The 72089-nt window shown below is 35.4% G+C and overlaps 1 protein-coding gene across 2 annotated transcripts; it reads left to right on the forward strand.

The window, feature by feature from the left end:
* Positions 1–6733: 6733 nt before the first annotated feature.
* LOC134843583 (sarcolemmal membrane-associated protein-like) lies at positions 6734–30224 on the forward strand. Of its 2 annotated transcripts, XM_063859726.1 has the most exons (16): positions 6734–6988; positions 9825–9975; positions 10045–10117; positions 10192–10222; positions 10401–10576; positions 10841–10970; positions 11206–11268; positions 19123–19272; positions 19547–19843; positions 20134–20535; positions 23477–23717; positions 23979–24159; positions 24644–24667; positions 25112–25283; positions 29209–29331; positions 29674–30224. In XM_063859726.1, the coding sequence occupies exons 1-16, from the start codon at positions 6776–6778 to the stop codon at positions 29758–29760; spliced, it is 2514 nt and encodes an 837-aa protein (XP_063715796.1). In that variant the 5' UTR covers positions 6734–6775; the 3' UTR covers positions 29761–30224. The 2 variants fall into 2 exon arrangements, with proteins under 2 accessions (XP_063715796.1, XP_063715797.1); XM_063859727.1 differs by lacking the exon at positions 24644–24667.
* The last annotated feature ends 41865 nt before the right edge of the window (positions 30225–72089 follow it).

Genomic DNA, 72089 nt, shown 5'->3' on the forward strand with positions numbered 1-72089 from the left:
GCTCGAAATGTCTCGCAATTACTGGGGTCACTGATATAGGGCGGAGATTATTCAAGTCATTTACTTTAGCACTTTTTGGGACCGGAATTATCCGAGAACGTTTCAGACAGTTATCAGTGAAGCTTGGGGAGAACCAGGGAGTTTAATAACCGATTGAGGTCATGGTATTTATATCCATGGTGCTTGTGTTTGTTGAGTAGATAAAGGTCTGAGCACACTTTTTTGCAGATAAAGTTGACATGTGTCTCAAAGGTCAAGTGGGTGTCAAAAAATACACCAAGAATCTTGAAACTTTCTTGATTCTCAATAGAACTTGGAATTGGTTGGATGGTACTCTTGAGTTTAATTGTGAGCTGTTTGGTTTTAGAACAATTAAGGAGAAAGTTATTCGATTCACACCATTCATATATCATACGTAAGGTTTCTTCAGTGCAATCACGACCATTTTTTACCCCAATTATTGGATTATTGTCATCGGCGAACTTGATCATTTGGCATTCCGAGTGATAGTTCACGTCTTCATCAATTTTCAAGTCGTCGTATGCTAGATTGAAACAGGGTGGGCCCATGATTGTACCCTGCGGGACGCCTGAATTGGGTGACATCAAGTCCGATGACCTTCCAGCCACGCAAACGAATTGACTTCTTTCAGTTATAAAGCTCAAACCAGATATTTTTTTGAGCTGGGTTAGGACAAGCTCATGTGGTACTATGTCGAACGCTTTGCTCAGATCTAAAAAAATCAGCTTGATATAATTTTTTTGAGCTGGGTTAGGACAAGCTCATGTGGTACTCTGTCGAACGCTTTGCTCAGATCTAAAAAAATCAGCTTGATATAATCATTTGGCAAACCAGCTAGATCATTTGGCATTCCGAGTGATAGTTCACGTCTTCATCAATTTTCAAGTCGTCGTATGCTAGATTGAAACAGGGTGGGCCCATGATTGTACCCTGCGGGACGCCTGAATTGGGTGACATCAAGTCCGATGACCTTCCAGCCACGCAAACGAATTGACTTCTTTCAGTTATAAAGCTCAAACCAGATATTTTTTTGAGCTGGGTTAGGACAAGCTCATGTGGTACTCTGTCGAACGCTTTGCTCAGATCTAAAAAAATCAGCTTGATATAATCATGATCACTAGTGTCTAGATTTTTGCAGGTATCCAGGATCTTCAGAAGGGCAAACTCAGTGGAGCCTCCTTGGCGAAAACCAAACTGATTTCTCGATAACCATCGATTGTAGGGTTCTTTAAGGAAATTGTCGTAAACTAGTCGCTCGAAATGTCTCGCAATTACTGGGGTCACTGATATAGGGCGGAGATTATTCAAGTCATTTACTTTAGCACTTTTTGGGACCGGAATTATCCGAGAACGTTTCAGACAGTTATCAGTGAAGCTTGGGGAGAACCAGGGAGTTTAATAACCGATTGAGGTCATGGTATTTATATCCATGGTGCTTGTGTTTGTTGAGTAGATAAAGGTCTGAGCACACTTTTTTGCAGATAAAGTTGACATGTGTCTCAAAGGTCAAGTGGGTGTCAAAAAATACACCAAGAATCTTGAAACTTTCTTGATTCTCAATAGAACTTGGAATTGGTTGGATGGTACTCTTGAGTTTAATTGTGAGCTGTTTGGTTTTAGAACAATTAAGGAGAAAGTTATTCGATTCACACCATTCATATATCATACGTAAGGTTTCTTCAGTGCAATCACGACCATTTTTTACCCCAATTATTGGATTATTGTCATCGGCGAACTTGATCATTTGGCATTCCGAGTGATAGTTCACGTCTTCATCAATTTTCAAGTCGTCGTATGCTAGATTGAAACAGGGTGGGCCCATGATTGTACCCTGCGGGACGCCTGAATTGGGTGACATCAAGTCCGATGACCTTCCAGCCACGCAAACGAATTGACTTCTTTCAGTTATAAAGCTCAAACCAGATATTTTTTTGAGCTGGGTTAGGACAAGCTCATGTGGTACTCTGTCGAACGCTTTGCTCAGATCTAAAAAAATCAGCTTGATATAATCATGATCACTAGTGTCTAGATTTTTGCAGGTATCCAGGATCTTCAGAAGGGCAAACTCAGTGGAGCCTCCTTGGCGAAAACCAAACTGATTTCTCGATAACCATCGATTGTAGGGTTCTTTAAGGAAATTGTCGTAAACTAGTCGCTCGAAATGTCTCGCAATTACTGGGGTCACTGATATAGGGCGGAGATTATTCAAGTCATTTACTTTAGCACTTTTTGGGACCGGAATTATCCGAGAACGTTTCAGACAGTTAGGGAATGAGGATGATGCTAGACATCTGTTATAAATCGAATGAATGGGTTCGGCTAGAATATGCGCATTATCTTTGAAAACCCATGTGGGAAGTTGATCGTATCCGACCGCTGTTTTCTTTAGGCCAAGCAAAGAGTAGTAGATCTGGTGAAGGAAAAGCTCTGGGATTGGTGAGTCGCCGACTACTTCATGAGGAGGTAAGTTTATTGGGTCATGTTGAGTTGATATATCAGTGAAGAAATTGCAAATTTCATCTGGGGTGAACGGTATTTGGGTGATGCTATTTTGTTTTCGTCCAGTGTGCTGATTCACTACATTCCACCACTTCTGAGTACCTCGCCTTCCAGATCCCTTAAGCATGTTGTCTTTTATCAGATTTCGAATTTGGTCAGTCAGGAGAGAGACTTGTCGATGATTTCGCTTCCTGTTCAGTTGGTTACGTTTTTTCAGCAAGTGTTTAACTAGAGGAGTAATGTAATGAGGATCTTTATTTGATAGTTTCACTTTTTTGAGGAGGCAGTTGAGGTCGAGAACTCCCTTTAGATGGTCCAGGAGACCCATCATTGCGACGTCAGGATCTGAGGTCGTGTAAACATATGTAAAATCTTCATAACTGAGTTGATTGTTGAAATTGAACACGTTCTGGTATCTTTGATCGCGAAAATAATGGAGACAGCTTGTGAGTTCGACTGTGGACAAGTCATTAAAGTCTCCTCCAATCATTAGTTCATAATTCGGATGGGTGAGCATGAGGTCTTCTGCAGTGCTGGCGAGGTAATTAACATAGTCTTTTTGTTTATTTAAGCATGGTGGGTAATACAGAACAACCAATATGAGCTTGGTTGGAGCTGTAATTTTTGTCCATAGGATCTCAAACTGTTGACATCTAGATACATTGATAGGTTGAATTTCAATATCTTCATTGTGATGGATGCAGACTCCACCACCTGTTTTTTTGTTGGAGTTGGAAGGTGTTCTATCCAGGGAGTTCAAACTCAAACTCAAACAGTCAAACATCAAACTCAAACTATTCCTTTCAAACTCAAACTCAAACTGTAGACGTCTATATTCTCAAACATCAAACTCAAACTCAAACCCTGCCTGTTTTTGTGTAGGATTTTTTCCGTAAGAAAATCGCGCATTATTTTTTAATTCCGTGGATCTTTGACATTCTATTACTATCAGGCATTTCGAATCGGTTCGAACTGCTATCTCTTTAACTGATTTACTTCTGTTACTTGTTAATTGCTACTGTTGCTAATTGTTACTGTTGCTAATTGTTACTGTTAATTGCCAATAAATGGTAGATTTTTGTTGTTTTGGTTTAAATGCAATTTGGTCATTTTCAATAGAATCTACGCAAAAAACGGTGTATGTCATGCCAAGGTTAAAGACATGAAAATTGAGTGTCAACATAAAAAATTCAAACTCAAACTCAAACATCATTTCACTGTTTGAGTCAAACTCAAACATCAAACTCAAACAGAATTTACTCAAACTCAAACTTTAAAATCCAATGTTTGAATTCCCTGGTTCTATCGTGCCTTATGAGGTTGTAGTTGGGGATAAAAAAATTACTTGAGGGAAACTCTGAGTTGAACCAGGTTTCGGTGACACAGCAGAGTTGAATATTGTTTTCTAGAATATCTGCAAGTAAATCACTTGTGGCACCCGATTTTTTGAGAGATCGAGCGTTTACAAACATTATTTTAGGCATTGATTTGTTAGCATGGTCTAGTCATACTGGTATCCAGACATCACCATCTTCTTTTTTTTCTTTTTTGTAGAGAAGGAGGTTTTTGATTCTCAGCTCTGATTTGCTGACGCCGGCTTGCATTAGATCATATCGTTTTTTCAGAGCTATTTTTTCGGCTTTGAGTTCGTTTTCAGTAAAATCCTGTGAGACTGAGAGTTTTTTACTGGAGTCGTAAGTTTTCAATTTCGATAATGAGGTTAAGATCAACCGTTTATCCCATGGGTTTTCAACATAAAATATGATGGGGCGGTGTTTATTTTCAACAAATTTTCCCACTCTTCGAGTGTCCTTCAACTTAGCTTTTACATCTAAATGATTCAAAAGTGATAATACCGAATTTTTGTCACTCTCAAGTTTTTCCGGCATGTCTTCACCTTGAGGTTCAGGTATACCACGAACTCGAATTCCAAGATCGGCCTTTGATGTAGCAGTAGATCTCTCGACTCTCTGTGTAGATTTCTCAGTTTCTTCTTTTGCGAGTCTTGGGGGAACATTTTTCAGGGGAGCCAATTCTTCTTTCAAAGTGTTTTCCACTGCTCTCTGAATTGTACTTTCGACTGAATCCAATGATTTGACTGGGTTCTTCTGGCTTCTAACTTGTGATAGAATTTCGCGACAGATACACATGAGACTTGTCTTCGTCATGTCGTTGAATACTCTTGTTACATCATCGTTGTCAGCCTCGAGCAGTTCTTCTATAGTTGGGTAGTAGTTCTTCGTCGATGGTAAACGTCGATAGTGACCACGGGCACTCTCCGAATTGGCCATACTCTGAAAAACTATTTAATAAGTTTATCACAACAATTAGGCTGCGCTTAAACGGTGGTTTGAACTTGAAAAAATTGAAATGGCTCCGGAAAATGAAATTCAAAAAAATTGATCGGAGCCAATTTTTGACAGCGAAACTGCAGACTTGATTTTCAGACTCGAACCAACGGACGTGAAAAGATTCAACGCGTTCCAAGATAGATTTGGCTCCCAATGGTTGAACGTCATCCCATGCAAAAATTTAAGGTTAAAACTATCGAACCAACAAGTCAGAATTGCGATAGGATTTCGATTAGGCTCAAAAATATGCGAACGGCATAAATGCGTGTGCGGAAATGACGTTACCGAGGATGGTTGGCGTAGTCTTTCTTGCTTCAAAAGTGCAGGGAGATTCTCTAAGCATTCAAACCTGAATGCCCTTATAAAGCAGAGTTTATCTTCTGCTCATATTCCGTCTGTTTTAGAACTATGACACCTCTAAAGGACCAATCAGAAGCGACCAGACGGTTTGACGCTCGTTCCATGGGCTGTTGGTCAGCAGCTCTTGTGGGATGAAATGGTAGTAGACTCCTTAGCTCCTTGTACAATTAATGCCGGGTCTGTTTGTAACCCTGGTACGGCTGCCGCTGAAGCGGAAGAGCAAAAAATGACAAATATAAAGCTCTTGTAGATGATGGATATCTTTTTCAACCGCTAGCTTTTGAAATTCGGGGCGCTTTCGGCCCCAGCACAGAAATTTTTTTGAGCCAGCTTTGTAAGAACCTAAGCATATGCACTGAGGAACCCAGAGCAGGCAGCTTTTTAAAACCGAGAATCTCCCTGGCAATACAGATTGCGAACGCTGCTTGCTTACTCGGAACAATTAATGACAAAATAACTTTCGACGAAGTTTTTTATTTGTAACACTTGTGTATTATATTTTCTCGTGTCGAGTTGCGTGCTCTTATTGAAGAAAGGTAACCCGTATTGATTTTAATTGAAAAGGACTTGAACACTTGTCATCTTCTTTTATCATTATCACTTCCATATTTAGAAAATTCCAAAGACTTTGACTGAATTACGTGATGAAGGGACTCCAGACTGTAACCTCGGTTACTATGGTACTTTTGACCTTCTGATTACCTTTAAAAAAACGATTGATACTATTTGACAACAGTTTCCAACACTGTTTTGATTGGTTTGCTGCATTGCTTAAGTTTGTCATTAAAATAGAGCAAATTAAGAAAAACATTTGAACTCGGCGTGAAACGCACATTTTTCAATTCAAAATTTAAATCTAACGCACTACAAAAGAGTGAATCATTATTGGAATTGAACTGAATTGTAGTACGTATCTATGTCAATGTCTTACAAACAAAAGGACAGCTTTTACAAATGTAAAACTCTATCGACAGCTAATCACAGAAAAATAAACGGACGAAGCAAATAACATTTGATATACATCGTTCAACTGTTTCTCTACAAAAATATTTCTATCTGATGTCAAAAAGCTGATTTTTTTCCGTTATACTAAGACAATTTGACATAACCAAATCAACGTTCAAGAAATAGTTGAAACAGTTATATTACTGAAATGTAATCTTATCCTATATGTACGTATACAAATACGTGGCGTAAATTCCGTTTTCATTAGTTTATTTGCAGTTTTTTTGTTTGATTTAAGCAATGATTTCAGATTTACATGGATCACAAATTGTTTTTTTTTTCAATGTTCATTTGCAATCCTTATTCTAACTAATCTACAGTAACTAATCTGACTTTGATCCTAATATTTATTTTACACTTTTACTGGTTTCTGTACCAATGCAACGGCTTTTAAGTATAATTATTACAAGTATTTTTTTCTGCTTCTATTAATGCAACGGCTATTTTTTATAGTAATTAGAGTGTTTTTTTTTCAACGAATTTATTGTTTCAGATAATGTGGGAGGTATTTGTTTGCTAAATAGTTTTGGAGAAGAGGTATGAGTTCACAGCCTAGGCAAAACTCGGCGCCTAAACTGGTGTTTGCAAGCAAAGGGAACAGTCATCCTTTTCAAGAACGAGTATTATATCTGACTGAGCCACAAAAGGTTGGACGATCTGTCGGGAGAATAAAACCAGCAACAAACAACCTCATATTTGACTGCAAAGTTCTCTCCAGGAACCATGGAATTGTCTGGTATGAACATAATCAGGTAAAACAGAAATTGATTTATTTATGTAAGCACGACGTGTTTATTTTGTTTGTGAAAAATTTCGTTAACAAATGGTGGCGTAGGTGTATTGAAGGGTCGAAAATCGGGCAGTGATGGAATTCTGCTTTTAATATGTTTTCGATTTTTTCCAAGCTCAATCATTTCGCACCAAGATAGTCTTGCTTCTTCTTTATTGTATAGCAAGGATATTCAAGTGCAATAGGTTCAAATGCCGGAAACCTTAGTTTTTTCAGTTATGTGGGATTCTCTCGAAAAAAAGTCGAAGGTAGCTTCAAAAATGTTTTCCACCTACAAAAAGTTTTCCTGACATTTGGTCCACTTCTATAGATGACATTTCGCTCAGTTATTAGAATTTTCAATTGAAGAAAATAAAAACGCTGAATTTAAAATGGAAACGATAAAAATTGGAAAAAAAGTTTGTTCAAATTTTTTGTCCATTATTGTTTTTTCTTACATCATTTTAGTCGGAAAATTCAAGCTATCTGCACAGCATCTGGTCTTCTTTGTCTAAATTTGGGTTATTTAAAAGCTTCAAAAATATTTTCAAATTAAAAAGCATTAAGATGATGTATTTTTATCCATCAAGCATGTTCAAATAGCTTTCTGCAATGCCTTTTGGAGTGTTGCAAATTAATCTAAGTGGTTTAGAGTCAGCCGCTTCTTTGAGAGAAAAAGATGTTTTTTTTCAAAAAATTCTACAAACGCTACAATTGATTGTTGTATTGAGTTTTTCTATGGGTTAACGTGTTCTGCAATGTTATAGGCGTATATGTTGAGGTTTAAGCCTCAAACGGTCGTATGAAGAGAAAAGAGTTGTCAAAAGCCATACTTAAAGATGAATTTATTGGATTGGTTAGGTTTGTTGCCCTTAAAAAGGCAATGTTTTTCTTAGAACTATGAAGAAATCAAGGTAATAAATTTATTCCAAAAATGTATTAGATAAAAAAATTTTAATAAAAATATTAGCCCTTTTTACGTTTTTTTTGCCAATTTTTTTTAATCTTGAGCTCAATTTCCAGGCAATTGTCAATTATTGTTGCTATCTATCACAGCAAGCACTTGTTTTTTGTAAATTCTGAAATCATTTACTTTAAAAACACTTGTCTCCTTGTATATTTGCTGTTGCGTTTTCAAGGTCTCCCAGTATAGGTCGTGATTATTTTTATTTTCAGAAAAAGTTAAAATTTGTTCACACTCGAATATATATTTTTTGAGGTTTGACTTTTAATTTCTTTTTGTGTTCCGTATTTTTTTTTTGCCAAAGAAGGGCAAACTCCACTATCGAACAGCGAAAGTGTTGAGGTAACGAAAAATCTGATCGTCTTCGAAAATGGACTTTAATAAGTCACTTAAATTAATTGAGTAATTAATTTAGTCACTTTTCAAGTCAGTGTTTTTTCGGTTACATGTCAATTTGCCCCAAGTCAACTTGTCCCAGCCCAACTTGTCCGATTCCAACTTGCCCCAGATGACAACTTGTCCAATGCCATCTTGTCCCAGATAATAAAAAAAGGAAACTTGCCCCAGATTCTTTGATATCCTCGTAGAACATAATGTCGACATAAAGATGAAAGATATTTTTGTTGAACAATTAAGCTTGAAACAAAAAGCGGAATCATTAAAACATGTGCTGAATCAAAATGAGTTCAAAGCATGCATGAATAAAATGAAAGCGGCAAAACTTCAATGCAATTTTCTTGTCGAGTTAAACATTTCAAAAGGTTGATTGCTGATCTTGTAAGCTCCTATAGCATAGTTAATAGTGCACAACACTCATAATCAAGAAGTCAAGAGTCCAAAACTTGAAGAAGTCAAAAAATTTGAGTATGAAATTGATGAAATGGAAAACCGCAGGTACTGCCTCGCCCCTAAACCCCCCCTATACTGGGTAACCCAGAATAGGGGGCGGGGGTGAGGGAAAGAGCAAAATGACAGGTACAATTTCCTGCTCTTTTCATTTGATGCATGATCTGGTTTGCCTCAACTTTCCCAGGTCTAACATCGTGGCTCTGTTCATTTTTTGTTGATACGAGTTCATCTCCTGCTGTGACGGCGAGCATGCGGCATTTGTGTGAACTGTATCTTGCGCATCTCCAGTGCTCAGTAGTTTTTGTCGTTTGCTTTTTTGTGAAATCGTGTCCGTCAATAATAAGCGTTCGTTTATTTCGTTGAGATATTCCCCACGTAAGTTGACTCAGTATTTTTGTTGGACTTTTAGGAACAAAATGGTAAACAATGAAGCAAAATGAAAGAATAGCCGTATTTTCATTTTGTTTCAGTGGCGCTAATTGTGGATTATTGTCAAATTTTGGTGTGTAATTAACAAAAATTATGGTTTTTTAGGCTCAGCTTCAATAATTTTCGATTAGTCTTTTGTTATCTCAAAACGAGTCCTGTCTACATTAGCACTTGCTGGTCCTCAATTTGAACATAAAAGAATCAAGTAAAAGCGTTAAGTATGGGACAAAACGGCATAGGACAAAATGTCTTGTGGGGCAAGTTGGCATAGGACAAGTTGCCATGTAGGGCAAGTTAGTATAGGACAAGTTGGCATAGGGCCAATTGACTTGGGACAAATAGTCCTGACACCGTTTTTTCTGTATACTTGCGTTCATTGACTTTTTTCCGACTGTTTGTTGGCCACATTATCTGTACCATACTTTTTGTATTTCTTTCTGTAATTGAGTTCAAGCTCGGCTTCACGTCTGCCTTTTTTTAAAAATTTTGATATGCTTTCAGAGTTTCACACTGCATTACAATTGAAGGTGATCTCTTGCATCTGTTTTGATATCATTGGTGTTATTTGTGCTTTTAGTTCTGGGTGCAAGACACAAAAAGTGCCAATGGTACCTTTGTCGCAAATCAGAGGCTAAACAAGGGCAGTGAAGAAAGTCCGCCGAAGGAGATTTTTCACGAAGATTTGATCCAGTTTGGTGTGGACGTTGTGGAAAATCAACGCAATGGAGGTACCTTGCTCACATTGAACAATTAGTTGTGCTCAAAACAATTTTGACTACAATGAACTTTGTTTTCAGTTTCCGTGACTCACGGCTGCATAATTGGTGTCGTCTATTTGTACCATCCAGATGGATCTGCAGCTAAACCAGTGTTAGTTAATGCAGTCCTTAAACTAGTGGTAGAACGTACCATGAATCAATGAAGAAACCCATGTTTTGTTTCAGCTCTGCCCCTGGTAGTTCAAATCAGATTCTAGTTAGTATACACTATGTTCTAATTTAAAAAAAAACAGGAAGCTAATGTGATATTGGGAAGCCAAAGTGATAGCTAAGCAAAAGTCAGCATTTTATTGCTTTTCAAAATAAGTCATGCTTGATATTTTGTCTCGAGTTGATTTTTGTTTCTTATTAGGTTTGTTTTGTCTTCGTTGTAGTTTTCCTCTGGTCTTCCCATCCCAACTCAGGACTTGTATCAGCTGCAGAAATACTTGGAGGAGGCCTCTCACAGGGAACAGCTGCTGGAGAGCAAACTGGCTGCTCTACAACGTCTAGTCACAGACACCAGAACTTGTTCAGCTGAGTCATGGCGAGCACTTGTCGAAGAGGACAGGTATCATCATCGTTTTTGACTCATTTAAGGAGCCCCAATCGCAGACGTTTTTATCCATACGAAGATTTGTTGCGAAGTTCATTTTTGAATACAAATCAAATTTAGTTTGCTTAGAATTTTTAGGTAGAAAGTTTGCAGGTTTTCGTGGTGTCCTGCGGTATATAGCACTCAATATTTTTCTCAGAAGAAATTTAATCGATTGTATAGTTTATTCACGCTTGTTGGAGTGTTCGGGATGAAAACAACCAGAGTTGGTTTTGTTAGTTTATTGACTCGGATGGAGTTGCTGGAGTCACAGTTGTTCGTACTGGGCAAAAATATGGGGGAGGAGGGACTGCACAAAGAGATACAACTGCTCAACGATGACAAACTCAAATATGCTGCAGATGCCAAGGTATGACAACTCTTAATTGTTAATTTTCATTGTAATTATTATATCGCGGAATATTTATTTCCTAATGAGCAGTTCTAACTTAAAGGTACAGAAGTTTCAGAATTATTTTAGGTTTTAGTGGGATGTTGTTTTATCGTGTCAGAAAAATTTGTCCAAAATCTGGCATTGAACTAATAAATAATGCGTATCTAGACCTTCCGTTTTCTTGTTTGAATTATTTGTTTGATTGTTTTAGAGTAGCGTGGAAAAAATAGTACAGGAGAAACAACAGATTGAGTGCAAACTCTCAGATGTCGAAGTGAGTTAATATAATTCTTGTCATGTTTACAGGTTATAACTACTCGAAAAGCATCGAAGGTTTTAACTACTCTAGAAGTTTTGAATGATCGCCTTTTCAACCCGAGCGAATTCAATGAATGATGCATTTAACTTCCATGAAACTGATTATTGAAAAGAGTCCGCTTTAGATCCTGTAAACATATTGCGGTTTTTCGTTCTATATTGCATTGAACGTAGAAGTACAGTTCTGTTAGTATCGCTATCAAAATGACAATTTGAGAGATGGAAACTTTCGTGAGTTATGTCGCCGTGTAAGAAGTACTTCAGCTGTATCAATTTACACAGACAATCCTCTCAGTCTCAAGGTCGCAATAACAACGCTGGCACAAGCTCACAGTGCGTGAATGTAAGTGTTTAACCTATCTCGGTTTCTGAGGCATAAAGAAAAAAGTCAATTTACAATGGAGTTAAAGAACTTCTAAGCTTGTCAACCAAGACAGGGATTAGGTCGTTGCGCTCTTTCAAATACAAAATGTTTATTCAACTCAATTTTTATAGCATTGGAAGCTTGTAATTTATTTTTTAACAGTGAGTGAATGCCGTTTCAGCTTTAAGGACGTCCAGCGTGACCACTTGGTCACTATTTTAGTGACCAGTCACTATTGGTCACTATTTTTTCAATGGTCACTAAAAGTCACAATTTACAACGGTTTTTGGTGGCGTACCCTAAAGTTTTTCTAAAGGCGCCTTTCGGCGCCAATGTATACTAATATTGAGGGGGGCGGGGGGGGGGGGGGGTTATTATGGTTTCAAAATTTTTCGTGGCAGAAATGTTGGCCAAAACAGAGACTGTCATAGTCACTATTTGCAATAGTCACTATTTTTCTCTCAAAAAAGTGGTCACCCTGAGGACGTCTATTTTTTTGAACAGTCAGTTTTATAGAGTCGATGAACGTAGTTCAGACTCTTATATAAGTCGTGATGATTTTTTCCCCTGAAAAGTCTTTAAGTGGTCTAATGAATGCCCTTTGGTAAATATGCATTTTTTGAGTTCACTTAAGTTCATTTGCTAGAAGGTAGGCAAAGTGCACTCTCCAATTATAAAAGCTGAAATGGCGCAAAAAACGTGATTGATTTCTAGTTTCGAAAGTGGAATTTTATTTTTAGATTTCCCAACGGAATAAGAAGTTTTTCTAAAAATCCAGTTTCTCAAATTGGTTCAGTTTTTATCAATAAAGTGCCAATGATAAACTGCTCTTGGAATTCAAAGAGCTTCATCGCCATATACTTTTTCGCTTGAAAGTCGAAAGATGAAGATTTTCCAAAGCACGAGTCAATTTTTTTCTTTGCGTTCATTGACTCTTTTTCAACTGTCTGTTGGTTGTGTTTTTGAAATCAAATTTTGTTTTGCTGGTTCCATTTGTTCATTGATTTTTTGCAACTGTTTATTTCGCGATGATCAAGCGTTATCAAACTGGAATACAGACTTTCGGGTTAACAATTTGTTTAACAGAATCACTTGGTTCATTATGAATTCAACTTACTTCTATGCTTTCCCGGCCAACTTAGCCTGGAGGTAACGAATGTGCCTGGGATGGCAAAGGTCTTGGCTTCGAATCTGAGCAGGACCTGTTTTTTTTTCAAACGGAAAAATCTCCATTCAAAAAAATTGTTGGATTATTATTTGTCTGCTTATGTTTTGTTGGCTTAGTTCCCAGCATCATTCTCAACAACCTTTTGAAATTTTTTATTTGTGGTTTCTTTGAAAATTTTTCCGTTTTCTTTGGTCTTAGTGGCTATCTTTTTCTTTCCTGTCTGCTAGCTTGCAATGCTATTTTTGTGGTATCGCAGATGATTCGAAGCTCTGCTTCGCTTCTGTGCGAGAGAAACGAATCCCAGCATTGAGCTTGTGTTCGTTCTTGCTGTTTTGTCTGTTGTCCTTCCTTTTCTACCCGAATCACTAGCTCATTGATAAAAGTCGATGAACGTAGTTCAGATTCTTATATTGGCCGTAATTTTCTTTATCGTCTCTTTCCCCATGAAAATTTTTTGTTTACGCTTGCGATTAGCAAGCGTTATCAAACTGGAATATGGACTTTTTTCCGGGTTAACAACTTGCATAATGAATTCAAACTTCTTTGCGTTCCCAGCCACTTTAGCCTTTAGGTACCGATTATGCCTTGGACGGCAATCTGAGTTTAAATTTTTTTTTTTCAAACGGGAAATATTCTGTTTCAAATAAAATTGTCGACCAGTTATTTCTCTTCCTTATTTGTTGTCGGCTTAGTTGTCACACTTGGAATCGATTTTTTTTTGCTCCGCGCATTTTTTAATGTTGCTTTTACTGTTTTACTTCGCTTGCGATAAGCAAGCGTTATCAAACTGGAATATAGACTTTTTTCGGGATAACAACAACTTGCTTAAAAAAATCGCTTGAATCACTAGATTTCATTCACATGCACATTCGCAAATTTAAGTTCTACTGGTCTACTGGTTTTACTGACAGTTCTTTTAAGAAGTAATATTCCGTTTCAAAAAAAAAATTCGAACTATCGTAAGTCTGATTATGTTTTGTCGCTTAGTTGTAGCATCACGGATTTTTCTTGTTTTACAAAATATTAACAGAAAAACATGCGATAGTTTGGCTTACATCAAAATCAAACTTAATTAGGTTTTCAGGCACACATGATTTTTGAGAAAAATACTACGCCTGAGGTGGTAAAGGTCCTTATTCGAACCAGGCCAGAATTTTTTTATAATCAAAAGGGAAATATTCTGTTTCGAAAAATTGTCGACCTGTTAATTGTCTGCTTTTGTTTGGTCGGCTTAGTTGCCCTGAAAAAGATTTTTGCTCAGCTTTATTTTTTTTAACTGAAAGGGTTTTGATTTGTTAATGTAATTTGTAAAAATACTAAGTTTGTAATTTTTTCCGTTTTTTTTTCCGCTGGCTTGTTTGGGTTCAATTGTTTTTGCCTATATATTATCGAGTAAGTGACCTAGTTAAGCGTTAATTTGAAGGGAAAATAGATTCAACTTTTGGTGTGTTTCTTGAGGCGGAGCGTAAAAGTTAAGGTTTTTGGAACTTTCAAAAGTTTTTCCATTGAAAACAATTTGAAAGTCTAATCAAATTTTGCCGGCTTAGTTGCTGAGCAATTTTTGTGTCTAAATACTCTGAATTCAACGCCAGTTATTGTGTTTTTAAGGTGAATATCATTTCAGACAAATTTCGGAAATTTATGTAGTTATTGTTTTTCGAAATGTTTCAATTGTTTTTCGACAGTGGCTTTTGTTTCATTTTCTGTCTGCTAGATTGCAATGCTGTGTGTGTAGGGTATCGTAAGTGGTGCGAAGCTATGCTTCGCCTCGGTGTACTTGTAATTTTACTTCGTGTTTCATTTTCGGTACGCTAAAAAAAATTCTCCGACCAAATTATTTGGCCTCTTTATCGGCCTAATTACCTAGTTTGGGGTCGTTTGAAGATAAACAAGTTGGTTGTGTCTCTACGTTTTGGTTTGTTGATTTTTTTTCGTTTGGAAAACTATTTCCAAATTTATCGGAAAAATTTTAATTTTTCTCAGAACCTTCTGATTTTCACTTGACTCCCCTGTCTACAGGCTTCGAAAAAGTCTATGGGGAAATGTTTGAGCCATATTTTTTTCGTTTTCTTGAAAATTACCCCTCACAAGTCTGAATTTTTTGGTTTCAATGATTAGAACGGTTTTGAAACGCTCCCTGCATAAGCTGTTACGCCCAAATTTTTTAACACCTAAAGTTATGGCCCTCGGAATAGTCAAGTTTTTGATTTTTGACCGTTTTGTGAATCTTTTCGTTTTTTCTCGAAAACTATCCTCTCAAATATAGTGTTGAGTTTAATGGAGATAGTGGGTATTGGGAAGCTACCCTGCATTAGCGGCCGATCGCAAGATTTTTACACAAAAAGTTATCGCACTCGGAGAAGTCAATTTTTTTTATTTTTTGACCGTTTTTAAAACTTCGAATATTCTCGAAACTTTGGCAGTTTTTGGAAACTTTACGCAGAAACTACCCGGCCACTTCTAAGGTTTTTTCAATCGAGAAACCCTATTTTTGGAATCTTTTCTGCTGTGTGGCCACAAAATGCTTTTCGCAAAATAAACTATTGACCGTTTTTTAGAGCAGCGGCGTCTCTTTAATTTTTATAAAAGAAATGTTATCTCCTTGGGAAAATTGTTTATCTCAAAATTTTTTACGTCTTCCAACTTATTTTAAAAGAGAAACAACTAAGGTTTTGGGTAAACTTTTGCGCATCAGTATAGCAAATTCATTCCATATCAAACACGTACCTCTAGCTTTAGATGGATCCCTAACCGAAAAATTTTGGTTCACTTAGTTTTTTCAACGTTTAAATTTTTTTTTCGACTTTCTGTTTTTTAATATGTCTTTAATCGAAGTGATGCGAAGCTCCGCTCTGCCTCTGTGCTGACTATGTTCTATTTTAAATAGAAATAATGAAATAAAAAATCAAACCTGCTTTCAATAACTCACATGTGGATTCATTACTAAGAGTCAATGAACGTAGTTCAGACTCCTATATATATCGCGATGATTTTTTTTCAGGAAAAATCTAATTTGTTCACGCTCAAATTGACTTGTCCGTGGTTGACTTTAGATTTCTTTTCAAGTTCATTTTTTTTTGGTTAAAAAAGGCAAACTCTACTATCGAACAGCAAAAGTGTAATAGTCGCGAAAAAAGATCGACTTCTAGCTTCGAAAGTGGAATTTATTTTCAGATTTCTCAGCCAAATAAAAATTTTACTTATTGTTGAAATTTTCCCAAAATTGGTTAATTTTATCAAAAAGTGCTTATTTTAAATTGGTCTAGAAATTCAAAGAGGTTTGAGGAAATCAGTTTTCATTTTGAGTATATCTAAGAAAGTAAAGTCAAAGTGATCTTCCAATATAGTTCAAAAATGATGAAGAAGGGTATAACCTCTCTATGTATCATAACTTTTTATTGTTGTTTGGTTGCCAAAAATGCTAATTTTACTAAATAAAATGAAGTAATTTGCTCAATTTTGAAAGTTTGCTCTATTGATATTTGTATCCGGAATTGGCCAAGTAGTTTTGTTTTAATGTTTGGTTGACTAAAAATTTTGGCCAGAATTTCGCAAATTAATTTAAACTATATTAGTTTTACTAAAATTCTGAGAAAGTTTTTCAATTTTTGTTCTAAAATCAACCCAATGTGTTATAGTTTCAATTTTATATCAAGTTTTATTCGCAATGTCCGCATAATTTAAATCAAGATTCGCTCATGTTGACTTTTCAGGAAATTTTTTTTAAAATTGTTTGCTCAATTTTGGGTTTTGCGGTTTGACTTCGGTTCTTTAATGTTTGTTTTCATTTGCTAAAATCAAGGCAAGCTACGCTCTACGCTAACAAATGTTCGAATTGCGCCAAAATAGTTGAAGGAGATCTGACTGAAAAAAAGCCAGAAAACATTCACATTTTTTGTCTCGTTGCAAAAAGAATAAATGCTCCCTTGCTTATTTTTTGGTGATTTTTTTGTGTAAAATTTCTCTAATGAATGCTGTTTACGTTTCAATGATTGAAGTGGGACAGAATGTTTTCACAAATAACTCGTATTATTTTTGCGGTAGTTTCGCTATTTGATCGGCTGGCTTTTAATTTACTTTTAAGAAAACAAGTGTCTTTTCAGCGGGAACTTGTTTTTTTTCCGTAAAAACTTAACTTTCAAATTTTCAACTTACCTTATTTTTAAATCTCAACAACTTCCAGGTTTCTTTGCTCTTGAATTAAAGGTATCGCCGTTGCTTTTCTCCCTAATTTCTGGGCTTCGAATCTCCGTCAGACCTTGTTTTTTTCAGTATGTATGCTATTGAATTTTTTTTTTTCGATGCAAATCGAATTGTCGCACTTCCGTTTATCTGCACAAGCTTTTTCGACTTAGTTATCCCATCACAGATTTTTCTTGTGCTTGTGCAAGTTTTATGGCAGATGCAAGTGTTGTTAGTTATAGTCTCAGTAAGTCATAGTCTGCAAAAATCGTTTTTTTTCCGGCTCAACGCTTGTCTGCTTAAAGATTGTCGGCTTTGTTTTCGCTCCGTTAGTTCGTAAGTTTTGTTCAGTTGCTAATTTAAAATGCAAGTGTCTTGATTGGTATCCTTGGCCAGAATTCTAGTTTGATAAAAACAGGTATTATGAAAGTTTATGAGATTATGTGTTTTATTTTTTTTGAGACCCTTTGGGGAAATTGTTTTTTTTAAAGAATTTTAAAAACAGGGGTATCAATAGAAATACCGGCTACTCCCATGTCTGCCTGCCTACTCTCTTGTCTTTTTTCTCTCTCCCTCTGTCTACAGCCATCGAAAAATCCATATTTTAAATTTCATGTTTTGAAAACTAGCCTCTCTAATATGAGATTTTGGTTTCAATCAGTAGAAAAAAATTGATAAGTTCCCCTGGATCGGCAGCTACTCGCAAATTTTTCTTTTTTTCTACCACAAAATTATGGCCCTCGGAATAGTCAAATATTTGATTTTCTGACCATTTTAAAAATATTTTGATACTTTCCGAAAACTACCCTCCCATATCTGAGATTTTGGGTTCCATCCAAAGAAAACGTTGTGAGAAGCTCCTTTGCATATGCGACTGCGTTCAAATTTTTTTTGACGGAGAAGTTAATGACTATCGGTAAAGTCAAAGTTGTGAATTTTTGAACGTTTTTTGAAACTACATTTCTCGAGAACTACCCTCCCAAATCTGAGTTATTGGGTTCAGTCGAAGTTGCAGATTGCGTGAATCTCTTCTGCATGGGCGCTTGCCACCAAACTTCTTACAAAAAGCTCGGAATTGTCAAATTTTTGATTTGTTGACCGTTTTTTGGACTTCTCTCGATAACTATCCTGCTAAATCGGATGTCATATGTTTCATAAAAACAACATTTTGTTAAAGACTATCTGTACACTTGGCTACGCCCAGTTGCCCTTAGAAAAAAATATGGACCCTAAATACTTAAAAGTTTTGAAACTTTGATCGGGTTTTTGGATTTTTTTTTGGTTTTACTTGAAACCTACAGTGTCAATTCTCAGTTTAAATGTTCAATCGAGAAACCTGGTTTGGGGAGTCTTCTCTACTAAGCACATATTACGGAAAGTCAAAATTTTAAGTTTTTTAGAAACTTTGAATTTTCTTAAAAACTGCCCTATCAAGTCTGAAATGAAAATTTCAATCAAAGAAACTGTTGCGAGAATTTTTCTTACACAAGCGAAGACTACTTAAGTTTTTGTAATATAAATGTTATGTCCTTATGAAAATTCAAATTTCTTTAAAATTTTCACTCTATTTAGTAAAAAAACAACTAAGGTTTTAGGCAAAGCCCGATTTTTGAAGTTAAACATTTCTTACCGCATCAGTTTAACAAATTCAAAAATATCGAACTCGAACCTCGGCTTTTGTCGGGCCCCTAATTTTCTTTTATTGAGACTTACGAAAATTTTGGTTCGCCTAGTTATTTTAAAAACTTTCTACACAGAGGCAAAGCCTCTGTACAAAGCTCGCCTCTGGCAAAGCTCGTTTTTCAATTGCGAACAGAGCAAAAGTTACGTTTTTCAGTACCAAAGGTTTAGTTATCTTGTCAGCGTGATTTTTACATTAATAAGTAGAGAAATTTCTAGGTTTTTCAGCGGGTTTAATAGAATTTCATTGATCCGGTTTTTCAAAGCATGTTAATCAAAAGTTGAGTTCTGATCTGATGTAACTGTTTCCAAGGATAATCGAATTGCAGTGTATAGCTTTTTCCAAACATCTAAAGGCAAAGTATACTTGATTGATGCAGCACTTGATTGAAGTTTGACTGGTGTTTTTGTTTCAGAGGTGCTACAGTGAGACGGAGGATGAGTGTGAGCACCTGAGGGCCACGAGTGAGGAGACAGCGGGGAAGCTGCAGGAGCTGGCCACCAAACACACGGAGCTGCTAGAACAAGTACAACAGCTCAATGCCAAACTATCAGAGGCAGAAACGGTCAGCAGTTTAGATATTTTGAAAATCCCCCTTGAGAAAATTGTTTATCCGGTCCTGCTTCCACGTCAGTTTTTCTGTGCTTTAAGTATTGCCAAAAATTGAGAATACTTGAGTACGAAATGTTTCAATTGTAAGCATGCGCGCCAGTCTCTGTGGAAGTTTCAAGTTTCTATGATGGTGGTTTAAAATAGGCGAATACAGAGTATCATTAGTAGTGAAATAGATTTTTATGAACAAGATTATAATGCTTCTGTTAATTGATGGATATTTTTAGACTCGAAGTGAATTAAGCGATACGTACAAGACAGAGAAGGAGAATTTGGAAAACGAGATTGCAACCTTAAGTCGGACAGGGCAGGAGTTGAACAGTCGCATTGCAGACCTGGAACAGCGCCTGGCCACTGCCACTGCTGGTACTACTCTTGAGGAATTTGAGAATGAGGGCGAGGGGGAGGGTGACTCATCGAGGGGGGATGTGATGGTGGAGTCTCTGAGTAATGTGGAGGAGGGAGTGGGGGTGGATAAGGCGAAGATTGTCAGTGTGGAGGACAAATATGACAACAGTCAGCAGGTTAAGATACGTTTTTAAAAGAAATAAAATAGTTTTCATGCCGAATACACAAAAGGAAAATAAAAAATCATTTAAAAATCTGATATTATTTTTGTTGTCATCTCAACTCCTGGCATAAGAGCATGCCAATATGGAAAGCTTCGACCTTTTTAAGGGATCTTCATAAGAATGTTAGTTACGGTGTTGATTTTTTCTTAAAGCTTCAAATAGCAATGAAATGAAATGTTGTTGTTTTAAGAGCGCAAAATATAAATTGCGAACTATTCTCTAAAAAGAATTCTCTCATGTAGGTTGCCAGTGGATCTATCGTGACAGCAGAGGTCGAGCATCAAACTCAATTCAACGAGAGATCAGTTGATCAGGCCATTAAAGAACAGAGAGAAGCAGATGATTTGAACTTAACCGAATCTCAAGACCTCTCGCCGACACAACCGGGATCAAGCGAGGAACCAGGAGTGGATAAAGAACTTATTGAGCCCCTAGAGGACTCGGGTTTCAATGAGAGTGAGATTTACCTTTCGGCTCTGGAGTCGGATATCAAGAAGCACTCGGAACAGCTACAGACTTTCTGTTCACACTTGTCTGAAGATAGGCAGGCGGAGTTTGAAGCCCTGCGGCAAAATAACGAGAGGTTGCTCGCAAATGTAGAGTTGCTGAAGAGTAGCGTAGAGCAGAAGACTAAAACATTAGGAGTAAGTGTATTAGATAGGTTTTATATTTTAGCTGTAACCTAAATAACAGAACAGTAAAAAAAAAAAATATATATATATATATCAAAGCGAGATGCTGTTACTTTGTGCTAACCCTTGTACAAAAAAGGTATGAGATGAAAAGTCTCTAAAAGATTTACCATTGTGATTAGCCTGCGTTATGAGATCAGAACACACTTTTACAGGTTAACAATTTGTCTCACGAAATATTATGAATCATTTGGTCGCAACAGACTTTTCAGCCAACATAAAAATTTTGAGGCCTTTTGAATTTTGAATACACGTTTAGTTCTATTATTTCCGAGGTTCAATGAACGTAGTAATTACATATCCAGGTAATGATGATGTTTTTTCGGGTTTGATGTTTTTCGGTTTGACGTTTTTTTAATATTCATATACTGAAAGAAAGAAAAGGTAGGCTGTTCAATTCGAAAAAGGAAATGGCGTGAAGAAACTTGAAAGTCTATTTAAAAAGGTTTTAACTTAAAAATTTCCCAGTAGATTAAAAAACTTGATCCATTTTGTTGCAAATAAAAAAAATATATTTTACGAATAAAAAATACTTTGAATAAAAAAAGTTCAAGAATCTTTAATGAGATATTTTTATACGAAATTTGATCATTGAAAATGTTTTAAATAAGCCAAACGTTTTTTTTTGTTTTCCCTTATTGAGAGTCGATAAACGTAGTTCAGACTCTACTACAGGTCGTGATGATAAAAAAGTTTACTTATTGGCCCAGTTTTCTCAAATTCGGTTTATTTGATCAAAAAAGTGTGAATCATAAATTTTTCTAGAAGTTCAAAAAGCTTCAAGGCCTCCTTTTTTAGAGTCGATGAAGTACTCCAGACTCTTATCTAGGTCGTCATGATTTTTGTTAATTCGTTTTTTTTTTCAGGAAGTCATTAAATTTGTTCAGGCTCAAACTTACTTTTTCGCGATTTGACTTATGATTTCTTTGTAAGTTCAGTTCGTATTCTTTGTTGAAAAGAAGGAAAACTCCACTATCGAACAGCGAAAGTGTTAATTTCATGAAAAACATGATTGACTTCTAGTTTCGATATTGGAATTGAATTTTCAGATTTCTTTAACAAAAAAACCTATTGATCCCGTTTTTTTTTCAAATAGGGTTAATTTTATCGAAAAAAGTTCAAATGACAAACTATTCTAGAATTTCAAAGACCTTTTTTCTTGACATTCCAAGGTTGATATTTTTTTTTAAAAAAAAAACAAGTTTTTTTATGTTAATTTGCGTTCATTGACTCTGTTCCTACTATCTTTTGGCTATGTACGTTCAGCTGTATGCTGGCTCTGTTGGTTGATTGAAATTCAAATCAGGTTTTTAGAGTTTCCTTTTTTTCCTCTTATATGGTTTCTGGCTTATGTTATATTGTTTGGTGGCATCATATCGATCTGTTTCATGGGCGAAGTTCGATTTTTATGTATATATGTTCATCACGAGGGAGAGGGATATACGAAACTTGCAAACTTGGATTTACGAAAAGTTTTATTATATTTTTTCAGCTCAAGCAGTACCTTAGTATTGTTGCCTTAGTTGCCTCGTCGTGAATTTTTTTCAAGGCTACTTGAATGCTAGTGATTGTCTTTTTCCTCAAAACGTGTTTTGACAGTTTTTTCAGAACGAGATTATAATGAAAAACGTATAATACTTTTGTTAAGTATAGTTAGTAAGCGTCGATGAACGTAGTGAAGAATCTTATATAGGTCGTGATGATTTTTTTCTGTTTTTTTTTTCACGAAAAGTTAAAATTTGTTCCCGAAAAGTTACAATTTGTTTTGATTTTAATTTCTTTTCAAGATCAGCTAAATTCTTTTAAAATGAAGGCAAACTGTCCAATCGAACCGCAAAAGTGGATAGTCCACGAAAATTATCTGCTTCTACTTTTGAAAGTGGCTTTTAATTATTTAGTTTTCCCAGCGGAATAAAATGTTTACCTATTAATGCAGTTTTCTCAAATTGAGTTACTTTTATCAACGTGTCAATCTCTTGTGTTGCTTTTGAAATTCTGAGAGCTTTACGGCCATATTTTTAGTAGTAAATTTAAGGTAATTTTTTTGACGTTCGAAAAATGAACTGCAAACAAAAGTCATTCAATCATTTTTTTCCGGTTTTCTTGCGTTCATTGACACTTTCCACTGGCTGTTGGCTATATTTTTTTCTAAAATAAGGGAACAGATCGATTTTAAACTGATCTGCAATAATCATCAAGATCAAGAAATGTATATCAAGTGTAAAAGAACGAAGTGATTTTCACTCATATAAGTCGTGAGTTCGAGCGGAAAACAATTATGCTCAAATTTGAATTTTTGTCTGAACATATAGTTTATTTTTTAATTTGTTTATTTTAAATTGTGAAAGACAAGGCAAACTCCACTTTTGAACAGCAAAGTGTAAAGGACGAGAATAAAGTGAATAATTTTTTCTTTCAAGAATGGTTTTGAATTTTCTATAAGTAATGATCCAGTTTCCCCTAAATAAGATAACCACTAAAACTTTTTGCCCAACATAAACGATTCGTGAAATTCAAAGAGCGTAAACTTATTGAAATTTTCTTCAAAAGCTGAAAATTTTTCAATTAGTTTTTTATCCGGTTTCCGTGAGTTCTTATTCAGTTTTCCAACAGTCTGTTGGCGGCTATATTTTGATTGAGAGCACATGCTTAAAGTAAAATTCTTGGTAATCAATTACGAAAATTGAAAATTTCTCACCAGTTTTTCTCGACATCGAGACAACTGTTTGAAGTTTGTTTTAGAAATCCAAACCGCGTCTAAAAGATCTTTACCATCTTAAAATGCTCTATATTTTAAGAGCGTTCTTTTATTTGACTATTTGCAAAAAAAATCGTTAATGGATAGCAGGGCTTTTAAACGTATATTGATTTGCTCTTTCTTCTATGTTTTCAGTCTCTGGAACTGCAACTAGCTGAAGCGCGTTCATTGATGCACAACGAAAAGAGTGAACATAGTCAGCAGTTATCAACTAGAGACGGCGAATTAGCAGAGTTGAAGAAACAACTGAATGGCGTGAAAAGTATTGAAGCTCAACTGAGGAGTGAAATTGAAGTATTGAATAAGAAGATTGAAAAGAGTCAAGCCGATCAGAAGAAAGAATGTGATAGGTTGAAGGAGAAGTTAAGAGAAACTGGTAAGTCAACCAACTGGTGGAATTTTTGACTGATTGATCAGAGAGGTTGAAAGTTATTCATGAAGGCTTATTTAAGTAGTTTTTGATTTGTTAAATCTCCGGCGTTAATGTGTCGTTGTTTTTCTTATTGAGATTTGAAATGCCCGGTTATGGATATGGATAATTAAAAGTTTAATTAAATATAAAGAAGTCTTTTATCAATTTTTTCTCAAATCGGAAAATATCCACGGTTCAAAAACTACAATAAAACTACCCTTTTAGAAGCAGCCTTGAGAGTTGCGAGTGAAAGGGAGGGCCTGGTTGACCGGAGTGCAGGGGGAGGGGCAGACAGCAGCAGGAGTGACATGGGTGACCAGCTGTCTCAGGGATCTCTGGAGGAACTGCAGCTGCCAACCGGTGCCTTCCAGAGGACGCCTGTCAAGTTCATCGACAAACTCAGGAGGTCAGACTTATTTTTGCTGCATAAGGGATCTTAAAAGTTATGTATTCCAACTACAAAAGAGTTTTAACCGCCGTGGATGGCATAGAGCGGGAAAGCTCCCAAATTTTGGTTTCTGTGAATTGGAGAGGCTATCAAGAGGCCTAAGTTATCATGAACTTAAGTTATCATGAAGTTACTAAGTTATCATGAACTTAACCGTGTTGGTTTGTTGTGTCCTGAATTGCTGTTTTTTTTCTCTTGTGAGCGCAAAATCTATCTGGTAGATAACGGAGATAATCAATAGCTGGAAGAATTTTTATAAAGAATCGGTCTAGCCTGGGACAAAAAATCGGCTACCCTGGCACAGCATTTTCTTCACTGTTTTGCAAATGAAGGCTTGTACAAAAAGTATGTTTTAAAATGAAGGGTTTTTCCACATCTAATCGATCTGTCAATTATAAATGCGCCCTGTCTCTATAGTTCAGATATTTTAAACGGTGTTCAGGTTTCTACCGGGAGGTACTACTGGGTACGTGGGTAACTGTTTCTGAATCTCTTATCTACCATTCTTTCCATCAATTTGACTATTTTCACGCTCATTTTTGATGACACGACTCTGTGCTCATGTAATCTCGGAATCAGCTAGGAAAGGAGCGTCCAAAATCTACTTGAGTTTTAAGCTGACCCGGTTGCTGATCGTATTAAGTTAACTTTTCAGTCGTTTGTTCATTCACCCAACTGAAATTCAGCTTATCGATATCTATGGGCTTTTTTCTACCATTGTTCTAGTTTGATACTCCGATTTTGTATCAGCGGAAAAGAATGCGATGATCTTTTAAAAAGTGCACAAAATGCAAAGGTACAACTTTGGTGCGGTAACTGTAATAACTATGCCCAACATTTTCATTGACCTTATAAACTTTGTTCTAGTTGCATTTCATGAGAAATAACAGTGTGACGATTTTCCATGTAGGAGTGAGGCGGAGAGGGAGAGACTGGAGAGCGAGATGCGGTTTGTTCACGTGAGACTGAGGGAGAACCAGAGTGAGATAGGCAGTGCTCTTCTGTCCCTCAAGGACGCACTAAACCAGCTGCGACAGAAACACGACAGAGCTGAACACGAACAGATGCAGACTGCTATCACGGTATGCGTCTTCCCTCGAGCACTACTTGTGTTAAAACATCAAGTCACTTTTTTCTATCCTATGTCGCAACTTTCTATGTTTAATTTTGGTATTATTGGCATGCGATTTAATAGCATGACTTGTATCCACCTAAATGAAGCACACTCATTGCTGCCTGGAAATTACTTTTCAAGTTTGTGTGAAAGGGTATGAAGCATAAAGTCTCAGTGGTCTAATGGACCGTATAAGTATTTGACCTATTGCTTATTTATAGTATTATTTTTTAAGCCTTTTTTCAAGTTTTCAGAGCAGGGCTCTTGTGGAGACTTCAAGACACCCTAGTTTGTGAATTGTTAGGACTTTTTAACTTGCATTTTTTAACGGAACTTTCTTTTTTAATGTGAAATATATTGATACCTTGAGCTCAAAATTGAAAAAGTGATTTTTACCGCGATCATTTTTGTGTAGTTATAGGGATTTGGGATTATTAACGCGCGGGAGGGGGGATTCGTCATTCGCAAAGTACTGAATGAGAGAAAGTTACTTTGTCAACCAATCAGAGCTCAGTATTCGAAACTTCCGAAGAAATTAGCGATAAATTTAGTCAGTTTAAGGGGGTGTTGAGAAATTTTGCGCATTCGGTTCTTCGATTATAAGAAACCATTTTAACATGCGATCATTTTTTTCCTATTGAAGAGATTAATCCGGCCCCGAAATCATTTCAAATTGAGTTGAGGCAAGCAATTTGGTCTTTTTAATACTCTACCAGACAGAATTTATATCATTTTGTACTTTACTACGCTCCTGGAGGATAAAATGCAGCAAAGGAATATTTTGGTTTTAGCAATTTTATGACCAAGTAATACTATAACGACGTTAACGAGAGGTTGGATTATTCAGGGCGGCACCTTGATATGATCAGTTTTTTTGTGTAACTGAACAAAGTGTCACTTTTATATGTTTTGATGAGTTTTAAGAGTCGATGAACGTAATGAAGACTCTTACATAGGTCGTGACTATTTTTTCACGCTCAAATTTGGTTTTTTCGCGGTTTCATTTTTGATTTCTTTTTTTTTAGTTTTGCTCATTTTCTTTTTAAAAGGAAGGCAAGCTCTACTATCGAAAGGCAAAAGTATGAAGGCCAGGAAAAATATGAATGTTTTGTTGTTTCAAAAGTGAATTTAAAAAAGGTGCTAGTCATAAACAATGCATGAAATTCAGTTTTGCAGTTGATCAGATGGGGAGCATAGTGCTAAACTTAGTTAAATATTAGTACCCTGGCGATCAGCAAAGTTTTGCAATCGGGCACTAGACCTTTTCCCTTGAATAACTTTGTTCACTGAATGGTCAAAGTTAGAAATGCTAAAATTAGGTTCAGTTCATAATGAACTTAAGTTTTTTTGCGTCTTCGGAACACTTGGTCTGGAGGTAACGAATACGCCTGGGACGGCAAAGATTATGGTTTCGAATCGGACAGGACTTTTTTTCCTCAAACGGGAAATATTCGGTTTCAGAAGTGTCGGCTAATTAAGAGTCGATGAACGTAGTTCAGACTCTTTTATAGGTCCTGATGATTTTTTTTGTTTTTTTTTCTCAGAAAAAGTCTTGTTGAGGCTCAAGTTTAGTTTTTCGCGGTTTGATTTTTGTTTTCTTTCAAAATTCAATTCATTTCCTTAAAAGGAAAGCAAACTCCAGAATGGAACAGTTAAAGTGAGGTCACGAAAATTGTGATCGATTTCTAATTTCGAAAGTGGTGTTTAGTTTTCAGATTTCCCAGCGAAATAAAGTTTTCATCTATTGATCCAGTTTTCTCCAATTGAAATAATTTTTTATCACCAAAGTACCAACCATAATTTGTTTTAGAAATAAAAAGAGCCTTAAGAGCCAGTATATTTTTTCTCTTTACTTGCATTCATTGACTCTTTTCCAATTGGCTGTTTTTAAAGAAAGGCCAGCATAAAATTGTTCTGAAATGCTGTTTTTTAAATCTTGAATTTATTCTTTTTCTTTTAAAGTCTATACAAACGACGGATTAATAAGTGTAAATATGTAACAATCTTTTAGGTAGGATAAAACATAAGATAAAACTCTCAAACATAAGATAAAATTTTGGACCAATAATTTTGCTGTAAATCATTTAAGAACAATTTATCAGCTAAAAAAGTTTTCAGCAGACTGCTTATTAAAAAATTAGTGAAAATAAAAAAATTTGCAATTTATATCCGAAATGGGTGAAAATTTTCAGGCCCACAACTTTGCGGGAAGTGTTTCCGACTCCGGCTGGCCGCCGAAAGGAAAGCAAGCAGGGTAAAAATTTTGGTATCAAGTTATATTCATATCAGCATTCTATGCTACTTCAGCAAGTAGCACAGAAGGCGCCGCATTTAATTTTATTAAGAGTACTGAACTTATTGAGTACTCTTATATAGGTCTTGCTGTTTTTTTTTTCAGGAAAAAGCCTTAAAATTTGTTTACGCTCAAGCTTGATTTTTCGCGATTTGACTTATGATTTCTTTGTAAGTTCAGTTCGTATTCCTTGTTGAAAACAAGGCAAACTCCACTATCGAACAGCAAAAGTGTAAAAATCACGAAAAACGTGATCGACTTAAGTTCGCAATTAGAAATTAATCATCAGAGTTCCCAGTGAAAGAAAAGTTTTGCCTATTGATCCAGTTGTCTCAAATTGGATTAATTTTAACAAAAAAGTGTGCATCATAAATTGTTTTACGAATTCAAAGAGCTTAAGGCCATCTTTTTTTCTCTGAAATTCAAAAGATAAGATTTTTGAAAATTCAAGTCAGCATTTTCTTTCTGTTCATTTGCTTTCATTGACTCTTTTCCAACTGTATGTTGGCTTTGTTTATTTTCAGCTTGTTTTTTCGGCCTAGTTGTCAAATCGTCGAGTTGATTGCTTGCTGTACGCAATTCTCATTGTAGTTTTTTTTAGTGTTTTGATTTACTTCTGCTGTTTGTAATTGTACTAACCTTGACTTTGTATATTTCTTTTTTCGTTGTTTTTTTTGCTTAAAAACTTTTTTTTGCGCAAATGATTTTGGCTTTCATTTTGTCGGCTAAGTGACCTAATTTTGAATAATTTTAAGGAAAGATAGTTTGAATGCTCCCCTCTAGATAGCAGAAAAAGCTTAAAATCTTAGAATATACATTGTAGAAGGTTTCATGAAAAAATTTAGTTTTTTGGCTCTAAGGGAACTTACTCAAATTTTTTTTGGTTCAGTTTTGGCTCGATAAACGTCTTTAGACTTCATTAAACGCCGTCGACTGTGTTTCTGGACAACTTTCCATAAATACATCATTCCTGACAGAATCTTGAAGTTTTAGTTGTGGATTTCTCGATTTTTTTTTTCATTTTTTGGATTCCAAAATCGAACAGCAAAAGTGTAAAATTCATGAAAATTGTGATCAATTCTAGTTTCAAAATTTGATTTTAGTTTTCAATAAATATTTTGCGTCTGGGTCCAGTTTTCTCAAATTGGGTTAATTTTATCAAAAAATGACAATCATAAAATGTTCTAGAAATTCAAAGAGCTTTAAGGCTATCTATTTTTTTCTTTGAAGTTCGAAAGTGGAGCTGTTTTCAAAAAACAAGTCAGCTTTTTGTTTGTTATATTTACTCTTGTTTGTTTCAACTTCACAGGTTTTTTGTTATTAATCGTTGAAGTATCCTTATATAATCGTTCAGGTAAGTGACCCTTGGTCTGTATGTCCGCGTTTGAATCCCGTAGTGTCATTTTTTTTGTTTGGGAGCTGATATTTGTATTTCGTTGCATTTTCCATGTTTTGCAATTTCTAAAGATCCTTGCCTTTTTTTGCTCGTGTTTGCGAATTGCTGCTTTGCCACTGTGTTCAAACATCGGACTTGAGTGCCTCTGAAATATCCAAATTTGCTTCCTTCTAAAATACTATAATTTTGTTGTGTTGGTTGTAGGCCATCCAGCAGGTGTCGGAGGAGCTGTGCAATCTTCAGACGCAGCGACAGTCACTTAATGCGTCCTCTTGTAGTCTCCTAGACAGAGTAAACCAACTCAACACACCAGCTGAACAGGAGAGTGTGAGTACACGTACAATTATCTTTGTACTCTTTCAGATCTTGTCAAATATTAGATTAACTTTCTACTCCGCTTTCAAATTTTTACCGCGTAAATGTTTTAATCACAATTACGATTGTTATCAAAATTAGCAGACTGACTCATTATTCCTAACATGTTAAGTCTATATACTTGACTTTGTAAAAACGTCTCGTGTCACCATAAAAGTGATGCTTAAATGAGTTTGGGGACGGGAAGGGGTCAGGAAAATGAGCCCCATTAACTGTTCAGTGCTCTTCAACTCTTGGTTAAGTCCTATGTGTCTTTCTTAAAGTTAGATATAGGACTGAGGTTGTGTATTTCAGATCCTGTTGCTGAGCAAGATCCCCATGTTCATCATAATACTGGCAGTACTCTGTGCTTTCTTCAAATTCATCTTCCCAGACGCATAGAACAACCCCATCATCACTCATATAAACTGGGGTCAACAGAAGAGGTCAATCAAATGGCATGCATTTCTGCTCCACGATGACCTGATAGTAGGAAATGACTCGAGATTAGCTCATGAGTTAGAGAATGAAGACAATTTGAAACTAACTAAACTCGCAAGCATTAATTAGCAGTAGCTTTTTGTCTAATTTGACAGCGAATGCTTAATTTGATATCTTATCAGGTACTTCCATTATTTGACAGTTTTGACCGTTTTATTAATATGTTTTGATAATTTGGGGTTAGAATACTTAAAATTTATGTAAATCGATGCGTGATTGTTGCGCCCCGAGAATAGTTAAATTCATGGCAGAAAAACCACTTCATAAAGCAACGAGAATTAATTTAAATTTCTGATTAATTTGATATGCTGACCAAAATGTTTATCCGTAGGTAAATTATTGAGCAATAGATTCTTTTTGACCTGTTTTCTTTGATATTAAAATTGTTCTATTGTTTCAAAACAGTTCCGCTGGCGTTTTCTAAATGATACTTAGCTTATCTATCTAGTGTTTTTATCTGAATCGTAATTGGGAAAATAAGTTAACTCTAATCATGATACAAGGTAGAGAATGTATTTGTTACCCAGAGAAAACAAGTTGGAAACGTGTAAATGCGATTGGGTTCGTTGGGGGAGGGCGATAGGGGAGGGGCTTAGCTCGAGTCGAAGTAAATTTTTGCGAGTACTGAAGTGTAGCGTGTAGTATTAAGTGTCGATCCGGTACAACAAGGGATTAGTGAATGCTTTGCAAATTGTTTTGGAACAAATCCCTGTTTATTATCATTGGGGTAAACTCACGGGCTTAATAATTTTAGAAGAAAGTTAGGAAAACTACTAATGGATTTAGCAAAAGCCACGATACTTCTATTAACACTTCTGGCTTTAATTAACGTCCCAGCTAGAAATAAAGGCATTCTAAATATTCCACCAGAAAAGAATTAGGCCAGCATAAATTAAAACGCAGGTTTTCGGGATCTATTTTATAGTTTTGCTACCAGTTTCGGTACAATTTTACTCTCAAACCAAATCATATTCGCCTGGTTTTTGTATTTTAATGCATTAGGGGTCACCTATCATAGCAAAGCTTGCATTCCCGTGCTTTGCTTTTCTACCAATCCACAACTATTCTGGAAACATTCTGGAAACACGCCATGTGTTGTTGGCGCCACAGTGTCTGAGTTATAATTGCGCCCTCTCTAATCAGTGAAAGGCCACATGAAACGCAAAACTACACAACTCACCTGTGTTTCACCCGCAATCAACTTATCGCCCTATTTCGTCTCTCCCCTACACAGTCAATAATATAACTGATCAGTCACCCAGAGGGTACAAAGCAACCAGACACTTGGCACTCTTATTTGAAAAAGAGGAAACTGGGTGCACAGATAACAATCTAATCTATTTGCATTAATAAATCAGTTAGATCTCAACCTAGATTGAATCTTCAACATTGCATTTCCATAATCGAGTTATTCAAGGAAACCTGCGTTTTTTGCCGTGATCGTCTTATTCGTCCGCGAAGATTTGTCAGAGACTTCAAGATGGAGTCGCTTTTCCCAGATTGCAACCTTAATTACGACTCGACAATCGATCTCGGAAACAATAACGTCACCCAAAACGATCAGTGTTACCCCGCCACGAAAGCAGTGCTCCAACAGGACGCCACTCCCGAAATGCCCATATTGACCTCCAATCACCGCAAACGACCAATCACATGCAAGAAAGAAGCCGAGAATGGCCGACATATGAACGAAAATGACGATAGTCTAGAATCGAGCAGTGAAAAACGAGCTCGAATGTCTCGCGAAGGTGACAAGGGTTCAAAGATTTCAAATTCACCAGCGGCGTCAGCGACATCTTATGAAGAGTTGCAGCAGCAAAGAGCGTTGGCCAATATAAGAGAAAGACAAAGAACGCAGTCGTTAAATGAGACGTTTCAGCAATTGAGAGCAATAATTCCGACCCTTCCTTCGGATAAGCTGAGTAAAATTCAGACATTGAAGTTGGCATGCAAGTATATTGAGTTTCTTTACCAAGTGTTGCAATGTAATGAACTTGACCTGAGAGCTCCTCCAGCTTGCAGTTACATTCAGCAGGAGAGACTCAGCTATGCTTTCAGCGTGTGGAGAATGCAAGGCGCTTGGAACTCTTTCAAAAATGGCACCAAATATTGACAATTAGAAATGACTTTTTATTTTGTAGGAAATGAAATTGTTTGTCCAAAGAAGAAACGCAAATGATTTAGAGAATAAAATTCATTTTACCTGAGTTAAATAGATATTTTTAAGCCTATTTTTTGAATACAACTTAAATCAAATGCGTTTTTGTGTCTCTATGATCGAATCGTACATTTATGGGCCTAACAACGTCAGTTAATAACACTCAACGTCAGTCACAGTATTGTAATGGACATTTAAGATGGTTTATTCACTAAGGAAAGGACCAACATATAAGATGTTCAGCTATTTACGCAGAACCGCTGTTTCGTCCCAGTTTGAGAGCTATTTGCATTTTTTGGCCTGGGTAAAGCTTACTCACCCCCAAGCAAAGAGCACGAATCATGGTGAGCCGCGAACATCCGACATTTAGATGATAGGCGAAGAAGTAAACACTTGACCGCCGCTCCCAAGCGTTGCTTGTGTTCTAAAAATACAATGTTTCCTAGCCAAATTCGCACGTCTCAATTGAACGTTATGGTGCCAAATTTTTGACCATTTCATGCGAGTTGCAGCTTCCTTGTCAAAGTTGTATTTCCGACCAAGTGAACAATCTGCCCCCTAAATCAATTTAGGAAGGAGATAGTGCACTTGGTTAAAAGTAATAACTCTCAGCCAATGAGATTTGAGCATAGCACAAGTAGGCCTTATGGCTTGAATTTGTCATTTAATTTCTAGAGGAGATGGTTCACCTGGTCTAGTAAGGGAAGAGATTGTTCACTTTGGCCTGTAGTTTTTCTAAATTAAAGTTAGTCATAGGTCAAAGTGATTTCATACTGTTTTGAAACTGCATGAATTCATTTTGAATTGCACACAGCGTAAGAGAAGACAAAAAAATCAGTATTTTGATGAAGTTAAATAATAACCTACTTTGTATACGTTATTGGACGTAGACGTTTCAGATGAGTAGATTTATATATAATATATAATAATCCTGGTCAATTTTGTTATATAGCTGATGAGGTATTTTTGACGTGACGCAACATCATGAACACACCTCAAAACAGAGCTGGTCTTGGAGTTCCGGTAGAATTGACATAGTAATCAGGACAATTGAACTCATATGAAAATTAGACCTCTAAAAAGTGGAGCTGGCTGATTCTGATTCTAAAAGGAAGTTCAAAAGTTGTCTCAGTGGCGAGAAAAGCTGGTCTGAGTTAACCAGCTTATCAGTCAAATTTGCATGTAAGAATTTGCAAAACTGAAATTTCGATTAAATTCTACTGCATTTTGAACAGAATTTTATCATTGATTTAAAAAAAATATATTTGTTGGCTTTTTTCCTGTAATTATCCGTATTTTTGAGTGGCTGTACATAAATGTGGTCTGGGTATACTGTTTAGAAGAGCCACCGCATGATAGCCTAAGCACATGTAGTTTATATATTTTTGCTAAAAATTTTAAATTTACGCATTCTAAAAACTGGGCTAGCTGGCGTGAACTAATACGATCAACCAAATCGCTGCTAGTACAATATAAGGTTCTTTCTACCTATTGCTCAGATTTTTTTTTTAATAATAGAACTAAATCTTTGATCTACCCTTAAAGTTTTTATTTTTTCCAATATATTATTTTTCTGGCACAAAAATCATCAATAAAAGATTATTATGGATTGACAAAATATTATGAAGAGAATGTATGTTATGAGGCTGGATTTTATATTTAAGCTAAAGTATTTTATTCACTGATGAGATTTATCGTTTTTGATACAATAAATTTTTATTGGCCAGAGGGTTGGGAGGAGCTGGGAATTAATAAATTAGAAGACCGTTTAAGCTAAAGAAAGCCTTGAGCAAAATTGACTGTTGTTTTGTTTTGCGCTTTAGAAACAAAAATCGACAAGCCAATGATTTGGCATCTTTTCGCTTTCTATTTGAAGCAGGGGCGGATTTAGGGGGGGCGGGGGGGGCGGACGCTCCCTCCTTAGGGATTCGACCCCCTGCCGACCCAAAGGGTCCCCCCTTTGATACTTTTTCAGAAATCCATTTTTGGCCGACCGACCCTAAAATTTTTCTAAAGGCGCCTTTGGCGCCAATATATACTACTTTGAGGGGGAGCGCGCGCCAAAAAAAACGCGATTTTTTTTGTCAAAATTTTTCAAAAAGTGCCCAAAAACGGCTTTTTTGACTGTTTTTTCAAAAATTTGCCTGCGGCGCAGAAAATTTGCGATTTTTTTTGTAAATCCGCCCCCCCCCCTCGAGAAAATACTAGATCCGCCCCTGATTTGAAGACTGACAATCGATATTAAACACGTTCCAAAAGTTTGTTGATTGGACTAATCTTGTTTTCTCACGCTTGCTTCTTAGATTTATGCTGTTAGTTTACTTAAATAACCATATTCGGTTAACTTCCATATTCGCAATCAGCATTTTTGGTAATATAAACCAAATAATTTATATTGACGTAATTCGTCTGCATTTATGCTGATATTATCCAGGGGAAAAAGGAGGTACTGAAGTTGATTCAGAACGTCCACGCTTCTAATGGGGTGAGTTTTTACGTGTATCAAAATAGGGCATCAAAAATGTGAAATTATAAAATTAACAAATTGAATTCATATCATAAAGTCTTAACAAAGACAAGAGTGTATCGTTAATATGTCGTCTTGTGATGGCGCTAAATCACAGTAGGTGGTAACGTAAGTCTCTGTAAGGTGATTGAGCATAAATAGTAAAAATTAATCGAACTTTATAAAGTTTTATCACAATGAAAATACGAAGGCCGATAAAAAATTATTTGAATTTTTTGAAGAGTTTCGAAAATTTTTCTCTCCTGCTGAGATTTGAGTGACTGATTTTAAATCCTCAGCTTTTTATTTATCTTTTGCATCTGATTGATGCAGTTTATGTCGTTAAAACATTTTTTGTGGGTCTGCTCCGTATAGGAATACAACGTTGGTGTCTGCATTTTTGCAGCTACGATAGCTGCTTGAACAAATCGAGTTGTAGGTTGATTAGTTTAAAAGCACCTGTAGCATATTGGTAATGGTGATGGGACGCTATTTCAAAGCGACTTATGAGGAGGGAAGGACGTAATAAAAACTTTTTGGCGTTTTTGTAGAGCTAAGTTTTGTTCTCTTTTAATTTGGTTTGCCAGTGTGAATTCGAGTTGATTTTAATTTCTTGATTGTTGAACAATTGTATCTTCAAAAACTGATTTTGTTACAGTGTGAGCAAATAAAACCTTCAACGGTCTGACAGTTTTCTTTCTTTTTTTTGGAGTCTTGAATTTGGAAATAGTGTCTTTTGAGACGTTTAGGGAGAGGAGGTTTTCAAATTCCAGCTTTTTTCTTACAATTGAAACTCGAATAAAACCTCTGGTACATCCTATACCATATAAACATCCTATAAAAAGAAAAAGATTAGACGGTACAGTTAGTCGGCCTTGGGTTGCGTGGTTTTTGAAATCGACTAGTCGAAGACCAGGATTTGTTTTATCCCGATTTTCATCGTCAGAATCCTCTGGCAGAGGTACATGAGCTTGATTCTCGTCTATATCGCTTTAGGACGATGATGAGAGAAGGGGAGGAGGGTGGCTGTTAACTTTTGATCCAAAACCTTTTTCAATAATAATTATAGCAAATTTTTTTGATAGAAATAACCAACCGTAATGCTCTTCTGATTTTATAGTTCCGAAGACACCGGAAGTTTCACTGGTTTCCTATGGCACTACATCGCTTCTTTTGAACAGCAGTAGAAACTCATCGTCTAATATTCAATATGAAGTGGACATAGATGACAACGACTTTCAAAAAGTTACCGTGCTTCAATCTGAACTTCCCTACGTGATTGGAGGTCTGAACTCTGGAAGAAAATTTTCAGTAACTGTTACAGCTGCAAACAAGCTCTGCCCCGACAGTCGAACTGTCTCCAGATCTGTCTCTGCTTGCACGGGTTTGCATTTATTTACATGATGTATATATAATTTTATGATTTTCGAAATTCTTTTGCTCTATGAGCAGACCAGTTCGTACAAGACTCAGCACGCTTTGCGTTTCTCTCTACCTCGCATAACATTTTTACTATGCGAATATAAACAGTTTTATGATATTACAAAGCCTAACTAAGGCAAATATATTTGATCTTTTTTACTCTGCTTTTTTCCATGCCAATTGTAAAACACTAAGTCGATGCGAAAGAATTATTCACAAAAAAAATCAGTACGAAGCCTAGGTGTGTACCTTAAGCAAATTGAAATTTAATTGTTTTGTACCTCAAAAATCGTTATCACCAATTCTGCATTCCTTTGATTTTATTTTTGGCTTCAGATTCCGCGACCATTGGTTAAAACAAAAGCTCTGGAATCCATGATTAAAACTGCGACCAAAATTGCGAATTCCGTGACCAAATATTTAAGATTGCGGAGGAAAAACCATGCAAATTGCAACGGAAGGGTACTGATTCCGGTTTTTTTGTTTATAATTAGAGTGGTTTTTTGAAATTGTTTAAAGTACAGTTTTAATCTTCGAGTTTGAAATTAAAATTAAGTTTTTTTTGGAATTGTTTTTTTTTTCTCATTTCTAGATTATTTTCAGTTTTAACTATAAGCAAACAAACAGAATTCCATTAAAGTGAGTTAAGCTTATTGCTTGGCTCATAGAGTAATTTCGGATAGGGTACACCGTCTGCTCGTCACGCTATCTTATTTTCGGCCGGATAGATTCTTGCAACTTCTTAGTCTAATACCGATCCTAATCTTGCTCTAATATCTACTAGTCTCAGGGTGTTTAACTAGTCTCTGCTGGGCTCAATAGATCTAGAGTTTACTGGCTTGTTGCGATTGTTGAAGTTCTCTTGGAGAGGTAACTACTTTCTAAGTTAAATTCATATCTCTCTGGTGCTGAAATTACAAGTAATTTCAGCACTTACAAATAAGTGGGTTGTTAGTTAGATGGATCATGATTGGTTAATATTAAATATTTTATAGTGATAAAATATCCAATTTACAACCAATAACAAAATATAGTTTAGATCAGGTTCCAAAAGTTTTATTCGGAACAAGACTGCTCATACCAAAGCAAAGCCCAAAATGTTTCAAATGCTTTTTAAGAACTATAAAGTAGTGTTCGCTTTCAAAAAATGACAAAAAGTTTAAAAACTGGACAACAGTTTAAATGTTTTTGAAAAACATTCCCCCACACGCTATGTAAGGTACAAAATGTATATTTTCTATATAGCAATATAATAACTAGACTATAAAGCATATAAATAAGCATATACTAATAAGCATATAAATAAGCAATATATATAAAAACCTTTTCTGAGACGTAATAAATTTCCGCTGACGCGTTAATAGCATGAAATATGTCGCGTGTTAAATGTCCCAAATTGACAATCTCTAAATCTCCATAATCTTATAAAGAATGATCACTGGTGAAAAGTATTTTTAACTTTGAGCTCAGAACAACGTTTCCTCGATGACTAGATTTGAGGTAGGCTATCGTTCCTAACTATTACCTTACATTAGCAAATTCGAATTGTTTTTCATGGCTGCTGGGTAATGAGGTTTACAAAGCAAGAGTTTTTTTGCGCAATTTTATTCAAATTTTTCGAGATGCAAACTATTCCAAAGCAGTCGTAACTGGATTCAAGTTAAACAAAAAAAAATAAGATTATTTTGATGGAACTCATCTTGCTTCAAGGTTTGATAAAAGATTTCATTAATTTAGTTTGAGACCTTAATTTGTTTCGTCATCTTCTGTGACGAAGAATTTCAATTTTTTCTTCTTTTTTTGTAGATAGTTTTAACTAGAGCCGATCAAGTTTGTGGCATTTTTCTTGTTTTTTGGGCGTTGTCGATTTTTTTTCAACATATAATGAAGTCAAGAAGCATTCTATGCATGCTATTTTTAATGATTTTTGATCAGTATCATCTTGTGTTAGTACTTAGCAGGCATTGAAATCGAACATTTTTTGTTTCATTGTTCAAGTTTTACCCAAATTTGTAACTTCTTTCTAAGTGTAAAATTGAATACAGGATTTTTTAAATTATTAACAGTATTTTCTTTTTATCAACAAAATTTTGATAATTCACGATTCGCTTATTACTTTGGTTGTTTGGCTTATGACTATTTCAGTTTAGTTTTCAATTATTTTTATAAACATGTGACAAGATATGCTCTCCAGTAACAAGTTTGCAACTGGCTTAAAAATGCCTGTTTTTCTTTTTGCATCAATACCCCTTGTCAAATAAAAACCTTACAAACCAAAGAGCTTCTCGATACTTTATTTTTTCCATTATATATACTAAGCTTGACTTTTTTATTTCTTTTTCTTTCTTTCTTTCTTTCTTTCTTTCTTTCTTTATTTCTTCCTTTCTTTCTTTCTTTCTTTCTTTCTTTCTTTCTTTCTTTCTTTCTTTCTTATGATTCGAGTTCATGATTTTTTGTTTTTGACTATCAAAATTTTTGTTGGGTTTATGGGATTTTTCATCCAATCTAGATAAACGGAGCTGATTTTGGTCTCTAATTTTTCTTGATTTTTTTTCACTGTAATTTAGCTGTAAAAAAAGTTCTGTTAGATTTCCACTATCATCAAAAGAAAAATTTTTTAGTTAATTCAGCTGTAAGGTAAAGTATTCGTAAAATGTCATTCTGGATAAAATTTGAGAAATAAATCATGCCTAGTTTCCTTTTTTTCTTTCTCAGCTCCAAATGTAACTGGAGCTCAAATTGAAGCTTCAACTGATACCATCACTATTGTGGCATCGAATTCGACTCTCCTTCCGACAACTGGTTTTCTTGATGGTTACTGCTATGACAACACAACTGGTTATTCATCTTCCGGTGTGACTTTTTTGGATGCAGACAATACGATGAACTGTCTGGAGCCTGCCACAGCTTATAACATTCCAATTTACGGGTTTTTAAGCGAATGCGGAGTGATCAGTAGCCCATTGACAACGATAATCTTCAACGTGTGTACAGGTATTAACTTTGATTTCATAATTGTTGGGAGGAGTTTGCGGGATTCGTTGATGGGGTTAGTCATCTATTTTTTCCGAGTCAGTATTTTGCGCATCCGAAGGATCTTCCTTTGGTATTGTTTTGAAACAATCGTATTTGCGACCCAACCATGAATTTTCTACATCAATTGCCCGCAGAGCTGAGTTTTTTTTCCAAAAAGGGACTTTTTTCTGTTTTGGAAGAGTTTGGAGAATCAATCAAGTCTCATATAAAAATTGTACTAAACATCAACAATATAAAAATTGTTTTACATTTCTTTCGTAAATTTAATAGGACAAAAGTTCAGAAAACTTAAGCATTTTATTAAGAATGAGTGACCTACTTATTTGTTTTATCTAGCCCCGAAGGTTCCAGTTTTTGATTTAACGGCTTCTGAGAGTGGATTCAAAGTAACAATTCGAGATTTAACTGGAGAAGCGGGAGACAGCTTTGACATCCAAATCTCAGCAACTTTCAATCATCCAGTACAATCAAAACAGCCCTTCCAAACTCGAGGCAACAATATCCCTATACGGTAACTGGATTAACATCTGGAGAGTCTTATGAAGTCACTGTTTCGGCCACTATCGGCACCCTGAGGAGCTACTACAGGAAACAAGTGTCAGCTTCTGTGAACACATATTGCACCGGTAGGCACAAAAATACTTGAACTCATCTGCGCAATTCAACTTTCAATGATGTGAAGTAGCTTAAGTAGCTGTTCAGAGAATTTTTAAAAAACTACTTCTAAATCAAACCAAGTTCCAACTCTCTGCGCCGAGCTATTTTCGTGAGACTATTTATTCACGATCACGATGGACTATCGCATTTTTATGGTAAATTTTTTCATGCCATAGACCAGATACAAAACTGCACTTAAAATGAGTATTCTACACTTTTTCTTGCATCACTTAACTGAAATCAAAAATAAATTTCAGTACCCTCTCCTCCCGATATGCCGAACGTGAAGATACTCTCATCTCAGTTATCAGTGACAATCATAACTTCTGATGCTGGTACTGCAGTGACGCCATCGGCAGGAAAACTTGACGGGTACTTTCACAGAGTCGGTCAAATGAACAGCGATGTAGTTGATCTCAATGAAAATATCCTTGTGAGAAATTTGCGGCCTGGTTTTCAGTACCGAGTGGAATTTTATGGCTATTCAAGAAAATGTGGCGGCATGAGCTCAATCGATCATGGTTATCTGACTGTGTGCACTACTGGTACAGTTTAATTTTGCTATTAAATTTAATAATTTTCAAATTTCAAAGAAACTACTTTATATTAGATCTAGTTGATTTCTTAAAACGGATTCACGAGTTTACGATCAATAGCTCTCAGAAACTGCTCAAACCTGCGCTTGACAAGCTATCCTATCAACCTTTGTCAATTTACGTTCTTAATGCTAACTATCACTATTTTGTAATTTTTCTTGTATCACTTAACTGAAATCAAAAATATATTTTAGTACCATCTGCTCCCGATATGTTGAACGTGAAGATACTCTCGTTTCAGTTGTCAGTGACAATCATAACTTCTGATGCTGGTACTGCAGTGACGCCATCGGCCGGAAAACTTGACGGGTACTTTTACAGAGTCGGTCAAATGAACAGCGATGTAGTTGATCTCAATGAAAATATCCTTGTGAGAAATTTGCGGCCTGGTTTTCAGTACCGAGTGGAATTTTATGGCTATTCAAGAAAATGTGGCGGCATGAGCTCAATCGATCATGGTTATCTGACTGTGTGCACTACTGGTACAGTTTAATTTTGCTATTAAATTTAATAATTTTCAAATTTCAAAGAAACTACTTTATATTAGATCTAGTTGATTTCTTAAAACGGATTCACGAGTTTACGATCAATAGCTCTCAGAAACTGCTCAAACCTGCGCTTGACAAGCTATCCTATCAACCTTTGTCAATTTACGTTCTTAATGCTAACTATCACTATTTTGTAATTTTTCTTGTATCACTTAACTGAAATCAAAAATATATTTTAGTACCATCTGCTCCCGATATGTTGAACGTGAAGATACTCTCGTTTCAGTTGTCAGTGACAATCATAACTTCTGATGCTGGTACTGCAGTGACGCCATCGGCCGGAAAACTTGACGGGTACTTTTACAGAGTTGGTCAAACGAACAGCGAAGTGGTTGATCTCAATGAAAATATCATTGTGAGAAATTTGCAGCCTGGTTTTCAGTACCAAGTGCAGTTTATGGCTATTCGGGAAAATATGGTGGCATGAGCTCAATTGACCATGCCACGATGACTTTGTGCACAGGTACGGTTTAAGTTTGCTATAAAAGTTAATATTTTTAAAATTTCATAGAAAATGTTTGATTTTAGATCTAGTTGTTTTTTTTTTAACGGATTCACGAGTTTGCGATGAATAACTCTCTTAAATTGCTCAAATATGCACTTGTAAAGCTACGCAATCAAATTTTGTTAAGCTACATTATTAATTCTAACCATCAGTTTTTTGTAGTTTTTCTTGTATCACTTAACTGAAGCCATAAAATAATTTTCATTACCCTCTTCTCCCGATATGTCGAACGTGAAGGTCCGCTCGTCTCAGTTGTCAGTCACAATCATAGTTTCTGATGCTGGTACTGCAGTGACATCATTGACAGGAAAACTTGATGGGTACTTTTATAGAGTCGACCAAACAAGCAGCGATATGGTTGATCGCAATGAAAATATAATTGTGAGGAGTTTGCGGCCTGGTTTTCAGTACCAAGTGGAGTTTTATGGCTATTCAAGAAGTTGTGGGGCATCAGTTCAATCGAATATGCCAATCTGGCTGTGTGCACAGGTAAAGTTTAGATTTTCTATAAACGTTAATGCATTTTAAATTTCTTAGAAACTATTTTATATTAGATCTAGTTAAATTTTTAAAACGGATTCACCAGTTTGCGATCAATAACTCTCAGAATTTGCTCAAATCTGCACTTGACAAGCTATCCAATCAAATTTTGTCAAGTTACATTCATATTGCTAGCTATCAGTTATTTGTAGTTTTTAAATCTATTATATATTTAAATGCGGGCTTCACTATCTCGCCATGTTTAAGCTTTTTCAACGTATTATTTTTGAATGTTTAAGCTATATCGTATATTTCAATGTTTAAGATTTTTTTTCGATTTCCCAATTTGATTTTAGTGGTTATTCTACCGAGTTTAAATTAAGCAATATCGAATTAGGGTTGGCGAATTTGGCCTCCAATTGTGAATACCCGATCATTTTAGTTAACGAGATAAGACGATTTTGAGATTTTTTCAAAATTTTTCAGAAATTTCAATTGAAGTAATTTCAAAACTTGAAGTTACCAACCCTGTAGTTGGGTGCTGTCAGAAATACTCTAAGGAGATAAAAATCCTGCCTCTAAATATGACTGTTCAAATCCTTGTAGTTTTCGAGATATGACATTTTTTGTGATTTTTTTTCAAAAAATTTTCAGAAAACTTAGATTATTTTTTTTCACAAAATCTGAAAATTCCCACCCAACGCTGTAGTTGGGTTCTGTCAGAGTATTCTCAAAGATTGCGAATTTTGCCTCCAAATATGATTGCTCAGTTCTTTGTAGTTTTCGAGATATGACGTTTTTTTGCGATTTTTTAAAAAAATTTCTTGTAACTTAAATTATGATTAGTTTTTAAAAATATGGAATTCCCAGCCCTGTAGTAAGGTCCTGTCAGAGTACTCTCAAAGATTGCGAATCTTGCCTTCAAATATGATTGCTCAGTTCTTTGTAGTTTTCGAGATATGACGTTTTTTGTGATTTTTTCAAAAATTTTCAGAAAACTTCAGAGAGTTTCAATTAATTATTTTTCAAAATATGAAATTTCCAACACTATAGTTCGGTGTTGTCAGGGTACTCTAAGAGTTGCAAATCTTGCCACATTCGACTGCTAAACGCGACTGCTCAAATGCTTTTAGTTTCCGAGAGGTGACGTTTTTTGATTTTTTCAAAATTTTTAGAAGAACTTATCTGCAAAAAAATTCAAAAAATTTGAAAATACTAACTTGCTGAAGATACCTTATTGTCAGCGTACAACCAGGCGTCTCAAATCTTACCTCTTAATATAAATGCTCAAATCCTTTAATTTTCCGCGATAAGACGTTTTTTTATAAATTTTTTTTCCGGTAAACTTAGGTTCAAAAAAGTTCACAAAATTTTGGATTCCTAACCCTATAGTAGGGTGCTCTCAGAGACTCTCTGTGGTTGCAACGCTGGCCTCCAATTTTCTCCTGAGGCCCATTAAGTTTTCGAGATGACGCTTTTAAAATGGGAATTTAAAAAGTTTTTAAGTTCGAAATTACCAACCCTGTATTTGGGTGCAGTCAGAGTACACTAGAAGTTTGCAGATGTTGTTTCCAATATATGCGCTTTTTATGAGCTGTCGAAAAAATTCGAAGCAACGAAGGTGCGTTAAACGCTAGTACCGATGAATCTATTTTAGCCCCGAGAATTCCAAGTTTTAGTTTACAAACACCAGGATTCAACCAGTTTAGAATACACTCAGAAAATGACTCCATGGTAGCAGATAGCTTCAGTGTCTTGATCGACCCTCCTGACGTCGCAAGTACCGAAAATTTGGCGATATCAGATTTTCCTTTCCTGCTTGGTTACCTCCAACCGCTTACTCAGTACAATATCACTGTTGTCGCAGAAATTGGATCGATACGCAACTGTATCCAGAATTTAATTTCGTCTCAATATAGGACTATATGTACAAGTAAGTTCGAACTTACATTTTTTCTTTTTGTTCTCAAACAGGAGAGCAAAAGCGGTTATCCACCAGCAAATGAACAGCTCGTAGTTTGGACCGCGTTCTCTAATAAATAAGTTTCAATGATCTAATTCTTGATTTAGTTCGTTTTAACTTAAAGCTTACTTGCGGCGATGTTTCCATGAAGATAAGAACAAACAAAAACGAACTTTTCAGGCCGCTTTTTTGCCCCTTTTCTAAATTGTAGTGAAGGGTTGAAAAACTTCTCTGTGTGAACACTGAGAAAAAAAGTTGTTGTAACCAGCGCTGAGGCCCACTTTTGTTTTCCTTAGTTCTCTTTTATCAGCAGAAAGCTTCTAAATTTTTTAAGTTATAAAATCTGAGCGTAAATTTTTGGTTTCGTCAAAAAAAAAGTGAATTTTTGGAGAAAAAAACGATCCAACTGGAAATTTTGTGGTAAAAAAATGTTATAAAGTAGGTTGAAAGCTTTTTCTGTGCGAAAATTGAGAATAAAGTGGTTTTAACCAGCGTTGATGCCCTTTTTTCTTAGTTCCCCCTTATATCAGCAGAAATTTTCTAAATTTTATCACATTTTAAAATCTGAGCGTAATGTTTTGGTTTCGTAAAATAAAATAAACTGGTGATTTTTTGGAGAAAAGGCCATTGCAACTGGATATTGTGTGGTGAAAAAATGTTATCGAGTATTTGAGAACTAAGGATCGATAACCCTTAACTTCAAACTGCAGATTCAAAAAATTCGCTAGTTTATTGTTTTAATCTCCTAACGCTATTCCTTAATTCTCAAAAAACTCTAGAAGAAATTGCTTAATTTTGCATTTTATCTCTAAGTCAAATCCTTTTTTTTCAAAAGTGTTAACAGTTTTCTATTTTTCCGAGTGATTCAAAAGGTATATCGCATTTATAAAGTAATTTGGATAAACTTTGAAAAAAAAACATAATTTCTTTTTTTTTCAGATAAAAGTTTCAATCTGTAGCCGTTATTAAGATTATGAGCAGCACAATTTTGGAAAGAACTTTGTGTTCGGGTCTGTTTTACCTTTTCATTTTTTTTTCGTTTTTCACGCAAAATCAGGTACCACAAATAATCATCGGAATGGGTCGGGTGATATATATATGAAAGCCCTCTCAGCCGTGATCGAGAAACACATGTTTAAAATTTTGATTTTGTTTCTGAACTTGGGCAATTAAAGCATGCTAGCAGGTTCACAATAGCTTATTTTATTAACTTGATATCTTTAATAGCTTAATTTTTTTCGAGTAAAAATAGACTTTTCGATTTTTAGCACCGTTTTGGACTCAAAAACTTCAAAAATTCCCAACACCACTAAAAAACTTTTTTCGTGTGTGTTCAGTTCTTTTTATCACGCCACGCAGAAAAAAAACGGTCCTAATTTTGAAACTTTTTGCTGTATTGTTAAGACTATGTTGGGAACATTCTGTGCTACTTGCACAGTAACTGAATACTTTTTTTGAATCATATGAGACTGTACTTAAGGAAATAAAAGAAGGATTTTTTATCGGAAACAATAACTTATCATCATATACGTAGTAGAGCCAAAAAAATGCACCACGGACAAATTATAATATTGAAATCCTGGAAGGCTTCCTCTTTTTTTCCACAAACCTATATTAGTGCCACAGGAGTTTGACAAACTGAATCATGAAAAAAAACTAATTTTTGCCAAAATTTTTTTCTTATTCATTTATAACCTGTTTGTTTCTGTTTTTGTTTCAGCGATCTTTACGATCACCCCACACGGCATGAATTCAGCAAACACACACACCCAAGTAGAAGAAACTGATAAAATTCCCCTGTGGCTTTGGTTAATTGTGGCGATTTTGTCTCTGACTGTCGTGGTGCTGTTTCTTACTGCTATTATTCTGATTGCAATTTTGAGACGTCCTGGAACATCGCTCTACTCTGTGAGTTCGGATACCTCGGCTGGTCCGCAACAACAGTTTGAGCTTGTTGTGCCTGCTACTGTGAATGGGTCTACCATGCCTTCAGATCCATTAATTACGAAGTTCTGATAAATCTGAAGCAGCGCCATCCCACTTCAGTACTTTCGCCTCCCAAAAAAATCGCCTCAAAAAAATCCTGGAAGGCTTCCTCTTTTTTTTCCACAAACCTATATTAGTGCCACAGGAGTTTGACAAACTGAATCATGAAAAAAACTAATTTTTGCCAAAATTTTTTTCTTATTCATTTATAAACTGTTTGTTTCTGTTTTTTTTTCAGCGAACTTTACGATCACCCCACACGGCATGAATTCAGCAAACACACACACCCAAGTAGAAGAAACTGATAAAACTCCCCTGTGGCTTTGGTTAATTGTGGCGATTTTGTCTCTGACTGTCGTGGTGCTGTTTTTTACTGCTATTATTCTGATTGCAATTTTTGAGACGTCCTGGAACATCGCTCTACTCTGTGAGTTCGGATACCTCGGCTGGTCCGCAACAACAGTTTGAGCCTGTTGTGCCTGCTACTGTGAATGGGTCTACCATGCCTTCAGATCCATTAATTACGAATTTCTGATAAATCTGAAGCAGCGCCATCCCACTTCAGTACTTTCGCCTCCCAAAAAAATCGGACAAATCCCAAATTTACTCGCATGAACTTTATGAGACAAAACAATCAGATGAAAGAAAATCCTGAAAATGTCTAAGAATTAACCTTTATATTGGAGAAGCTCCAAATCAGACCAGTTACTTTTCGTATAAACGGTATTTGGTATAAACGCTTCAAATCAGTGGTGCTTCCGAGAGTTTGGTTTAGCTTAAAAATTTTTTTTAGCAGGATAAATAAATTTTGGCCTTTATTGCACAGCTTTCTTCCGTGAAACTTAGTGTTGACTGAATCGTACGACCTTGAAAAAAAGTTATATTAGATTATTGAAAACTGCACATAGTACAGTTTCTAAAGATGTCACAAGACAGCACCAAAAGGTGAATCTTCGGGCGATAGGCTGTCCAATTCCTGAGGGAAGAAAGCATATAATCCCCTAAGTCCTCTCCTGATGAGAACAGCTACCACCCCCACTCCGATTTACCCTTGTCGAAACTGTGCTTCACTCTTCACAAAGCAAATGCTTCATTTATTGTTGCTATCTCATAATGAATATATCACTTGATAAAAATTTAGATTTTGCCTGCGATTGTACAAATTTTTAAAGCAATCGAATTGTTAGTTAGAACCATTTTTTTTCAGATTGATACCGCCGAAAAATAATGAAAACGAAAAACCCGTTTCGGAACTCAAGTTTTAATCCACATTTCAATTTTATGCAATCGATGAAATAGTGGCTCTATGAAAACCTAAGCATATTTTTTCGTTTTCAATAATTTTTTTGAGCTAAGATGGCAAATAAAAAGTATGACTGCTACTGCTATTTTGAAGCAAGAAAAAGCCCCCTAGCACTCCTTACGGTTTGGAACCCCTGACAATTCAAACGGTTCCCCCTTTGGTAGTAGTTTCGTATCGTGTCCCGGATCCTAAGGGGGTTGCGTCTTTCCTAGGTGGGTCCTCACAAAAAGCAAAGTCCTAGGAAAAGGGCCTTATTTTTTGAAGGATCCCTATTCTAGGATTTTGTTAATCATCGTAAGTTCCCACCCTTAAAGTAAAGACCCCTCTTAGGATCTTGTTAAGCTGAGCTTAACAACCGGGACACGATACAAAAATTTCTTTTAATTTTCCTCCAAAGCGGGCCCTTTTCCCGCGATAATTAAGTTAAATCGTCCTAGTTCCTAAAGTTTTTGTTTCTTCCTAGTTGAGTTTGGATATCGTGTCCTAGCTTTCTTTTTTTCGAACATTTGTCACGCTAATAAAAGCTTGTCATTTAATCTGAACCAAAGGATTTCACACATTGGTTTGATCTAAAATTTGGTTTGTGTCAACTAGTTTATACGTCACAAGCTTTTAATTTTGAAAAGTGATTGCACCCAATACGAAAATTTTACTAAGGGTAAACTGGCTTAAACCAAAATACGTTCAAACCGAAGTTTACAAGGGAAGAATAGTAAAAGTCATCGTAAAAATTCAATTCAAATTTTAATGTTTCTTCTTCTGGTTTTGCTTGCGTTGTTTCTTAGATAGTCTTTCTTCCGAAGCTTCCGATAAAAAATGGTTTATTTATAGGAGGACGTTCACGGACTTGGCTACTAGAAGCTTCTTCTTCTCGCATCTCTAATTCTGAGTAGGGCCGCTGTAAAATTGCCAATCCGGAAGATGAATTTCGGGCGATCTGTTGTCAGCTTCATCGTAAGAGTTGGCCCACTCGGTGTCCATATTTTTGTATTGAAATGCAACCCCCGTCAAAAAGGATAAAACGCTTCGAATCGAACGGTGGTAACGCAAGTTTGTTTTGTTCCAACGTTATATTAGCGTGATCTTTCGAAACTATAATATTGCTGTACACTGTCATTGTTTTCGCAGTAAACTTTGTCGTTGAGTATCTTATGCACAAGTTCTCGCTGCGCAGTCCCTTTTTTCTCCAGCAGCACTTAATTTTCGAGTGCGTTTTATCTTTTCTTCCCTAGGTAAAAAAAAAACCCTAGGCAGGGTTTTTTTTCCTCTTCACTTAGCAGCTTGACCTAATTCAAACTACTTTTTTTTTCATTTTAGCAAAGAGCAGAAGACTCTGAAGCAGAACTTATAAGAAAAAAGTAATACATTTTCAGATAAAATAACGTTTAGGCAATATGGTAGAATTTTATTTAAATCAGCTAAATGCCCGTAGCTTATTACAACAAATTAAGGGAATGTGACGGAAGTTGGAAGGTTGGTGAGGGTGGTAATTTTCTCTGTAAAAGGTAGGATTAGGGGTGGAGGGGTGGGTAAAGTATGGGTTTTACTCACCGTTTAGGACGACCGATTACAGTTTCTTCGGTTTTAGTGCGGTGAACCTATAATCGGCTTGCCACCAGTCTCGTCTTTAAACTTCAACACATTCTTTGTTTGTTTCGCCGAACAGGAAACGATCTCTATCGTAATTTGAAAAGTCGAAGTCAGCTTTATTTTTCTCTAAGTCTTAGTAAACATCAATTGTTATTACGCCATCAGTTTCTATGAACTAAAAAAACTATCCGTGTCGAAGTACAGTATTTCCAAGTTTTTTATTCGGTTTCATTTGTTGATGATTAAACGTAACTTGACATTTTTGGCGAGGTCTAAGATTGTCGCACCAACTTTCATAAGCTTACCTCATTTTTTTTTTGAAACTGAAAAACTGATTAGGACGAATTGATTGTGAGTGATTTGAAAGCCCTTCATCAAGCTCAGAAGAATTTCCCTGTCATTTTTTACAATCGCCAGCTTTTTTCTTCCTAACTTAGACTCCATACTTTTACCAAAAGCTAAATTAAGAAACAGGTTTTAGAAAATCTGTGGTCCTTCATTTACTGAGGCTTTCCGTAGGCGGGTGTTGAGATCGACAAAGAGTACCATCCGGTGATTCTGGCGTAACTGAAGAATTTTTTGAAGTCAGTTTTTTTTCTCTCCTAGCTCGTGGTGCAACTGCAGGGTAAGCTAATGCAAAACGTTACTTTTTTTAGAATGCAAGGTTTGCAGAGGCTTTTGCACCTTTGGCAGTCTGGTGGTTTCCAATTTTCCCAACATGTCGACTTGCTCGTTGCTCATTGCAACAATTTGCACTACTTCACGAGGGGGAACAAGAGGGCAATCAGCGAAGAAGTCATACAGCTCTTCGGGTATGGTCAAGTTGATTTCACCTATGTAACCCTACTCTGAGGTTTCGCTGGTGAGCAGTATGTCTTCTAAACTTTTTCAAATATTAAAAAATCGTTTAATAGCAAAGGGCAATGTTTCATTATGCCCCGGTAGAAGTTGTTTGCTTCAATACTAAGGATGTAGCTTGATATGCTGCCTCAAATTATTCGGTGCATAAAATACAGAAAATTGCTATCCGCTAAGATTTTCATGTCGGGTTTGCAAACTTTTTTAAAAAATGTCCCAGGAAAGATTTTTTGCCATAAACCAAAACGCGGATTGCAGCTTGCAAATTTGATTGCCAATTTCTCGAAAAGCTTCAGGAAAGAAATCATTTTAAAAGAAAAATTGTCTCAAAATTTATTTAAAATCAAACCAAAGTTTTTTACATGATCTCGAGTACAGTTTTAATGGTCATGTTTAGAAACAAAAAAAAACAAATGTTTCAAACTTTTTCCGTCGTTTTAAGCGTAGTTTGTTCAATCTCAATTAAATTTTTTTTTTAAAATTGTGATAATATTTGTTTTAGAAGCTATCTGATGATTAAATAGAGATAGGCAGAACTTAAAAGACGTTTGTAATCCAATCTTTGAGTGTAGATGATTGGAAACTAGCCTCAATCAATTTTTCATAATCTCCTAAAAAAATTAAGAGTCATCTTTAAACTTCGAAAAAGAAATGTAAACACGTAAAACATGTATATAAAAACATATAAAGCAAAAAAATAGCTTCAAACAATCGCTGTTATTTTGCTTAAGACCCTGACCCCACCGGACAAAGTATAATAATAGAGAGAGAGCAGAGCAGATAGTGCTTGAAAAAAGCCGAAAAACGATAATTGGATTATCGTCATGAAATAGTTGGGCTCTTCCATTTTTATCTCTTTTTTCAAAAGAAAGCAATGTCCTCAAATGGAAGCAAAATCAATTTTCGAAAAGAGAGCAATATCCTCTAATGAGCAAATGGATTTATCTTTCTCCCCAGTTTTTTCTTAAACAAAAATTTAAGAATGTGTGTAGCATCAGAAATTTTTGAAAATACTCAGCTGCATTTGGAGTAGTTCCTTGAAAAAGATCCGGAGATCCAATTATCCGAATAGGAAGTTGATTGTTCTGGAGCTGGAACTGATCGTCATAACAATTGACTCGGGAGAAATTGCTGTCTGAAAATCCCAGTAGGGTTCGCGCTCTGAATAATCAAGAATACAGCCCTTTTTATTTTCTTAGCATGCTCGTGCGAGATTGTGCCATTTGTCTCGGTCGTTTGGAATGCGGGATAGCTCTCGTTAATAGTGCATCCCTCCTACATTCGTTTTCGATTCTGTCGAAGTAGATCAATATAATCCGGAAGGTGGTTCGGTAGCGAATTTTGACTTTTTGTAGTCCAATCCTCGTAGTCTTTGCCGTCTTTTTTTGGGGAGACAAGTCAATCAACGGACTTGCTTTAGACGACGGATAGGTTCTTTCCCTCTGTTGACGGACGACTGCAATTGGTTCTCACGTGTCATTTGGTAGATAATCGTTCTGTTGTCGATCGGACACTGATAATATCAGTAGAGAGCTAGTCATAACCAGTAGAAGTTTTGTGCTTCTGTTGCAATACAATGACTGAAATACCGAATTGAAGTTGAGGAAATAAAAAAATATGAACGTTTTACCATAGAAGTTGAAATCAGGAATAAAATTTTAATTTTTCTCCTACGCATGACGCCTGAGGTCTTGTTAAAATGCATGTTGTAACCCAACTTTTTAGATTTGGTGATAGCCACTTTAGTGGGGCTATGGGCAAAAGCACTCAGACTTAATTCGAACTATTTTTTTTTCATTTTAGCAAAGAGCAGAAGACTCTGAAGCGGAACTTATAAGAAAAAAAGTAATACATTTTCAGATAAAATAACGTTTAGGCAATATTGTAGAATTTTATTTAAATCAACTAAATGCCCGTAGCTTATTGCAACAAATTAAGGGAATGTGACGGAAGTTAGGATGGTGGTGAGGGTGGTAATTTTCTCTAAAAAGGTAGGATTAAGGGTGGAGGGGTGGCTAAAGTATGGGTTTTTCTCACCGTTTAGGACGACCGATTACAGTTTCGGTTTTAGTGCGCTGAACCTATAATCGGCTTGCCACCAGTCTCGTCTTTAAACTTCAACACATTTTTTGTTTGTTTCGCCGAACAGGAAACGATCTCTATCGTAATTTGAAAAATCGAAGTCAGCTTTATTTTTCTCTAAGTCGTAGTAAACATTAATTGTTATTACGCCATCAGTTTCTATGAACTAAAAAACTATCCGTGTCGGAGTACAGTATTTCCAAGTTTTTTATTCGGTTTCATTTGTTGATGATAAAATGTAACTTGACATTTTTGGCGAGGTGTAAGATTGTTGCACCAACTATCATAAGTTTGCCTCATATTTTTTTAAAACTGAAAAGCTGATTAGGACGAATTGATTGTCAGTGATTTGAAAGCCTGGCGATATCAGATTTTCCTTTCCTGCTTGGTTACCTTCAACCGCTTACTCAGAACAATATCACTGTTGTCGCAGAAATTGGATCGATACGCAACTGCATCCAAAATTTAATTTCGTCTCAATATAGGACTATATGTACAAGTAAGTTCGAACTTACATTTTTTCTTTTTGTTCTCAAACAGGAGAGCAAAAGCGGTTATCCACCAGCAAATGAACAGCTAGTAGTTTGGACCGCGTTCTCTAATTCATAAGTTTCAATGATCTAATTCTTGATTTAGTTCGTTTTAACTTAAAGCTTACTTGAGGCCATGTTTCCATGAAGATAAGAACAAACAAAAACGAACTTTTCAGGCCGCTATTTTGCCCCTTTTCTAAATTGTAGTAAAGGGTTGAAAAACTTCTCTGTGTCAACTCTGAGAAAAAAAGTTGTTGTAACCAGCGCTGAGGCCCACTTTTGTTTTCCTTAGTTCTCTTTTATCAGCAGAAAGCTTCTAAATTTTTTTAAGTTATAAAATCTGAGCGTAAATTTTTGGTTTTGTCAAAAAAAGTGAATTTTTGGAGAAAAAAACGATCCAACTGGAAATTTGTGGTAAAAAAATGTTATAAAGTAGGTTGAAAGCTTTTTCTGTGCGAAAATTGAGAATAAAGTGGTTTTAACCAGCGTTGATGCCCTTTTTTCTTAGTTCCCCCTTATATCAGCAGAAATTTTCTAAATTTTATCACATTTTAAAATCTGAGCGTAATGTTTTGGTTTCGTAAAATAAAATAAACTGTTGATTTTTTGGAGAAAAGGCCATTGCAACTGGATATTGTGTGGTGAAAAAATGTTATCGAGTATTTGAGAACTAAGGATTGATAACCCTTAACTTCAAACTGCAGATTCAAAAAATTCGCTAGTTTATTGTTTTAATCTCCTAACGCTATTCCTTAATTCTCAAAAAACTCTAGAAGAAATTGCTTAATTTTGCATTTTATCTCTAAGTCAAATCCTTTTTTTTCCAAAAATGTTAACAGTTTTCTATTTTTCAGAGTGATTCAAAAGGTATATCGCATTTATAAAGTAATTTGGATAAACTTTGAAAAAAATAAATAATTTCTTTTTTTTTCAGATAAAAGTTTCAATCTTTAGCCGTTATTAAGATTATGAGCAACACAATTTTGGAAAGAACTTTGTATTCGGGTATGTTTTACTTTTTCATTCTTTTTCGTTTTTCACGCAAAATCAGGTACCACAAATAATCATCGGAATGGGTCGGGTGATATATATGAAAGCCCTCTCAGCCGTGATCGAGAAACACAGGTTTAAAATTTTGATTTTATTTCTGCAATTGGGCAATTAAAGCATGCTAGCAGGTTCACAATAGCTTATTTTATTAACTTGATTTCTTTAATAGCTTAATTTAAGCTGTGAAAAGAATTTTTTTTCGAGTTAAAATAGACTTTTCGATTTTTAGCACCGTTTTGGACTCAAAAACTTCAAAAATTCCCAACACCACTGAAAAAGTTTTTTCGTGTGTGTTCAGTTCTTTTTATCACGCCACGCAGAAAAAAACGGCCCTAATTTTGAAATTTTTTGCTGTATTGTTAGGACTATGTCCGGAACATTCTGTGCTATTTGCAAAGTAACTGAATACTTTTTTTGAATCATATGAGACTGTACTTAAGGAAATAAAAGAAGGATTTTTTATCGGAAACAATAACTTATCATCATATACGTAGTAGAGCCAAAAAAATGCACCCCGGACAAATTATAATATTGAAATCATGGAAGGCTTCCTCTTTTTTTTCCACAAACCTATATTAGTCCCACAGGATTTTGACAAACTGAATCATGAAAAAAAAACTAATTTTTGCCAAAAATTTTTTCTTAATCATTTATAACCTGTTTGTTTCTGTATTTTTTTCAGCGAACTTTACGATCACCCCACATGGCATGAATTCAGCAAACACACAGACCCAAGTAGAAGAAACTGATAAAACTCCCCTGTGGCTTTGGTTAATTGTGGCGATTTTGTCTCTGACTGTCGTGGTGCTGTTTTTTACTGCTATTATTCTGATTGCAATTTTTGAGACGTCCTGGAACATCGCTCTACTCTGTGAGTTCGGATACCTCGGCTGGTCCGCAACAACAGTTTGAGCCTGTTGTGCCTGCTACTGTGAATGGGTCTACCATGCCTTCAGATCCATTAATTACGAATTTCTGATAAATCTGAAGCAGCGCCATCCCACTTCAGTACTTTCGCCTCCCAAAAAAATCGGACAAATCCCAAATTTACTCGCATGAACTTTATGAGACAAAACAATCAGATGAAAGAAAATCCTGAAAATGTCTAAGAATTAACCTTTATATTGGAGAAGCTCCAAATCAGACCAGTTACTTTTCGTATAAACGGTATTTGGTATAAACGCTTCAAATCAGTGGTGCTTCCGAGAGTTTGGTTTAGCTTAAAAAATTTTTTTAGCAGGATAAATAAATTTTGGCCTTTATTGCACAGCTTTCTTCCGTGAAACTTGATTTCTTTAATAGCTTAATTTAAGCTGTGAAAAGAATTTTTTTTCGAGTTAAAATAGACTTTTCGATTTTTAGCACCGTTTTGGACTCAAAAACTTCAAAAATTCCCAACACCACTGAAAAAGTTTTTTCGTGTGTGTTCAGTTCTTTTTATCACGCCACGCAGAAAAAAACGGCCCTAATTTTGAAATTTTTTGCTGTATTGTTAAGACTATGTCCGGAACATTCTGTGCTATTTGCAAAGTAACTGAATACTTTTTTTGAATCATATGAGACTGTACTTAAGGAAATAAAAGAAGGATTTTTTATCGGAAACAATAACTTATCATCATATACGTAGTAGAGCCAAAAAAATGCACCCCGGACAAATTATAATATTGAAATCATGGAAGGCTTCCTCTTTTTTTTCCACAAACCTATATTAGTCCCACAGGATTTTGACAAACTGAATCATGAAAAAAAAACTAATTTTTGCCAAAAATTTTTTCTTAATCATTTATAACCTGTTTGTTTCTGTATTTTTTTCAGCGAACTTTACGATCACCCCACATGGCATGAATTCAGCAAACACACAGACCCAAGTAGAAGAAACTGATAAAACTCCCCTGTGGCTTTGGTTAATTGTGGCGATTTTGTCTCTGACTGTCGTGGTGCTGTTTTTTACTGCTATTATTCTGATTGCAATTTTTGAGACGTCCTGGAACATCGCTCTACTCTGTGAGTTCGGATACCTCGGCTGGTCCGCAACAACAGTTTGAGCCTGTTGTGCCTGCTACTGTGAATGGGTCTACCATGCCTTCAGATCCATTAATTACGAATTTCTGATAAATCTGAAGCAGCGCCATCCCACTTCAGTACTTTCGCCTCCCAAAAAAATCGGACAAATCCCAAATTTACTCGCATGAACTTTATGAGACAAAACAATCAGATGAAAGAAAATCCTGAAAATGTCTAAGAATTAACCTTTATATTGGAGAAGCTCCAAATCAGACCAGTTACTTTTCGTATAAACGGTATTTGGTATAAACGCTTCAAATCAGTGGTGCTTCCGAGAGTTTGGTTTAGCTTAAAAAATTTTTTTAGCAGGATAAATAAATTTTGGCCTTTATTGCACAGCTTTCTTCCGTGAAACTTAGTGTTGACTGAATCGTACGACCTTGAAAAAAAGTTATATTAGATTATTGAAAACTGCACATAGTACAGTTTCTAAAGATGTCACAAGACAGCACCAAAAAGGAGAAAAAAAGACCCTTCTTAGGATCTTGTTAAGCTGAGCTTAACAACCGGGACACGATACAAAAATTTCTTTTAATTTTCCTCCAAAGCGGGCCCTTTTCCCGCGATAATTAAGTTAAATTGTCCTAGTTCCTGAAGTTTTCGTTTCGTCCTAGTTTAGTTTGGATATCGTGTCCTAGCTTTCTCTTTTTTTTCGAACATTTGTCACGCTAATAAAAGCTTGTCATTTAATCTGAACCAAAGGATTTCACACATTGGTTTGATCTAAAATTGGTTTGTGCAACTAGTTTATACGTCACAAGCTTTTTATTTAGAAAAGTGATTGCACCCAATACGAAAGTTTATCAATGGTAAACTGGTTTAAACCAAAATACGTTCAAACCGAAGTTTACAAGGGAAAAATAGTAAAAGTCATCGTAAAAAATCATATCAAATTTTAACGTTTCTTATTTTGGTTTTGCTGGCGTTGTTTCTTAGATAGTCTTTCTTCCGAAGCTTCCGATAAAAAATGGTTTTTTTATAGGAGGACGTTCACGGACTTGGCTACTAGATGCTTCTTCTTCTCGCATCTCTAATTCTGAGTAGGGCCGCTGTAAAATCGCCAATCCGGAAGATGAATTTCGGGCGATCTGTTGTCAGCTTCATCATAAGAGTTGAACTCGGTGTCCATATTTTTGTTTTGAAAAGCACCCCGTCAAAAAGGATAAAACGCTTCGAATCGAATGGTGGTAACGCAAGTTTGTTTTGTTCCACCGTTATGTTAGCGTGATCTTTCGAAACTATAATATAGCTGTACACTGTCATTGTAAGCTTTGTGTCGTTGAGTATCTTATGCACAAGTTCTCGCTGCGCAGTCCGTTTTTTCTCCAGCAGCACTTAATTTTCGAGTGCGTTTTATCTTTTCTTCAAGGCAGGGGTTTTTTTCCTCTTTACTTAGCAGCTTGACTTAATTCGAACTATTTTTTTTTATTTTAGCTAAGAGCAGAAGACTCTGAAGCGGAACTTATACGAAAAAAAGTAACATGTTTTCAGATAAAATAACGTTTAGGCAACATTGTAGAATTTTATTTAAATCAACTAAATGCCAGTAGCTTATTGCAACAAATTAAGGGAATGTGACGGAAGTTGAGAGGGTGGTGAGGGTGGTATTTTTCTCTGTAAAAGGTAGGATTAGGGGTGGAGGGCTGGCTAAAGTATGGGTTTTACTCACCGTTTAGGACGACCGATTACAGTTTCGGTTTTAGGGCGGTGAACCTATAATCGGCTTGCCACCAGTCTCGTCTTTAAACTTCAACACATTTTTTTGTTTGTTTCGCCGAACAGGAAACGATCTCTATCGTAATTTGAAAAGTCGAAGTCAGCTTTAGTTTTCTCTTAGTCTTAGTAAACAGCAATAGTTATTACGCCATCAGTTTCTATGACCTAAAAAACTATCCGTGTCGGAGTACAGTATTTCCAAGTTTTTTTTCGGTTTCATTTGTTGATGATAAAGTGTAACTTGAAATTTTTGGCGAGGTCTAAGATTGTCGCACCAACTATGATAAGTTTGCCTCATATTTTTTTTAAAACTGAAAAGCTGATTACGATTAATTGATTGTCAGTGATTTGAAAGCCCTTCATCATGCTCAGAAGAATTTCCCTGTCATTTTTTACAATCGCCAGCTTTTTTCTTCCTAACTTAGACTCCATACTTTTACCAAAAGCTAAATTAAGAAACAGGTTTTAGAAAATCTGTGGTCCTTCATTTACTGAGGCTTTCCGTAGGCGGGTGTTGAGATCGACAAAGAGTGCCATCCGGTGATTCTGGCGTAACTGAAGAATTTTCTGAAGTCAGTTTTTTTTCTCTCCTAGCTCGTGGTGCAACTGCAGGGTAAGCTAATGCAAAACGTTACTTTTTTTAGAATGCAAGGTTTGCAGAGGCTTTTGCACCTTTGGCAGTCTGGTGGTTTCCAATTTTCCCAACATGTCGACTTGCTCGTTGCTCATTGCAATGATTTGCACTACTTCACGAGGGGGAACTAGAAGGCAATCAGCGAAGAAGTCATACAGCTCTTCGGATAGGGTCAAATTGATTTCACCTATGTAACTCTACTCGAAGGTTTCGGTGGTGAGCAGTATGTCCTCTAAACTTTTTCAACTGTTAAAAAATCGTTTAGTAGCAAACGACAATGTTCCATTATGCCCCCGAAGAAGTTGTTTGCTTCAATACTAAGGATGTAGCTTGATATGCCGCCTTGTATTATTCGGTGCATAAAATACAGAAAATTGCTATCCGCTAAGATTTTCATGTCGGGTTTGCAAACTTTTAAAAACATGTCTCAGGAAAGATTTTTTGCCATAAACCAAAACGCGGATTGCAGCTTGCAAGTTTGATTGCAAATTTCTCGAAAAGCTTCAGAAATAAATCATTTTAAAAGAAAAATTGTCTCAAAATTTATTTAAAATCAAACCAAAGTTTTTTACATGATCTCGAGTACAGTTTTAATGGTCATGTTTAAAAACAAAAAAAAAACAAATGTTTTAAATTTTTCCCGTCGTTTTAAGCGTAATTTGTTCAATCTCAATTAAATTTTTTTTTAAATTGTGATAGTATTTGTTTTAGAAGCTATCTGATGAGTAAATAGAGTTAGCAGAAATTAAAAGACGTTTGTAATCCAATCTTTGAGTGTAGACGCTTGAAAAATTGATATTTTTTGAGAAAAATCTAAAATCTCTGAGCATCAAAAGATGAAAATTTCGGAGAAAAACTTTGTCTCCAAAACCAGTGGAACTAGCCTCAATCAATTTTTCATAATCTCCTAAGAAAAGTTAAGAGTCATCTTTAAACTTCGAAAAAGAAATGTAAACACGTAGAACATGTATATAAAAACATATAAAGCAAAAATTTAGCTTCAAACACTCGCTGTTATTTTGCTTAAGACCCTGCAGACCCCACCGGACAAAGTAAGTATAATAATAGAGAGAGAGAGAGAAAGCTTGAAAAAAGCCGAAAAACGATAAAGAAAGCAATGTCCTCAAATGGAAGCAATATCAATTTTCGAAAAAAGAGCAATATCCTCTAATGAGCAAATGGATTTATCTCTCTCCCCAGTTTTTTCTTGAACAAAAACTTACGACTGTGTGTATAAAGGAGAAATTTTTGAAAATACAGAGCTGCATTTGGAGTAGTTCCTTGAAAAAGATCTGGAGACACTACATCAATTGGCTCCGCACTCTTTGTCGATAAAATCCAATTATCCGAATAAGAAGTTGATTGTTCTGGAGCTGGAACTGATCGTCATAACAATTGACTCGGGAGACATTGCTGTCTGAATATCCCAGTAGGGTTCGCGCCCTGAATAATCACGAATACAGCCCTTTTTATTTTCTTAGCATGCTCGTGCGAGATTGTGCCGTTTGTCTCGGTCGTTTGGAATGCGGGATAGCTCTCGTTAATAGTGCATCTCTGCTACATTCATTTTCGAATCTGTCGAAGTAGATCGATATAAACCGGAAGATGGTTCGGTAGCAAATTTTGTCTTTTTGTAGTCCAATCCTCGTAGTTTCGGCCGTCTTTTTTTTGGGGGAGACAAATCAATGAACGGTTTTGCTTTAGACGACGGATAGGCTCTCTCTCTCTCTCTCTCTCTCTCTCTCTGTTGACGGACGACTGCAATTGGTTCTCACGTGTTCGTTTGGTAGATAATCGTTCTGTCGTCGATCGGACACTGATAATATCAGTAGAGAGCTAGTCATAACCAGAAGATGTTTTGTGCTTCTGTTACAATACAATGACTGAAATAACGAAGTGAAGTTGAGGAAATGAAAAAGTATGAAAGTTTCATCAATGAGAATGAAATCAGGAAAGGGATGGCATTGCTCAATTAGGTCAATGTTTATATTTATTTAGATACTATAAAATTTTAATTTTTCTCCTACGCATGACGCCTGAGGTCTTGTTAAAATGCATGTTGTAATTCAACTTTTTAGATTTGGTGATAGCCCCTTTCGTGGGGCTATGGGCAAAAGCACTTAGTTTTAAAATTTCTCGTTAGTTTGCTAAATATTCTTTTTTATGCTGTTGAAGTGTACTTACGATGACTAATAGCGGTTTCTAAACCAATCGTCACTCAAAAACACCAGAAATTTAAACATTTGTAACGTATACCCGGGGAAACAGCAAATAAAAACCTCAAAAAATGTAGTTTTATGATAAAGATAACATATCCTCGGTGATTGAGGTTTATCAGCATGGCTCCAGGTGCATTTCAGCTTTTCAATTGTGTTTTGAATTTAAGAACGCATGATCTGGCTCGCATACTGTGATTAAACAACCTTCAGCGTTCCGCATTAAAAAACAGTTGGTTGTTTTCCAATTATTAAACACCCTTCCCTTGAAACAGATGTTGACTGTTTCGATGATTTTCATGATATATTTTCGAACGATAAAAAATTAAATAGAGTCAGTGCAAAACCATTTGCACAGACCAGATTTTTAATAACTATAAAAACGTTAAAAAATGAAAAGACAGCTTTCAAGTATCGACAAGGAGAAAGCTGGTGAACTTGAGTCCTTGGCGGAAAATTACGAAAATTTCGAAAAACTTCGGAAAAAGCTTAACATGTCTGATAAATTTTCGTGCTTGGCAAAGGAATGCAAAAATTGAGGAATAATAATTGTCAGGTTATATAAAAATTTTAACTCGTTAATTAAATAAAGGTTCAAAGCAATGTATGAGCAATATCCTGATTATTTCGAACACTTCTGTGACTTCACTTAAAATGCATATTTTGTGGTATACTCCCGTTTGAATAAATTAGATTTTTGCAATCACTTGGTTGACAACAAGACAAAAAGTATCATGTGCGGGTAGAATTCACAAAAGAGCCTACCCATTTAATAAGCAAGATGACTTCAAAGCGTTCGTCGTGCCTCGACTCCTCTCTACTTTCAAGCATCTACTTTCCAGTGTCCAGAAGATTGCCTCAAATATGTTTCGGCTCAATGACTCAATCCATTTAAACTCAAACTGACTTGATTACTAACGTAAAAATTAAATGCCGTACTAAAAATTTGAATGATGAAAATGCTGCTAACATTTCTAGTAAAATTGAAATAATTTTAGGTTGGAATGATTGCGTGGAAACTGATTCAAACATTTTGTTTGTGAAATTAATCGTGGAAAAAAACTAATTTTTCAAAAATTCTTTTTTTGTTGATCTCTCGTAAAAAAAACTTTTATTACAGCAGCGGAGGCTTTCCCGAGGGGCCTAACGACGAGCTTCTTGTGTTAAGCTATTGCGCGCTAAACCGAAAAGCTCTGCCTTAAAATTATTATTAAATATTTTTTAGCAAACTTTATCAAATAATGATCATCGCAATCGAAAACTATTAGAATTTTAATTACATTTATAACTTGAGCAACATTAATACAATACAATCCGCATGATTGATAATCATGGACGTTTTTTTGTTTTTTGAAATCAAACAGCATGCAATTTCGGCGGAAATCTTGCCTCTAAATCAATATTTCAAATGCTTACATCGGTTAATAAGTTCCATTATATGAAGGCTATCAGTGACAAACTTAAGCCATGAGAGTGTTTTTGGTAGTTTTTACTATCCGAATGCACATAAACTGTTGATGCACGCTCTCCCATAAGTAATTATCCGACGTAATAAGCAAGATCTGCGTCAGTGTTGACTTCGACCGAAGTGGTGCAATTGTTCAATTCAGGATAAATAGAATCGTGGAAAGCCGCCATCTGAGTTGACGCGAGATCGAAAGCCATTACTGAGTGATTATCATCATTAGCGACACTAATTCCATGACCAGTGTTCTACTCAAAATCAAATGCTTCAAGCGTATTGTAATAATTTCTTAATTTTGACTTTTGCTGAGACTCAGTTTGGGCATTGGAAAGAATGTTTATGTGTACAATGATCTTGGTCAACCCAAACTTCTGCTAATGAAAAAGATCTGTCCTGTTAGTACCTAAATATGCTTTGTTTGAGCGTGTTGCTATTATCACTTTCCGAACAGGTTGTTTTGCCAAAACAGAATCTTGTCGTCAGCTTTGTACTCCTGCAGATGCGAGAAACGTTCTTGGCACTAGTGCAAAGGTATTTGTAATTGGCCGTGTCCTTTAACAATGATTTTTCTTTTGATGAAAGAACATTTGTAGTCATCTCTCTGACGAAAAACTAGCTTCAATTGTTTGAGTTTTGCAGTGTTTAGCTGCATCTTCAGATATGACAACAAAATTATTAGGAGAACGTCAGAGAGACAATCTTATTCTCATACCGCTAGTTTTGAGCTCTGTAACATATTCAGCTCTCCATCCATGACCATCACTAGCCTATGACTTTTCTTCCAAACAATAACCTTGACGAGCCAATCAAATTTTCCTGACATCCTTACTGTATGCAAACTCGGCCTCTATGAAGCTTCTATGGGCAAACTTTGCGTTGGTAGTAGATTTATTCTCACCATTCAGAGACATTGTACATTCAAAAATTAATGAAGACAGAGGATTGTTAGTGAAATACGGCGTGTCCCTGTTTTCTGCCTTTATGGCATGCGTTAGAAGCAAATTACCGTTGCTTTGAACAATTCGGGCAACAATTTTGAGTAAAGGACCATCAGAAAAGTAGGAGGGTCCATTTTGTTGGGTGAATGCATTTTCAAAATCTACAAGTTTTCAAATAAGTCCAAGAAGCTCTGTGTTTCTTCTCTCGAGATCAAATTAGGATTCTTTTTTAACCTTTTTAAAGAAATCGGAGCGACTTCTGTGTGCAGTTCACGTTTGGGGAACTAAGCGTCTCGTTTTTTTTGACCGCTGTTATAGTTTTCAGATGACTTTTCTGAGATCTAACTTGCTTTAGGGCTTTGGAGTTTCTGTGGTGAAGCCCTGAAATAAAAGTTGAAATGAATAGCCTACTACACTTCTTTTCACAAAAGTTATGGGTTTGAATCCAGTCAACGCTTTTTTCTTGCAAACGAAAAAAATTCGGACTAGTTTTGCTGCTGGTTTTTCCGCGGCTTAGTTTCAACAGCTTGAATTTAGCTTTTTTAAGCGTTTATTAATTTGACCGCGCAACTTGATACGGCTTTGAAAGTACGGCCTCGGTTTTTTGATATGGCCTTGACATTCGCAAGTGGCATAAATCTTTGCTCTGCTTCTGGGAAACTTATGTTAACCAATTTTCACTGAGGAAACTTTGTTGTTAGTTGATTTTAAAATGACCATTGGATTCAGCGAAAAAACTTGTAAAACTGAAATACTTAGTTGAAAAACGTCACAATTCAGCTGTTGTGAGTAATTGGAGCTTGAGATTGAAATAAATTGTTGCAAAAAAATCAATCATTTCAGAAATGTATTGTCCCGAAAATTTGTCTGATGATGTAAATTATAAAGTATACATTTAGTAAAAAAATTTAAAAGCGTACAAGTAGAAATCAAATTGATCTACAGAGGCAACAGTGTCTTAGTAGAATATATCGAGAAACGTTTGGAAGCTGAAAATTTGTTGGTGGAATGTGCACATTGAACAATAAGTTGAAAGCACATGCTTCCTTTCAAAAATAAATGGAAATCAATTGCATTGCTACTTAAATTTAAATTTTTTCGGCCTATTTTTTGACAACAATTATTGCCATTGCACCAGTTTTCAAAAATTTCTAATAAAGTCAAATCATTATATTGTTTTGGTGATTTCAGATAACGTAAAATTAGGGAGTTTCTTCAAGCTCATTATTTTAAAGTGATTGAACCTGAAATTCTGTCACACGTTGCCTTTTTTCTTGACTATTTGAATCAATCAAAATTTAATTAAATATTTTTGTTTTTTACTCCAAAGGGCGCAAGACTTAAGTGTTTTCAGTCAGCGAGATTTCCTCAAAAAAGAAATTTCATTTATTGTTCCGACTTTCGATACGAAAGTGACGGAATATTTGTGCTCGGGGTGGTTTTTTTTTATTCAGACAAATTTCGACTTTTTAACTTCGAATTTTGACGGAATTTATTTAAATCATTCGAAAGGTATTGTTGTCCTCAGCTTAAATCTGAAAAGATATTTCACCTGTGATCATTTTTCGTAAAATTATGGTGGGTTTAAAGATAGCCACTTTGGCCAATTCGGGACAATTAACGCGCGATTTATTTCGCGCTATTAACGCGTAAGCGGAGAGTCAATCCGTCTTAGAAATCGTTCCAAATTGGTTGAAAGAAGCTTATTTGCCATAATTGATTTGTTTCAAGGACCGAAGTCTATCGCTTTGCACTTTATCTGGCGTGTGGGGGGATGATTTTTATTTAAAAAATCGAATTTAGGAAAAAAAAATTTTCTTTCTGTTTTATTTCATTTAATTTTTAAATGTTATTTTTGCTCCATAAACCTCAAAAGGCAGTTGGAACATTCAGGGCTTTGACCTGACACGAGCAGTCTTGATTCCTATTTCAAACCGGAATCAGGCACAAAATATAAACAAGACTGCTCGTATCAGGGCCAAGCCTTGAATGTTCTGACTGCCTTTTAAGGTTTATGGAGCAGCAGTGATAACATCAAAAAATTAAATGAAATAAAATAAAATGAAACTTTTTTTAATGAAAATCATCCCCCATACGCCATTAAAAGTACAAAAAGATAGATTTTGTTCCTTGTAACAAATCAGTAATGGCTAATAAGCTTCGTTCAACCGATTTGGAACGATTTATAAGACGGATTAAATCTCCGCTTACGCGTTAATAGCGCGAATTATATCGCGCGTTCATTTTGCCAAATTGGTCAAAAATGGTCAAAATGGCAATCTTTAGACCCCCATAACTTTACGAAAAAAAATCACAGGTGAAATATCTTTTCAAATTCAAACTCAAGACAACAATACCTGTTGAATGATATAAAAAAATTCCGTCAAAAATGGCCATTTAAAAAGTCGAAATTTGTCTGAAGAAAAAAAATCCACTCCGAGCACACATATTCCGTTGCTTTCGTATCAAAAATCGGAACAAAAAGTCATAAGTATGAAGATATATCAACGCTGGTCTCCAAAATGCCCACCATTATGTTAGTTTTGGACGAACACAAAATTTATACTGCAATATCAATATCTGAACTTGAAGAAATTGAAGTAACCGCAAGTTTTCGATAGATTGATCGCAGCGAGATTGAACTAAAGCATATTGCAGCTTGCACTTATTTGAACGAAACAGAATCTTGCACTTATCATTACGAAAATGCATCAGGACCACCATGGTGCAGTGATGTCTGAAATTTCAACCATTTTAAACAATTTGTCAGCAAATAATTTCTTTCCGAGAAATAGAGAAATATCTTAACTCCTATACTGCTTCCAAAAGTCAAATATAAGTCAAATAGATAACTCATATCAATTTTTACATCTGTTGACAGAATGACGCAGCTTTCATACAGCCGAAGGAATTGGTTTTTGGGTGGCGAGCACGGAACAAGAAAAAAACGCAGAGTCCAAGCAGGTTTGTGTTGAGCACAAGTATCAATTCACTTCAATCTGCAAGAAAGTTGTAAATTTAGTTCTGAAACGGGACGATGTTATTTCGGAAAGCTTACAATACGGAAAAAGTCTCGAGGAAATTTAAGTAAATGGGCTTTGACGATGCTAAGTCAAAAATTTCGCAACAGCGATACTCACCTTGATCGTATTTTTTGATTTCTGAAACAATATTGATCAAAGTAATCCTTGTAACAAATGATGCTTAAAACTACGTTGATTCACATCACTTTTAAATTCAATGGTTGAAATGTTTTTTCCAGATTAATTATAACTTGTTTGTGCTCAGATCTGATTAAGCGGCTTCGCGTTTTTGCGCCTCCATTTTCCTCCAAGTTTAAAACTCTTGATTGAACTGTAACAACCACCTTTTTTTTCTTAAAACTGAAAATAAAAATAGCTTGAAAAGCAATGAAAATAATAAATTGTCTGATGATAACTTGTCTAAGATTGATAAATACTTGTCGATCGCAATAAATTCAAAAAATTAATTTTTGAGTATGTTTTTCAAAGTTTCGAAAAATTGAAGCTGAAAAGATCGCCAATTTTTGTTTCTTTGGTGGCTCTGATGGCTTATGTTATGTTCGTTAATTGTTCCGACTTTCGTAACGAAAGTAACGGAATATTTGTGCCCGGGGTGGTTTTTTTTTCTTCAGACAAATTTCGACTTTTTAACTAGCCAATTTTGACAAAATTTTTAAATATAATTCGAAAGGTATTGTTGTCCTGAGCTCAAATTTCACAAGATATTTTACCTGTGATCATTTTTCGTATAGTTACGGGGGTTTAAAGACTGCCGTTTTGGCCAATTTGGGACAATTAACGCGCGATACATTTTAACGCGTAAGCTGAGATTTAATCCGTCCTAGAATTCGTTCCAACTTGGTTGAAAGAAGCTAGTTTGCCATAATTGATTTGTTAATAGGAGCGAAATCTGTTTTTTGTATTTAATATGACGTGTGGGGTGATGTTTTTACAAAAAATTTCAAATTTTTTTTTTCACTTTTTCAATTTTGTTTCATAACATTTATATTTTCAAGTTATTACTGCTCCATAGACCTTAAAAGGCAGTCGGAACAGTCAGGGCTTCGCCCTGATACGAGCAATTTTGTTTTAGTCGACTCTTCTTTTCTTCATTTCTGCTTACAACTTTATTGTTCCGACTTTCGATACGAAAGTAACGGAATATTTATGCTCGGGGTGGGTTTTTCATTTTTCAGACAAATGTCAACTTTTTAACTAGCCATTTTTGACTTAATTTCTTACATCATTCAAAAGCTATTTTTGACCTGAGATCAAACCTGTGATCATTTTTCGTAAAGTTATGGGGGTTTAAAGACTGCCATTTTGATCAATTTGGGACAATTATTGCCCGATATACTTCGCGCTATTGAAGGCGCAATTCTTCCGTGCAGTCATCTTCTCGTCCAACAATTTGACTATTTTCCGTAAATTTCCTATCCCGCCAATTTTCAAACTCATCAAGCAGCGAGAATTTCTTTTCAATTTTTGTCCCTTTTCCTTGATAAATTGCTTTTTAACTGTGATTTGTTGTAATTTTTATCAACTTGTTCTGAAGAACCGATTGGAATAAAACAGTCTTTTTGGGTTGTAACTTTCATTTTATTTGATGTGAGACAAATTGACAGCTTGTGTGTTCAAATTAATTTTTCACTGTCTACTTGGCTAAAAATTAGAAGACAGTTTAATTTTGAGTAGGTTTCCAAAAGTGATCTGCATAGAATTTTTTTAGATCCTATCTCATTCTTCAGATTTTGAGATAGTTTAGGAACTTGTGCTTAAAGAACTTATTGTTTGTCCTTGTTTTTATTACAAATCAAAATATGATTAACAATCACAGGTGTTTTTTCCGACGAGGATAAAGCGTTTTTCAGACAAATTTCTTATAAAATTAGGTGAGCTATCAACCAGAAAATCTCTGAAATACTGAAAAATTCGTGTAAATTTCGCATGAAAAACCGTGCAGTCTTACTTGACATTTCTCGTAAAAAAACCACGAGATCTACTTGAATTTTCAGGTAAAACCCTGAAGTTTTCTTTGCTCACGTGTTTTTTCTTCATTTTACTTGACTGTGTAAAATCACTTGAGAAGTCAAGTACTTTTCCACTTGAAATATCGCTTGCTTTACTTGACACACAGTTTCGTGGAAAAGGGCCAGGAGTTAATTGAATTTTCTTTTAAAACATTTGAATTTTTAATTGTTTTCATTTAAGTGTCACAACGAGAGCATTCCAGTGCTTTCACATATCTTTTCGTGCAAATATACTTGAGATTTCAATTGTTTTTGTAACTTACGCAAAAGCACACTTAAAATATGCTAGTAAAAAATGTGAGCAATGGAATGCTCTCGTTGTTAAATTTGAAATAAAACGCATGAAAATTCAAGTCTTTTAAACGAAAATTCAATTAACTCTCGTGGTCATATATCCCGAAACTTGTCAAGTGAAAGCACGCAATTTATCAAGTGAAAACACGAACATTTTTAAGAGTGTACTTTTAATTTTTACAAAACAAATCCCAAGAGAATATAACCTTATATAAACTTAAGTTCTTAAAAACTTAACAAAATTTTTCATTCTTTCAGCGCTCATCGGTAGCAGATTAAATGGTAAGAAAGTACCCGCATCCAGTTTCAAGCGTTAATAATCGATTATTTTACGATTTTTGTACCAGTCGTATCAAAATTGAGAAACAATCGGTTTTAATCAATTATTAATCGATTATTCTAAAATTAAATTTCAATTAACTATAATCCATTATAATCGATTATAGTTGATTAGTTATTTGTCTCCTTATCGATACAATTATAATCGATTATAATTGATTAAAATCCATTGTTTTTATTCAAATTTCTAAATCAATAGTTTTGCACAAAAATCCATTATAATCGATTAGAATAGATTATACTCCCTGTTGTTAGTCCATTTGGTCTTCGAAATTGCATCTAAGTTGCTTATATTTTATGCTTTTTGTAGAGGTTGGTTCCTATGAAAATTGAGAAAAATATATTTAAAGTTTTCCAATTAATTCATTTTATAGGTTTTTTTTTCATTTCTTCCCCACTAGAGTTGTTTCGTGATGCATATTTTAAGCTTTTTTAAACACCAAAACATCACCAAATTGATTCAGTTTCCAGATTGATTCGGAAGATTTATTTATCATCTACCGCGGGAACCTTTCCACTCATGTGAAAGGATCTCTATGAAAATTTTGTATCGTGGTAAGACTTTGTGACCAAAGTGTCCAAGAGATCTCTTCTTTAGAGACTCTTTTATTGACGAAAAAATAATAACCCATAAGAAATAACTCGAATATTGTTTTGAATTGACAAAATTTTGGCAAAATAAGAGATTATAGTCGATTATAAATGATTTTAAGGGTTTTTGTAAGAACTATATTCAATTAAAATCGATTATAAGATACTTTAATCTCTTGGAAATTATCACGATTATAATCAATTATAAATCCTTTAAACACCTAATTTTGGTAATTATAATCAATGATAATTGTCAAAAAATCATCATAATAATCCGTTATAATCGATTACTTACGCCTAAATTTGGATGCGGGTATTATTCTTTCTTTTGGGATCTGTCTGGAAAATCAGTCCTGTCCACACTAAAAAAGAGTCCCCTAAAAACACCCGTCGTAGCCAAAAGTCTAGATAAGCTCTATAAGGCGATGCTACAAACCTTAAAACTATTTTTCAAGATTTTATTGAAGTCTGAAAAAACCTCACTGAAGTCTCAACAGTTTCATTAAAGTCCGATAAAATACTTCGTCAAAACATTTTTTAATTTGTTCACTCATATGAGCCATTAAAACTTCGCATATCATAGTCTTTCAGCCATATATCAGTCTGACGTTTGAATGAAGAAAATGAAGCTGAACGCTTCTCGTCATTACGATTCTGAATGGGCAAAAATTAATTTCTAATCACATAGGGCAGCACAGCAGACAACAATTATCTGCCGAAGTCGCATAAATCAAACAAGTTTTATTCTAAATCAAGCCTCTGTTGCTGGCATTTGATGACGTTTGCCGGTAAGTTTCAATTGTGGGACTTTTCTGCCTGAATTTTTCTGTCTGTATTTTGTGGCGTTACTTATTTGCAATGCTACAAATATAGATCTGTTAACAAAAGTAACTGATTCTGTTTTTACGCAAGTAACTCTGGTTTCGTTGCGTCTGAAAAAACCATCATGTTCAAAAAATTAGAACACGCTTCTAAATAAACTTCATTCTCGCGTCTAAAATGAGAGTCACTTCCTATTTTTCTGGGCTATTGTCGGGTAAGTTTGAAAATCAATTTTTAATAGAATGTATTCGAACCAATGAAATTCATGAGCTATTTTTTGAATTACTAGTCTAATCCCGGGTTCAGTGCCCAGTTGAGTACTAATCCTAATTTAAAATACGGGTTGAGTTTACATTGAAAATAAACGATCAAAATCTGAAAAAAAAGAGCCATCGTCATTGATGAATTATCAATTTTCATTGCCACAATGCCGAATTTTATTGGCTCTTTTTCCTTCCCCCTCCCCCACCTTACATACACGAGCATCAATTTTATGGTCTAACGAGTGGTTTGTTCAAGGTTAATTACGCAGACCAAATATGTTTGTCATGACCTAATTAGTAATTAGTCTGCACGTCAATTCTCTTGACAATCGGACAATGTGAACAAAAATTTTTATCTTAAAAATTTGCAGATGGGGGGAAGAGCCATTTTATTAGAGAGTTATCGCTAATTTGGTTAAATTTTAGCGACGAAACAGCGACAAATAACCTATCAAAATGAGCAAAAAGAGCGAACTACCGTGGCTCGATCCCTCGGCCATCCACTTAGAACGAAAACCACTTAAAATTAACTAAGATTTAGCTCTGACATTCTACGGAATCATTATTGAAATAGCCCTGAATTTTAGCAGGCTTAGCTATAGGAAAAAAACTGACTTTTACTTGAAGCAGCAACGAAAAAAATTGATCAATGGAACAGTACAGAATAAGTGATAATAAACAGTCAACCAGAGAAGTCAAGTTTGAAAATCATTTTACTGAAAATCTGCAAACATCATTAAACCAATGAGCTTTATGAGACTAATTATTGAATCAGGAACCTAACTCTCGTCCATTTACTACTCAAGTCTGAAATCAACTCAATGAAAATCTGAAAATTGTATTGCTTGAATGATTCTTAAGAGACTAATTAATTAATCATAAGTCTAACCCAAGTCAATTTAATAGTCAATTTTAAATTTTTTTTTATTGAAATCTCTAAGTCTAAAAACCAATTTAGTACTAGAATATTTGTTAAATAGTAGAATGTCATTGAACCAATGCATTTCATGAGAATAATTTCTGAATCATGAGTCTAACCCAAAATAGGTTACTGGTCAAAACTAAATATCAATTAACCGAATCCATAGGTCTGAAAATCAGTTTACTACTAGAATGTCATTGAACCAATAAATTTCTTGAGACCAATAATGGAATCATACATCTAACCCTAGTCAATATGCAACTCAAGTCTGAAAAAAAAATGAATGAAAATCTGAAAATTTCATCCAGCCAAAGAGTTTCACGAGACTATTTTTTGAATTATAGGTATAATAATAACCTAGTAAACTTACTACTCAAGTTTGAAATTATTTTAATGAAATCTAAAAATGTCCTTGAATCAATGAAACTAATAGGATTTTTTGTTGAATCATGAGTGTAACTCTAGTCAAGTTACTGCTTAAGTCTCAAATCGATTCATCGAAAAATCTGCAAATTTCATTGCACCAAAGATTTTTTATGACACTATTTAATGAATCACGAGTCTAAAACCAACACGTGTCAATTTACTACTCATGTCTGAAAATCAATTTAATGAAAATCTGAAAATGTCATTGAATCAATAAATTTCATGAGGCTATTTGATGAATCATGAGTCTAAGCTTGGACGCCCTAAAAAAATCATATCGAACCTTGTCTGCCAATGAAAAAGATATGATCCGTTAAAATCTTCTTTTATTAGAAAAAAAAATTCGGCTCTCTTTTGACGGATACTATAATTGATTTATCACATCTATCAAATTGCAACTTAAGGATTAGCCAAAAACTTAGCTAACTTAGGTCAAGATTTTGTTAAATTTTTCTAAGAGATAAGAAGAAAAATATAAATTGTGCTCCGAGCGCTGGATTTGAGTAGAAACTTCAATTTCGATGTCTTTTCACGTATATTCAATTTAGGCTATACAAACAAGCGTCTGATCGCGTCGAGTGATAAAAGTTTGATTCCTGTAGTCCTGGTTTCAGCTGCAACAAAGACTTCCCAAAAAAAGGTTTCTAATTGTCGAAAAAATTGGCTTTTCATGCTTGACAAAAGTCCGTACGAGTAATGATGTTGCATTTAGTTGTAATTAAAGCGCGCCATTTATTGCTTTCCCTTGAAGCGCTTGCAGCAAAATAATTGAAATATTTGATAAGCAGCTTTATTGGCCCCTGTAAAACCGCAGGGTGTGATTATCTACTTCTTGAATCTGAATGGATCGATAAACAGTGATTCTCAGTCGGAGCGGTATATAACAACTAGTGAATAGACAATATTAATTCAATTATGAACCATAGATCGAACAGAGTTCGTCTTCTTTGTCTATCAAGGTCAAGTGACCGGCCAACTAGGCATTTCACATAAAACTATAGATAATATAAATATCGGTTTGTCGATCCAGGCCGGATGACATTTTCCCTTGACAACAAAATTTATAAACGACTGTTTTTAAATTGAGTTTTACAGTCCCCGTGGGACTATCAGATTTGAGTTTTATAGTCCCTATAGGACTTTTTGGAGCAATCACTTTTCTGCCTGCTTTTCATCTTTGATTATTTCCTCCCCGTTGTTTTCATCTTCTTCGT

This window comes from Symsagittifera roscoffensis, chromosome 4, assembly GCF_963678635.1.
Source record: "Symsagittifera roscoffensis chromosome 4, txSymRosc1.1, whole genome shotgun sequence".
In the NCBI taxonomy this organism is placed as follows: Eukaryota; Metazoa; Xenacoelomorpha; order Acoela; family Convolutidae; genus Symsagittifera; species Symsagittifera roscoffensis.

Excerpts from the sequence above, each read along its gene's own strand:
- LOC134843583 (XM_063859726.1), top strand. The coding sequence starts at position 6,776 with ATGAGTTCACAGCCTAGGCAAAACTCGGCGCCTAAACTGGTGTTTGCA. Across the intron at positions 10,118-10,191 it reads GGATCTGCAGCTAAACCAGT|CTCTGCCCCTGGTAGTTCAA; the intron begins GTTAGTTAATGC and ends GTTTTGTTTCAG. Across the intron at positions 19,844-20,133 it reads AATATGACAACAGTCAGCAG|GTTGCCAGTGGATCTATCGT; the intron begins GTTAAGATACGT and ends TCTCTCATGTAG.